Source organism: Zingiber officinale, chromosome 3A (assembly GCF_018446385.1).
Source record: "Zingiber officinale cultivar Zhangliang chromosome 3A, Zo_v1.1, whole genome shotgun sequence".
Taxonomy (NCBI): Eukaryota; Viridiplantae; Streptophyta; class Magnoliopsida; order Zingiberales; family Zingiberaceae; genus Zingiber; species Zingiber officinale.
The window spans coordinates 144,488,055-144,560,143 of record NC_055990.1 but is presented as its reverse complement, the minus strand read 5'-3'; the positions used below and the strand labels follow the sequence as shown (position 1 = coordinate 144,560,143).

The 72,089-nt window shown below is 38.5% G+C and overlaps 4 protein-coding genes and 1 long non-coding RNA gene across 5 annotated transcripts; 3 read left to right on the top strand and 2 right to left on the bottom strand.

Annotated features, from left to right (window-relative positions):
• The first annotated feature begins 30,568 nt into the window (after window positions 1-30,568).
• LOC122052620 lies at window positions 30,569-31,235 on the top strand. Its single transcript, XR_006132067.1, has 2 exons — window positions 30,569-30,610; window positions 30,787-31,235. It is a non-coding gene; the product is annotated as an uncharacterized LOC122052620 (long non-coding RNA).
• Window positions 31,236-39,634: 8,399 nt separating this feature from the next.
• LOC122054098 (protein MANNAN SYNTHESIS-RELATED 1-like) lies at window positions 39,635-41,934 on the top strand. Its single transcript, XM_042615931.1, has 6 exons — window positions 39,635-39,791; window positions 40,232-40,322; window positions 40,420-40,493; window positions 40,639-40,724; window positions 40,898-41,468; window positions 41,546-41,934. The coding sequence occupies exons 1-6, from the start codon at window positions 39,696-39,698 to the stop codon at window positions 41,825-41,827; spliced, it is 1,200 nt and encodes a 399-aa protein (XP_042471865.1). The 5' UTR covers window positions 39,635-39,695; the 3' UTR covers window positions 41,828-41,934.
• Window positions 41,935-42,180: 246 nt separating this feature from the next.
• Window positions 42,181-45,084, top strand: LOC122054097 (lysM domain receptor-like kinase 3). The gene is made up of 10 exons (XM_042615930.1): window positions 42,181-42,963; window positions 43,062-43,271; window positions 43,360-43,499; window positions 43,565-43,654; window positions 43,727-43,832; window positions 43,912-44,063; window positions 44,151-44,251; window positions 44,326-44,464; window positions 44,557-44,655; window positions 44,770-45,084. The coding sequence occupies exons 1-10, from the start codon at window positions 42,279-42,281 to the stop codon at window positions 44,932-44,934; spliced, it is 1,887 nt and encodes a 628-aa protein (XP_042471864.1). The 5' UTR covers window positions 42,181-42,278; the 3' UTR covers window positions 44,935-45,084.
• Window positions 45,085-45,664: 580 nt separating this feature from the next.
• Window positions 45,665-48,065, bottom strand: LOC122050738 (exocyst complex component EXO70I-like). Its single transcript, XM_042611620.1, has 2 exons — window positions 47,295-48,065; window positions 45,665-47,205 (listed from the first exon to the last, which is right to left on the bottom strand). Exons 1-2 carry the CDS (start codon window positions 48,063-48,065, stop codon window positions 45,832-45,834), a joined length of 2,145 nt encoding a protein of 714 aa, XP_042467554.1. The 3' UTR covers window positions 45,665-45,831.
• Window positions 48,066-48,731: 666 nt separating this feature from the next.
• LOC122050737 lies at window positions 48,732-49,517 on the bottom strand. Its single transcript, XM_042611619.1, has 2 exons — window positions 49,350-49,517; window positions 48,732-49,247 (listed from the first exon to the last, which is right to left on the bottom strand). Exons 1-2 carry the CDS (start codon window positions 49,515-49,517, stop codon window positions 48,732-48,734), a joined length of 684 nt encoding a protein of 227 aa, XP_042467553.1.
• Window positions 49,518-72,089: the final 22,572 nt, after the last annotated feature.

Below are 72,089 nucleotides of genomic sequence, written 5' to 3'. Positions count from 1 at the left end.
AATATTTAATTTCCTTATATAACCCTAGGTTTAACCAAAAGGAACAATCGAATCACAAATTTGAAAAAAAAAACACAAACTCGAATCATGAATTCGAAACCTAGAATCATATGCCTCTTGTGTTTGGTATTTCAAAAGGTATACAAAGAAAAACTAGTATGATGCGGAATAGAATTACTAGTTATACCTTTCTTTGTAAGCAATAACCTCTTGATCTTCTACCGTATTCCTCTTCTTATCTCAGATGTTGTGTGGGCAACGATCTACCAAGATGAGAACCACCCAAGCCCTTCCTCTTCCTTCTTCCAAGATTCGGCCAAGCAAGCTTCTTCAAGAAATTATAAGCCTCGGCCACCAACCAAGCTCCAAGGAAAATTAGGAAATAAAACCTCCTTTCTCTTCTTCTTCTCCAAGCTAGATCCGACCACCAAAACAAGCTCCTAGAGGTTGATGAGGTTCAGCCACTAAGGAGGAAGAAAAGGAGGAGATGTAGAGATCATATGGCCGGCCACACCAAGGAAAAAGAGAGAGGAAAAATAGATTAAGAGAGTTATCACCCATGAAGGCACCCCTACCCATTCTTTTATAATCCTTGGCCTTGCAAATAAGAAATTTAATTATAATTAAAATTCCCTTTATTTTCCTTGCCATTGGTTAATAAGGAAAATTTAATAAAAATTCCTTTTAACCCCTTCTATGGTCGACCACCTTAAGAGCTCCAAATTAGGTAAGTTTTAACTACAAAATTAAAACTTCCTTATTTGTTTCCGGAAATTTTTAAAATAAAATTTCTCTAATAATTTTTTCCTTCATGGTTGGTTATAAAAGAAATTTTATAAATTAAAATCTCTCTATTAAAAAATATGGATGATTTCCAAAAAGGAAAGTTATCTTTAAAATTAAAATCTTCCTCTCAATCTACAAATAAGGAAAGATATCAAATCTTTTCTTAATCTTTTGTAGAAACTTATAAAAGGAAAAAATTTATAATTTTAAAACTCTCTTTTAAATCATAAACATGGTTACGAAAAAGGAAAGTCTTCTCAAAATTAAAATCTTCCTCTCAATCTACAAATAAGGAAAGATATCAAATCTTTTCTTAATCTTTTATAGAAAGCTATAAAAGGAAAGATTTAAATTTTAAACTCTCTTTTAAAACCATGACATCCACATAAGGAAAGATTTAAAATTAAAATACTTTTATTTTTCTAGTGGTCGACTGTTGGTTGCTACTCGAAAAACCTAGAGGTTCCACTGTATAAAAATTTTGTACAAAGGTCTGAACCTTTTCCTAGCTATCATGTGTTCTTTTAAATTAAATTTTGGATCGCCTGCGGAACTTAACACGTTTGATCCAAAACTTAATCTATTTGTTCTTTTAGGTTTTGACTTGGATCTCCTACGGAACTTAACACGTTCGACCCAAATCACCTTAAGTTATTAATTCCATTAAATATTAATTTCCATAATTGGTTCCCAGTACTGACGTGGCGAGACACATGACCTTCTTGGATATGGGAGCAACCACCACCGACTAGACAAAATTTTTTATGGAAAGCTAATATTTAATTTCCTAAAATAACTTTAGGTTAACCGAAAAGAACAATCAAATCACAAGGAAAAATAAAACGAAAAAACACATCATCGAAAAACATATTCGAAATACTAGAATCGTAAGCCTCTTGTATTTGGTATTATTTCCAAAAATAACTAGTATGATGCGGAAAGAAAAATGACTAGTTATACCTTTTAGAAAAACCTCTTGATCTTCTATCGTATTCCTCTTCTAACCTCGGACGTTGTGTGGGCAACGATCTTCCGAGATGAGAACCACCAAGCACCTTCTTCTTCCTTACAAGTTTCGGCCATCAAAACTTCTCCTAGGATGAAGAGGTTTGGCCACCACCACCATGCTCCAAGGGATGCTAGAAAAGAGGCTTCTTTTCTCTCCTTCTTCTCCTTCTTAGATCCGACCACCAAAGCTATCTCCACCATGAGAAGGTTTCGGCCACACAAAGGAGAGGAGAGGAAAGAAAGGGCCGGCCACACCCAAGGAGAAAAGAGAGGAAAAATAGAATAGAGTCGTTAGCATTGAAGTCTCCTCTACCCCCTCTTTTATAATCCTTGATCTTGGCAAATAAGGAAAATTTAATAAAAACTTCCTTAATTCTTTTGCCATTGAAAAGGAAAATTTATTTAATTAAAATAATTTTCTCTTTTCAAATTATAATGGCCGGCCACTCTTCTCCCCAAAACAAGGAGAGTTTTAATTAAAACAAAAATTAAAACTTCCTAATTTGTTTCTAGAAATTTATAAAAATTTCTCCAATAATTTTAATCCCTTGGTTAATAAAAAGAAATTTTATAAATTAAAATCTTTCTTTTAAACATGTGGATAATTTCCAAAAAGGAAAGTTATCTCTAAAAATTAAAATCTCCTTTCAATCTACAAATAAGGAAAGATATTAAATCTTTTCTTAATCTTTTGTAGAAACTAATAAAAGAGAATTTTTAATTTTTAAACTTTCTTTTAAATCATGAATATAATTAAAAGGAAAGTTTTTACCAAAATTAAAATCAACCTTTTAATCTACAAATAAGGAAAGAGATTTTAACTCTTCTCTTAATCTTTTGTAGAATCTTATAAAAGGAAGGATTTAAATTTTTAAACTCTCTTTTAAATTATATTATCCACATAAGAAAAATTTTAAAATTAAAATTCCTTTTTATTTTAATAGGGCCGGCCACATGAATTCACCCATGAACATACCCATGGCCGGCCCTAGCTTGGTCTCCAAGCTAGCTTGGCCGGCCCCTATAGGATGGGTAAGAAGGTGGATATAGGTGGGTATAGTACTCTATAATTAAGAGGCTACGATAGGGACCGAGAGGAGGAATTGGTTTTGGTCTCCCGATGAAATTAAACATCCCGTGTTCGCCCCGAACACACAACTTAATTTCATCAATAATAATTCATTCCACTAAATAACTATTATTGAACTACCGCATCAATCCCAAATTACATTTTGGGCTCCTTCTTATTATGAGTGTGTTAGTCTCCCTGTGTTTAAGATAACAAATGTCCACTAATTAAGTAAGTTACTGACAACTCACTTAATTAATATCTAGCTCCAAGAGTAGTACCACTCAACTTCATCGTCATGTCGGACTAAGTCCACCTGCAGGGTTTAACATGACAATCCTTATGAGCTCCTCTTGGGGACATTCTCAACCTAGATCACTAGGACACAGTTTCCTTCTATAATCAACAACACACTATAAGTGATATCATTTCCCAACTTATCGGGCTTATTGATTTATCGAACTAAATCTCACCCATTGATAAATTAAAGAAATAAATATCAAATATATGTGCTTGTTATTATATTAGGATTAAGAGCACACACTTCCATAATAACTGAGGTCTTTGTTCCTTTATAAAGTCAGTATAAAAGGAACGACCTCAAATGGTCCTACTCAATACACTCTAAGTGTACTAGTGTAATTATATAGTTAAGATAAACTAATACCTAATTACACTACGACCTTCCAATGGTTTGTTCCTTTCCATCTTGGTCGTGAGCTACTGTTTATAATTTATAAGGAACCGATAACATGATCTTCTGTGTGTGACACCACACACCATGTTATCTACAATATAAATTAATTGAACAACTACATTTATCATAAATGTAGACATTTGACCAATGTGATTCTTATTTCTAGATAAATGTTTATACCAAAAGCTAGGCTTTTAGTATACATCCTAACAATCTCCCACTTATACTAAAAGACTATGTGCTATCTGCTGCCATACATCTGATTCCTAACCCTTCAACATGCCCATCAAAAGCTCTTGCCTTAAGGACCTCAGTAAAAGGATCTATAGGTCATCATCTGATGCAATCTAGGCGGCAACAACTTCTCCTCGTTTATACGATTTCTCGTATTGGGTGGTACTTGCGCTCTATTGTGTTTACTTGCCTTATAGACTTATGGTTTCTTCGAGTTTGCTACTGCACCAACATTATTACAATAAATTGTAATAATCTTTGGACAAACCAGAAATCATATCTAAGTCTATCTTGAGGTTATTGAGTCTTTCAGCTTTTATGACTATCTCAGAGGCTTGCCATATACTAAGCTTCTATGGTGGAGTCCAGAAAAACACCTATGCTTATCACTCTTCCATAGTTATGACTTTACCTCCTAAAGTAAACACAAAACCCCGAGGTTGACTTATTATTGTCCCTATCCGATTGGAAGTCAAAATCCATGTAACTCACAAGGACCAAATTAACTGCCTTGTAAGCTAGCATATAATCTCTAGTGCCTCTAAGGTACTTCAATATATGCTTTACTGCAGTCCACTGTCCTTGTCCAGGGTTACTTTGATATCTGCTAACTATGCCCTTGGCAAAACAGATTTCTGATCTCGTGCATAGCATACATTAGGCTTCCGATAGCCGAAGCATAAAGAACTGTCTTTATTTCCTTTATCTCCTTTGATGTCTACAGAGACATATCTTTAGATAAAGTTACTCCATGCTGAAAAGGTAAGAAACCTTTCTTGGAGTTTTGCATGCTTTAAAACGAGCAAGGATTTTTCCGATGTATGAAGCTTGGGATAAGTAAAATATTCTTTTCTTGCGATCACTTATTACTTTGATCTCAAGAATATATACATTCTCCCAAGTCATTTATATCGAATTGTTTGGACAACCATACCCTTACTTCTGACAACATTTTGATATTGTTTCCAACTACCAAAAATGTTATCTACGTATAGTACAAGAAATACCACCACGCTTCCATCACACCTTTTGTATACACAAGACTTATCCGGTTACTAAATCCATACATCTGGATTACTTTGATAAACCGAATGTTCCAAGACCTTGAAACTTTGCCTCAGTCCATAGACTGATTGGGCTTGCACACAAGATACTCTTAGCCCTTTGCAATGAACCCTTCTGGTTGCTTTATATGGATGCTTTCTTCAAGACTTCCATTAAGGAATGCTGTCTTGACATCCACTTGCCAAATAGATAAAAGAATCTGGATAGACTTAAGCATGACTACCAGTGAAAAAGTTTCCTTTTTCATCAAGCCTTACTTTGAAAGTTACTACCTTCCTGTCTATCCCTCTTTTCCTATTATAGACCTTTTTACACCCAACGGCTTTTACACCATTTGGTGATTCTACAAGCTTCCAGATTTTATTAGAATACATATATTCTAATTCTGTTATTCATTACTCTTTGCCAAGATGTTGCATCTTTATCTTGGAGTGCTTCATCATATGACCAGAGATCAGGTTCATGTCCTCCAGGGATCGAGTCTAAAAACTCTCCCAAAACATGAACCTATTTAGGTTGCCTAACAACTCTCCCACTACGACAAGGCACTTTCTGCAATTGTGTATTATTTGTGATACATGTTGCAGTTTTCTTGTGGTATCTCATCTTGTACAGTTGGTACTAGGTTAGACATGTCCTTTATTATTTCCTTAAAAACAAATTTACTTATGAGCACGTGGTTCATTATATAGTCTTTTTCTAAAAATCGGTCATTGATGCTAACAATGACCTTCTGATTTTAAGACTATAAACCTACTTTCATTTCTCTAAGATAACCCACAAACAAGTGAATTCCTGTCCAACTTATCATTGTCTCTCTTCAGCATATGTGCTGGACTACCCGAATCCGAATATGTTTCAAAATAGGCTTACGCCTATTCAACAATTCTATATGAGTAGAGAGTTCTGACTTTGGAAGGTACTATGTTCACTTCCGTTTCCAGAGTATATCCTTAAAATGAATTTGGTAAAATAACTCATCATCAATCTACTTATTTCCATAAGAGTCCTATACCTTCTTTCTACTACACCATTCTGTAGAGGTGTACCATGTGCAGTTAGTTTGGATTGAATCCCTACTTCTGATAAGTGACTCCTAAATTCTCCCAAGAGGTACTTGCCACAATGATCTCACCATAGTGTCATTTTACTTTGTCGTTTCTCCACATCAGCCTCGTACTCTTTGAACTAATCAAAGCACTTAGACTTGCGGTTCATTAAGTAAATTTATTTGTATCTTGAATAGTTGTCTATAAAATAGACGAAATATTCAATACTACCTCTTGTCTGGATAGGATCACACAAATCAGAATGAACCAATTTCAACATATCTTTGACTCCATACCCCTTAGACTTAAAAGCTTCTTGGTTATTTTTCCTTCCAAGTAAGACTCGCAGGTTGGAAAGATTTCCACTACTAATAAACCCAAAAGTTCATCAGCTACCAATGAATCCTACTCAAGTTAATATAACCTAGCTTTAGATGCCAAAGATATAATTGGTTCATTTCCGAAGGTTACTTCCTCTAAAAGTTAGAAGATGTGTTACTAATTTCCATTTGTTGCATCGTGAGAGTTATTGGATTTATAAATTGCCAACCAACGTACCAGAACAGATAACTTCCCTCTTTTTCTTAATAGCAACTTTGTTATTAAAAGAGGCAGAATATCAAGTTCTTTGAATAGTTTAGAAACTGAAAACTAGTTCTTTCTAAACTTAGTGCGTAAAGACAATTACTCAAAAATCCATTATTATTCTTATCAAAAGATAAACATCTCCCACTGCAACAGCTACCACTTTTACAGTAGTGCCCATGTGGACGGTGATTTATCTTTCATTTAGTTGTCAGGTTTCCAGGAACCCTGCAATGAATTGCAGACATGACTGTTGGTTGCTACTCGGAAAGCCTAGAGGTTCCACTGTTCAAAAATTTTGTACAAAGGTCTGAACCTTTTCCTAGCTACCATGTGTTCTTTTAAATTAAATTTTGGATCGCCTGCAGAACTTAACACGTTTGATCCAAAACTTAATCTAGTCGTTCTTTTAGGTTTTGACTTGGGTCTCCTGCGGAACTTAACACATTCGACCCAAATCACCTTAAGTTATTAATTCCATTAAATATTAATTTCCATAATTGGTTCCCAGTACTGACGTGGCGAGGCACACGACCTTCTTGGATATGGGAGCAACCACCACCGACTAGACAAAACCTTTTATGGAAAACTAATATTTAATTTCCTAAAATAACTTTAGGTTAACCAAAAAGAACAATCAAATCACAAGGGAAAGAAAAACAAAAGAACACTATATAGAAAACAAATTCGAAACTCTAGAATCGTATGCCTCTTGTATTTAGTATTATTTCCAAAAATAACTAGTATGATGCGGAAAGAAAAAATACTAGTTATACCTTCTAGAAAGACCTCTTGATCTTCTACCGTATTCCTCTTCTAACCTCGAACGTTGTGTGGGCAACGATCTTCCGAGATGAGAACCACCAAACACCTTCTTCTTCCTTCTAGGTTTCGGCCACCAAAATTCTCCAAGAGAAGTAGAGGTCCGGCCACCACCACCAAGCTCCAAGGGATGCAAGAAACAAAACCTCCTTTCTCTCTTTCTTCTCCTAGCTAGAACCGGCCACCATCAAGAGCTCCAAGAGGGATTGCCGCCGGCCACAAGAAGAAGAGAAGAGGAAGCCGGCCACCAAGGAGGAAAAGAGAGGAAGAATAGAATAGAGTTGTTCACCATGAAGCCTTCTCTACCCCTCTTTTATAATCCTTGGTCTTGGCAAATAAGGAAATTTAATTAAAAACTTCCTTAATTATTTTGCCATGAAAAGGAAAATTTTATTTAATTAAAATTTTTACAAATACAATGGCCGGCCACACCATTCCACAAATCAAGGAAATTTTAATTCACACAAGAATTAAAACTTCCTAATTTGCTTTCGAAAATTTATAAAAATTTCTCAAATAATTTTTCCCTTCATGGTGGTTAATAAAAGGAAATTTTATAAATTAAAATATTTCTTTTAAACATGTGGATAAAAGAAAGTTATCTCTAAAATTAAAATCTCTTTTAATCTACAAATAAGGAAAGATATCAAATCTTTTCTTAATCTTTTGTAGAAACTTATAAAAGAGAATATTTAATTTTAAACTCTCTTTAAATCATGAACATGATTAAAATTGAAAGTTTTCTTAAAATTTAAAATCCTCCTTTAATCAACAAATAAGGAAAGATTTCAAATTTTAAACTCTCTTTAAACATGTAGATGATTTACAAATAAGGAAAGTTTTACCAAAAATTAAAACCATCCTTTTAATCTACAAATAAGGAAAGAGATTAATCTCTTCTCTTAATCTTTTGTAGAAAGTTATAAAAGGAAATTTTAATTTTTAAACTCTCTTTAAAATCATGATATCCACATAAGAAATAATTTTAATAAAAATCCTTTTAATATTCTAGTGGCCGGCCACCTAAGCTTGGGACCCAAGCTGTGGCCACTACAGCTCATCCACTTGGACTTGGCGGCCCTAGCTTGGGTTCCAAGCTAGCTTGGCCGGCCCCATTGGATGGGTAAGAAGGTGGGTATGCGGTGGGTATAAATCTCTATATACTAGAGGCTACGATAGAGACCGAGAGGAGGAATTGGTTTTGGTCTCCCGATGAAATTAAGCATCCCGTGTTCGCCCCGAACACACAACTTAATTTCATCAATAATAATTCATTCCACTAAAGGACTATTATTGAACTACTGCACCAATCCCAAATTACATTTTGGGCTCCTTCTTATTATGAGTGTGTTAGTCTCCCTGTGTTTAAGATAACAAATATCCACTAATTAAGTAAGTTACTGACAACTCACTTAATTAATATCTAGCTCCAAGAGTAGTACCACTCAACTTCATCGTCATGTCGGACTAAGTCCACCTGCAGGGTTTAACATGACAATCCTTATGAGCTCCTCTTGGGGACATTCTCAACCTAGATCACTAGGACACAGTTTCCTTCTATAATCAACAACACACACTATAAGTGATATCATTTCCCAACTTATCGGGCTTATTGATTTATCGAACTAAATCTCACCCATTGATAAATTAAAGAAATAAATATCAAATATATGTGCTTGTTATTATATTAGGATTAAGAGTACACACTTCCATAATAACTGAGGTCTTTGTTCCTTTATAAAGTCAGTATAAAAGGAACGACCTCAAATAGTCCTACTCAATACACTCTAAGTGTACTAGTGTAATTATATAGTTAAGATAAACTAATACCTAATTACACTACGACCTTCCAATGGTTTGTTCCTTTCCATTATGGTCGTGAGCTACTGTTTATAATTTATAAGGTACTGATAACATGATCTTCTGTGTGTGACACCACACACTATGTTATCTACAATATAAATTAATTGAATAACTACATTTATCATAAATGTAGACATTTGACCAATGTGATTCTTATTTCTAGATAAAAGTTTATACCAAAAGCTAGGCTTTTAGTATACACTCTAACAATCTCCCACTTATACTAAAAGACTAAGCTGCCATATCTGCTGCCATACATCTGATTCCCAACCCTTCAACATGCCCATCAAAAGCTCTTGCCTTAAGGACCTTAGTGAAAGGATCTATAGGTCATCACCTGATGCAATCTGGGCGGCAACAACTTCTCCTCGTTTATACTATTTCTCGTATTGGGTGGTACTTGCGCTCTATTGTGTTTACTTGCCTTATAGACTTATGGTTTCTTTGAGTTTGCTACTGCACCAACATTATTACAATAAATTGTAATAATCTTTGGACAAACCAGAAATCATATCTAAGTCTATCTTGAGGTTATTGAGTCATTCAGCTTTTATGGCTGCCTCAGAGGCTTGCCATATACTAAACTTCTATGGTGGAGTCCAGAAAAATACCTATGCTTATCACTCTTCCATAGTTATGACTTTACCTCCTAAAGTAAACACAAAACCCCGAGGTTGACTTATTATTGTCCCTATCCGATTGGAAATCAAAATCCATGTAACCTACAAGGACCAAATTAACTGCCTTGTAAACTAGCATATAATCTCTAGTACCTCTAGGGTACTTCAATATATGCTTTACTGCAGTCCACTGTCCTTGTCTAGAGTTACTTTGATATCTGCTAACTATGCATAGCATACATTAGGCTTCTGTCAGCCGAAGCATAAAGAACTGCCTTTATTTCCTTTATCTCCTTTGATGTCTACAGAGACATCTTTAGATAAAGTTACTCTATCCTGAAAAGGTAAGAAACCTTTCTTGGAGTTTTGTATGCTTAAAACGAGCAAAGATTTTTTCGATGTATGAAGCTTGGGATAAGTAAAATATTCTTTTCTTGCGATCCCTTATTACTTTGATCTCAAGAATATTTACATTCCTTCATATCGAATTGTTTGGACGACCATACCCTTACTTCTGACAACACTTTGATATTGTTTCCAACTACCAAAAATGTTATCTACGTATAGTACAAGAAATACCACCACGTTTCTATCACGCCTTTTGTATACACAAGACTTATCCGGTTACTAAATAAATCCATAGACTTTAATAAACCGGATGTTCTAAGACCTTGAAGCTTTCCATAGACCGATTGAGCTTGCACACAAGATGCTCTTAGCCCTTTGCAATGAACCCTTCTGGTTGCTTTATATGGATGCTTTCTTCAAGACTTCCATTAAAGAATGTTGTCTTGACATCCACTTGCCAAATAGATAAAAGAATCCGGATAGACTTAAGCATGACTACCAGTGAAAAAGTTTCCTTTTTCATCAAGCCTTGCCTTGAAAGTTTCTACCTTCCTGTCTATCCTTCTTTTCCTATTATAGACCTTTTACACCCAAAGGCTTTTACACCACTTGGTGGTTTTACAAGCTTCCAGATTTTATTAGAATACATATATTCTAATTCTATTATTCATTACTTTTTGCCAAGATGCTGCATATTTATCTTGGAGTGCTTCGTCACATGTCCGGAGATCAGGTTCATGTCCTTCAGGGATCGAGTCCAAAAACTCTCCCAAAACATGAATCTTTTAAGGTTGCTTAACAACTCTCCCACTACGACAAGGCATTTTTTTAATTGTGTATCATTTGTGATACGTGTTGCAGTTTTCCTTGTGGTATCTCATCTTGTACAGTTGGTACTAGATTAGACATGTCTTTTATTATTTCCTTAAGAACAAATTTACTTATGAGCACGTGGTTCATTATATAGTCCTTTTCTAAAAACAGTCATTGATGCTAACAATGACCTTCTGATTTTTAAGACTATAAACCTACTTTTGTTTATCTAGGATAACTTACAAACAAGTGAACTCCTATCCAACTTATCATTATCTCTCTTTAACATATGTGCTGGATTACCCGAATCCGAATATGCTTCAAAATAGGCTTACGCCTATTCAGCAACTCTATATGAGTAGAAAGTTATGACTTTGGAAGGTACTACGTTCACTTCCGTTTCCAGAGCATATCCTTAAAACAAATTTGGTAATTTTCTGAATAACTCATCACCTATCTAATTATTCCATAAGAGTCCTATACCTTCTTTCTACTACATCATTCTGTTGGGGTGTACCAGATGCAGTTAGTTGGGATTGAAATCCAACTTCTGATAAGTGACTCCTAAATTCTCCCAAGAGGTACTTGCCACTACGATCTTACCATAGTGACTTTTACTTTAACATTTCTCCGCATCAGCCTTGTACTCTTTGAACTAATCAAAGTACTTAGTCTTGCGGCACATTAAGTAAATTTATTTGCATCTTGAATAGTTGTCTATAAAATAGACAAAATATTCAATACTACCTCTTGTCTGGATAGTCATAGGATCACACAAATCAGAATGAACCAATTTCAACATATATTTGACTCTATACCCCTTAAAAGCTTCTTGGTTATTTTCTTTCTAAGTAAGACTCGCAGGTTGGAAAGATTTCCACTACCAATGAACCCAAAAGTTCATCAGCTACCAATGAATCCTACTCAAGTATAACCTAGCTTTTAGACGCCAAAGATATAATTGGTTCTTTTCTGAAGGTTGCTTTCTCTTAAAATTAGAAGATGTGTTACTAATTTCCATTTGTTGCATCGTGGGAGTTATTGGATTATAAATTGTCAACCATCATACCAGAATAGATAATTTCCTTATTTTTCTTGATAACATCTTTGTTATCAAAATAGACACAATATCTATAATAGTTTAGAAACTGAAATCAGGTTCTTTCTAAACTTGGTACGTAAAGACAATTACTTAAAATCCATATTTTATTCTTACCAAAGGATAAACATCTCCCACTGCAACAACTACCACTTTTACAGGAGTGCTCATGTGGACGGTGATTTACCTTTCATTTAGTTGTCGGGTTTCCTGGAACCCTGAATTGCAGACATGATTAATGACATCTTGTATCTACACTCCAGGTTCTGGTAGATAACACCACTAGACATGTTTCAACTAATGAATTAAATACACCTAAATTGTTCTTAGTTCTAAGAAGACAGTCTACCTTAATGTCCAAGTCCTATTTCCAATCATTACAATTGGGACTACTAAGTCTTTTTCTATAGTATGACTACTAGGGATTGACAAACATCCTAAGAATCACAAAAATATTTGGTCAAGATCAACTCCTTAAAATCTCCATGAATTTTGTATATACAAAATCGAAGAGGAGATTTTATTCATTAATTTTATTATCTCGTCAACTTTACTTTATGACGAATAAAATTAATAGTTGATCTCTTTGATCAAATATTTGGTCAAAACTTTAATTTAGAATAACATTGATTCCTCAAACAATATTATTTAAATTCACCAACACCTCAAACACCGTGAATTTTGCATGCCACGTTAGTGTGGACGTATACAAAATTTAAACATTTGTAAGAGGAGGGTTTTACCCATTAATTATCTTGTCAATAAATCTTTATGACAAATAAAATTACCTCAAACACCGTGAATTTTGTATGCCACGTTAGTGTGGACGTATACAAAATCAAACATTTGTAAGAGGGGTTTTTAATTTTATTATCTTATCAACCTTTTTATTTGACAAATTAATAGTTGGTTTTCTTCGGTCACACAAATAATAGCAGTGACTCCGATGGGGAGGATACTATTAGACATGCCTAAGTGTATACCATTACTTGACACTAAGTCCATTAATAAGATTATGCCCCTTCCGTTGGGGAAGATCACACGCTCTTAATTAACTTCCTATAGTCATCCAAAATTGGAAGTCTGTTCTAGTGATCCACAAACAAGCTCATCCGTTATGGAGGAAGACACTCAGAGCTAACGCGCAAGCTTGTTTGCATCACTTACAAACCAGTAATGGAGACCATGAGATTTATTTAAAAATCCCTCTCCCACTTAGTTATTTATAAACGAGGAATTTTTAACTATACTAGTCTATGTATACTAACATGCACACACAGCACAATATAAAAGCAATAAATAAAAAAAATCTAATTTTCAACTATTATGACTTTTATCTATTGTTGTCCTCCGTGTGTCACCAACCCTAGCTGCTGCCATCTTTGGCCACTGCCACCGGGTCTAGTTGTCGCATCCATCTTGCTCCTTGTTCCGCTGCGCCTCTGGTCCTCAAAAAGTTCCACGCCTTGCAAGATTCGATTCGCGACATATATAGAATTTTTACATTTTTCGATCCTATATTCCTCGAAGGAATGTACATGTATCTAGATCAAAAAATAAAATCCTAATAAAACTAAATACAGCTCCTGCTGTATTTTATAATACAATCATGCACACACAATAAAATGCCCTTGACATGTCCAAGGGTCCAATCACACACATAATAACTATAAGCCATAATAGTTGGATCCTGCATCCACAAAGTTAGCACATCCTACTATTAACCTGCCTAAATTATGTATGACATGTGCATAATTAAACTAATACCAAATACACAGAGGCAAAACCCTAGCTCTGATACCAATTGTTGGTTGCTACTCGGAAAACCTAGACGTTCCACTATGCAAAAATTTTGTATAAAGGTCTGAACCTTTTCCTAGCTACCATGTGTTCTTTTAAATTAAATTTTGGATCGCCTGCGGAACTTAACACGTTTGATCCAAAACTTAATCTATTTGTTCTTTTAGGTTTTGACTTGGATCTCCTGCGGAACTTAACACGTTCGACCCAAGTCACCTTAAGTTATTAATTTCATTAAATATTAATTTCCATAATTGGTTCCCAGTACTGACGTGGCGAGGCACATGGCCTTCTTGGATATGGGAGCAACCACCACCGTCTAGACAAAACCTTTTATGGAAAGCTAATATTTAATTTCCTAAAATAACTTTAGGTTAACCGAAAAGAACAATCAAATCACAAGGAAAATAAAAACAAAAAAACACTATATCGAAAACAAATTCGAAACTCTAGAATCGTATGCCTCTTGTATTTAGTATTATTTCCAAAAATAACTAGTATGATGCGGAAAGAAAAAATACTAGTTATACCTTCTAGAAAGACCTCTTGATCTTCTACCGTATTCCTCTTCTAACCTCGAACGTTGTGTGGGCAACGATCTTCCGAGATGAGAACCACCAAACACCTTCTTCTTCCTTCTAGGTTTCGGCCACCAAAATTCTCCAAGAGAAGTAGAGGTCCGGCCACCACCACCAAGCTCCAAGGGATGCAAGAAACAAAACCTCCTTTCTCTCTTTCTTCTCCTAGCTAGAACCGGCCACCATCAAGAGCTCCAAGAGGGATTGCCGCCGGCCACAAGAAGAAGAGAAGAGAAAGAAGCTAGGGCCGGCCACCAAGGAGGAAAAGAGAGGAAGAATAGAATAGAGTTGTTCACCATGAAGCCTTCTCTACCCCCTCTTTTATAATCCTTGGTCTTGGCAAATAAGGAAATTTAATTAAAAACTTCCTTAATTATTTTGCCATGAAAAAGAAAATTTTATTTAATTAAAAATAATTTCCTTTTTACAAATACAATGGCCGGCCACACCATTCCACAAATCAAGGAAATTTTAATTCACACAAGAATTAAAACTTCCTAATTTGCTTTCGGAAATTTATAAAAATTTCTCAAATAATTTTTCCCTTCATGGTGGTTAATAAAAAGGAAATTTTATAAATTAAAATATTTCTTTTAAACATGTGGATAAAAAGAAAGTTATCTCTAAAAATTAAAATCTCTTTTAATCTACAAATAAGGAAAGATATCAAATCTTTTCTTAATCTTTTGTAGAAACTTATAAAAGAGAATATTTAATTTTAAACTCTTTTAAATCATGAACATGATTAAAATTGAAAGTTTTCTTAAAATTTAAAATCCTCCTTTAATCAACAAATAAGGAAAGATTTCAAATTTTAAACTCTCTTTAAACATGTAGATGATTTACAAATAAGGAAAGTTTTACCAAAATTAAAACCATCCTTTTAATCTACAAATAAGGAAAGAGATTAATCTCTTCTCTTAATCTTTTGTAGAAAGTTATAAAAGGAAATTTTTAATTTTTAAACTCTCTTTTAAAATCATGATATCCACATAAGAAATAATTTTAATAAAAATCCTTTTAATATTCTAGTGGCCGGCCACCTAAGCTTGGGACCCAAGCTTTGGCTGGCCACCTACATGGCTTATCCACTTGGACTTGGCCGGCCCTAGCTTGGGTTCCAAGCTAGCTTGGCCGGCCCCATTGGATGGGTAAGAAGGTGGGTATGCGGTGGGTATAAATCTCTATATACTAGAGGCTACGATAGGGACCGAGAGGAGGAATTGGTTTTGGTCTCCCGATGAAATTAAGCATCCCGTGTTCGCCCCGAACACACAACTTAATTTCATCAATAATAATTCATTCCACTAAAGAACTATTATTGAACTACCGCACCAATCCCAAATTACATTTTTGGGCTCCTTCTTATTATGAGTGTGTTAGTCTCCCTGTGTTTAAGATAACAAATGTCCACTAATTAAGTAAGTTACTGACAACTCACTTAATTAATATCTAGCTCCAAGAGTAGTACCACTCAACTTCATCGTCATGTCGGACTAAGTCCACCTGCAGGGTTTAACATGACAATCCTTATGAGCTCCTCTTGGGGACATTCTCAACCTAGATCACTAGGACACAGTTTCCTTCTATAATCAACAACACACACTATAAGTGATATTATTTCCCAACTTATCGGGCTTATTGATTCATCGAACTAAATCTCACCCATTGATAAATTAAAGAAATAAATATCAAATATATGTGCTTGTTATTATATTAGGATTAAGAGCACACACTTCCATAATAACTGAGGTCTTTGTTTCTTTATAAAGTCAGTATAAAAGAAACAACCTCTAATGGTCCTACTCAATACACTCTAAGTGTACTAGTGTAATTATATAGTTAAGATAAACTAATACCTAATTACACTACGACCTTCCAATGGTTTGTTCCTTTCCATTATGGTCGTGAGCTACTGTTTATAATTTATAAGGTACTGATAACATGATCTTCTGTGTGTGACACCACACACTATGTTATCTACAATATAAATTAATTGAATAACTACATTTATCATAAATGTAGACATTTGACCAATGTGATTCTTATTTCTAGATAAAAGTTTATACCAAAAGCTAGGCTTTTAGTATACACTCTAACAATCTCCCACTTATACTAAAAGACTAAGCTGCCGCCATACATCTGATTCCCAACCCTTCAACATGCCCATCAAAAGCTCTTGCCTTAAGGACCTTAGTGAAAGGATCTATAGGTCATCACCGGATGCAGGCGGCAACAACTTCTCCTCGCTTATACTATTTCTCGTATTGGGTGGTACTTGCGCCTATTGTGTTTACTTGCCTTATAGACTTATGGTTTCTTTGAGTTTGCTCGCACCAACATTATTACAATAAATTGTAATAATCTTTGGACAAACCGTAAATCATATCTAAGTCTATCTTGAGGTTATTGAGTCATTCAGCTTTTGCCTCAGAGGCTTGCCATATACTAAACTTCTATGGTGGAGTCCAAAAATACCTATGCTTATCACTCTTCCATAGTTATGACTTTACCTCCTAAAGTAAACACAAAACCCCGAGGTTGACTTATTATTGTCCCTATCCGATTGAAATCAAAATCCATGTAACCTACAAGGACCAAATTAATCTGCCTTGTAAACTAGCATATAATCTCTAGTACCTCTAGGGTACTTCAATATATGCTTTGCAGCAGTCCACTGTCCTAGAGTTACTTGATATCTGCTAACTATGCCCTTGGCAAAACAGATTATAGCATACATTAGGCTTCTGTCAGCCGAAGCATAAAGAACTGCCTTTATTTCCTTTATCTCCTTTGATGTCTACAGAGACATCTTTAGATAAAGTTACTCTATCCTGAAAAGGTAAGAAACCTTTCTTGGAGTTTTGTATGCTTAAAACGAGCAAAGATTTTTTCGATGTATGAAGCTTGGGATAAGTAAAATATTCTTTTCTTGCGATCCCTTATTACTTTGATCTCAAGAATATTTACATTCCTTCATATCGAATTGTTTGGACGACCATACCCTTACTTCTGACAACACTTTGATATTGTTTCCAACTACCAAAAATGTTATCTACGTATAGTACAAGAAATACCACCACGTTTCTATCACGCCTTTTGTATACACAAGACTTATCCGGTTACTAAATAAATCCATAGACTTTAATAAACCGGATGTTCTAAGACCTTGAAGCTTTGCCTCAGTCCATAGACTGATTGAGCTTGCACACAAGATGCTCTTAGCCCTTTGCAATGAACCCTTCTGGTTGCTTTATATGGATGCTTTCTTCAAGACTTCCATTAAAGAATGTTGTCTTGACATCCACTTGCCAAATAGATAAAAGAATCCGGATAGACTTAAGCATGACTACCAGTGAAAAAGTTTCCTTTTTCATCAAGCCTTGCCTTGAAAGTTTCTACCTTCCTGTCTATCCTTCTTTTCCTATTATAGACCTTTTACACCCAAAGGCTTTTACACCACTTGGTGGTTTTACAAGCTTCCAGATTTTATTAGAATACATATATTCTAATTCTATTATTCATTACTTTTTGCCAAGATGCTGCATATTTATCTTGGAGTGCTTCGTCACATGTCCGGAGATCAGGTTCATGTCCTTCAGGGATCGAGTCCAAAAACTCTCCCAAAACATGAATCTTTTAAGGTTGCTTAACAACTCTCCCACTACGACAAGGCATTTTTTTAATTGTGTATCATTTGTGATACGTGTTGCAGTTTTCCTTGTGGTATCTCATCTTGTACAGTTGGTACTAGATTAGACATGTCTTTTATTATTTCCTTAAGAACAAATTTACTTATGAGCACGTGGTTCATTATATAGTCCTTTTCTAAAAAACAGTCATTGATGCTAACAATGACCTTCTGATTTTTAAGACTATAAACCTACTTTTGTTTATCTAGGATAACTTACAAACAAGTGAACTCCTATCCAACTTATCATTATCTCTCTTTAACATATGTGCTGGATTACCCGAATCCGAATATGCTTCAAAATAGGCTTACGCCTATTCAGCAACTCTATATGAGTAGAAAGTTATGACTTTGGAAGGTACTACGTTCACTTCCGTTTCCAGAGCATATCCTTAAAACAAATTTGGTAATTTTCTGAATAACTCATCACCTATCTAATTATTCCATAAGAGTCCTATACCTTCTTTCTACTACATCATTCTGTTGGGGTGTACCAGATGCAGTTAGTTGGGATTGAAATCCAACTTCTGATAAGTGACTCCTAAATTCTCCCAAGAGGTACTTGCCACTACGATCTTACCATAGTGACTTTTACTTTAACATTTCTCCGCATTAGCCTTATACTCTTTGAACTAATCAAAGTACTTAGTCTTGCGGCACATTAAGTAAATTTATTTGCATCTTGAATAGTTGTCTATAAAATAGACAAAATATTCAATACTACCTCTTGTCTGGATAGTCATAGGATCACACAAATCAGAATGAACCAATTTCAACATATATTTGACTCTATACCCCTTAAAAGCTTCTTGGTTATTTTCTTTCTAAGTAAGACTCGCAGGTTGGAAAGATTTCCACTACCAATGAACCCAAAAGTTCATCAGCTACCAATGAATCCTACTCAAGTATAACCTAGCTTTTAGACGCCAAAGATATAATTGGTTCTTTTCTGAAGGTTGCTTTCTCTTAAAATTAGAAGATGTGTTACTAATTTCCATTTGTTGCATCGTGGGAGTTATTGGATTATAAATTGTCAACCATCATACCAGAATAGATAATTTCCTTATTTTTCTTGATAACATCTTTGTTATCAAAATAGACACAATATCTATAATAGTTTAGAAACTGAATTCTTTCTAAACTTGGTACGTAAAGACAATTACTTAAAATCCATATTTTATTCTTACCAAAGGATAAACATCTCCCACTGCAACAACTACCACTTTTACAGTAGTGCTCATGTGGACGGTGATTTACCTTTCATTTAGTTGTCGGGTTTCCTGGAACCCTGAATTGCAGACATGATTAATGGCATCTTGTATCTACACTCCAGGTTCTGGTAGATAACACCACTAGACATGTTTCAACTAATGAATTAAATACACCTAAATTGTTCTTAGTTCTAAGAAGACAGTCTACCTTAATGTCCAAGTCCTATTTCCAATCATTACAATTGGGACTACTAAGTCTTTTTCTATAGTATGACTACTAGGCATTGACAAACATCCTAAGAATCACAAAAATATTTGGTCAAGATCAACTCCTTAAAATCTCCATGAATTTTGTATATACAAAATCGAAGAGGAGATTTTATTAATTAATTTTATTATCTCGTCAACTTTACTTTATGACGAATAAAATTAATAGTTGATCTGTCTTTGATCAAATATTTGGTCAAAACTCTTTGAATTTAAAATAACATTGATTCCTCAAACAATATTATTTAAATTCACCAACACCTCAAACACCGTGAATTTTGCATGCCACGTTAGTGTGGACGTATACAAAATTTAAACATTTGTAAGAGGAGGGTTTTACCCATTAATTATCTTGTCAATAAATCTTTATGACAAATAAAATTACCTCAAACACCATGAATTTTGTATGCCACGTTAGTGTGGACGTATACAAAATCAAACATTTGTAAGAGGGGTTTTTAATTTTATTATCTTATCAACCTTTTTATTTGACAAATTAATAGTTGGTTTTCTTCGGTCACACAAATAATAGCAGTGACTCCGATGGGGAGGATACTATTAGACATGCCTAAGTGTATACCATTACTTGACACTAAGTCCATTAATAAGATTATGCCCTTTCCTGGGGAAGATCACACGCTCTTAATTAACTTCCTATAGTCATCCAAAATTGGAAGTCTGTTCTAGTGATCCACAAACAAGCTCATCCGTTATGGAGGAAGACACTCAGAGCTAACGCGCAAGCTTGTTTGCATCACTTACAAACCAGTAATGGAGACCATGAGATTTATTTAAAAATCCCTCTCCCACTTAGTTATTTATAAACGAGGAATTTTTAACTATACTAGTCTATGTATACTAACATGCACACACAGTACAATATAAAAGCAATAAATAGAAAATCTAATTTTCAACTATTATGACTTTTATCTATTGTTGTCCTCCGTGTGTCACCAACCCTAGCTGCTGCCATCTTTGGCCACTGCCACCGGGTCTAGTTGTCGCATCCATCTTGCTCCTTGTTCCGCTACGCCTCTGGTCCTCAAAAAGTTCCACGCCTTGCAAGATTCGATTCGCGACATATATAGAATTTTTTACATTTTTCGATCCTATATTCCTCGAAGGAATGTACATGTATCTAGATCAAAAAATAAAATCCTAATAAAACTAAATACAGCTCCTGCTGTATTTTATAATACAATCATGCACACACAATAAAATGCCCTTGACATGTCCAAGGGTCCAATCACACACATAATAACTATAAGCCATAATAGTTGGATCCTGCATCCACAAAGTTAGCACATCCTACTATTAACCTGCCGAAATTATGTATGACATGTGCATAATTAAACTAATACCAAATACACAGAGGCAAATCCCTAGCTCTGATACCAATTGTTGGTTGCTACTCGGAAAGCCTAGAGGTTCCACTGTACAAAAATTTTGTACAAAGGTCTGAACCTTTTCCTAGCTACCATGTGTTCTTTTAAATTAAATTTTGGATCGCCTGCAGAACTTAACACGTTTGATCCAAAACTTAATCTAGTCGTTCTTTTAGGTTTTGACTTGGGTCTCCTGCGGAACTTAACACATTCGACCCAAATCACCTTAAGTTATTAATTCCATTAAATATTAATTTCTATAATTGGTTCCCAGTACTGACGTGGCGAGGCACACGGCCTTCTTGGATATGGGAGCAACCACCACCGACTAGACAAAACCTTTTATGGAAAACTAATATTAAATTTCCTAAAATAACTTTAGGTTAACCAAAAAGAACAATCAAATCACAAGGGAAAGAAAAACAAAAGAACACTATATCGAAAACAAATTCGAAACTCTAGAATCGTATGCCTCTTGTATTTAGTATTATTTCCAAAAATAACTAGTATGATGCGGAAAGAAAAAATACTAGTTATACCTTCTAGAAAGACCTCTTGATCTTCTACCGTATTCCTCTTCTAACCTCGAACGTTGTGTGGGCAACGATCTTCCGAGATGAGAACCACCAAACACCTTCTTCTTCCTTCTAGGTTTCGGCCACCAAAATTCTCCAAGAGAAGTAGAGGTCCGGCCACCACCACCAAGCTCCAAGGGATGCAAGAAACAAAACCTCCTTTCTCTCTTTCTTCTCCTAGCTAGAACCGGCCACCATCAAGAGCTCCAAGAGGGATTGCCGCCGGCCACAAGAAGAAGAGAAGAGAAAGAAGCTAGGGCCGGCCACCAAGGAGGAAAAGAGAGGAAGAATAGAATAGAGTTGTTCACCATGAAGCCTTCTCTACCCCCTCTTTTATAATCCTTGGTCTTGGCAAATAAGGAAATTTAATTAAAAACTTCCTTAATTATTTTGCCATGAAAAAGAAAATTTTATTTAATTAAAAATAATTTCCTTTTTACAAATACAATGGCCGGCCACACCATTCCACAAATCAAGGAAATTTTAATTCACACAAGAATTAAAACTTCCTAATTTGCTTTCGGAAATTTATAAAAATTTCTCAAATAATTTTTCCCTTCATGGTGGTTAATAAAAAGGAAATTTTATAAATTAAAATATTTCTTTTAAACATGTGGATAAAAAGAAAGTTATCTCTAAAAATTAAAATCTCTTTTAATCTACAAATAAGGAAAGATATCAAATCTTTTCTTAATCTTTTGTAGAAACTTATAAAAGAGAATATTTAATTTTAAACTCTCTTTTAAATCATGAACATGATTAAAATTGAAAGTTTTCTTAAAATTTAAAATCCTCCTTTAATCAACAAATAAGGAAAGATTTCAAATTTTAAACTCTCTTTTAAACATGTAGATGATTTACAAATAAGGAAAGTTTTTACCAAAAATTAAAACCATCCTTTTAATCTACAAATAAGGAAAGAGATTAATCTCTTCTCTTAATCTTTTGTAGAAAGTTATAAAAGGAAATTTTTAATTTTTAAACTCTCTTTAAAATCATGATATCCACATAAGAAATAATTTTAATAAAATCCTTTTAATATTCTAGTGGTCGACCACCTAAGCTTGGGACCCAAGCTTTGGCCACCTACATGGCTCATCCACTTGGACTTGGCCGGCCCTAGCTTGGGTTCCAAGCTAGCTTGGCCGCCCCATTGGATGGGTAAGAAGGTGGGTATCGGTGGGTATAAATCTCTATATACTAGAGGCTACGATAGGGACCGAGAGGAGGAATTGGTTTTGGTCTCCGATGAAATTAAGCATCCGTTCGCCCCAACACACAACTTAATTTCATCAATAATAATTCATTCCACTAAAGAACTATTATTGAACTACCGCACCAATCCCAAATTACATTTTGGGCTCCTTCTTATTATGAGTGTGTTAGTCTCCTGTGTTTAAGATAACAATGTCCACTAATTAAGTAAGTTAACGACAACTCACTTAATTAATATCTAGCTCCAAGAGTAGTACCACTCAACTTCATCGTCATGTCGGACTAAGTCCACCGCAGGTTTAACATGACAATCCTTATGAGCTCCTCTTGGGGACATTCTCAACCTAGATCACTAGGACACGGTTTCCTTCTATAATCAACAACACACTATAAGTGATATTATTTCCCAACTTATCGGGCTTATTGATTCATCGAACTAAATCTCACCCATTGATAAATTAAAGAAATAAATATCAAATATATGTGCTTGTTATTATATTAGGATTAAGAGCACACACTTCCATAATAACTGAGGTCTTTGTTTCTTTATAAAGTCAGTATAAAAGAAACAACCTCTAATGGTCCTACTCAATACACTCTAAGTGTACTAGTGTAATTATATAATTAAGATAAACTAATACCTAATTACACTACGACCTTCCAATGGTTTGTTCCTTTCCATTATGGTCGTGAGCTACTGTTTATAATTTATAAGGTACTGATAACATGATCTTCTGTGTGTGACACCACACACTATGTTATCTACAATATAAATTAATTGAATAACTATATTTATCATAAATGTAGACATTTGACCAATGTGATTCTTATTTCTAGATAAAAGTTTATACCAAAAGCTAGGCTTTTAGTATACACTCTAACAATGACTAATGACATCTTGTATCTACACTCCAAGTTCTGGTAGATAACACCACTAAACATGTTTCAACTAATGAATTACCTACACCTATGTTGTTCTTAGTTCTAAGAAGACAGTCTACCTTAATGTCCAAGTCCTATTTCCAATCATTACAATTGGGACTACTAAGCCTTTTCTATAGTATGACTACTAGGGGATTGACAAATATTTAAATCCTAAGAATCACAAAAATACTTGGTCAAGATCAACTCCTTAAAAATCCCCATGAATTTTGTATGCCACGTTAGTGTGGACATATACAAAATCAAAGAGGAGATTTTATCCATTAATTTTATTATCTCGTCAACTTTACTTTATGGCGAATAAAATTAATAGTTGATCTATCTTTGATCAAATATTTGGCCAAAAACTTTTGAATTTAAAAAATATTGATTCCTCAAACAATATTATTTAAATTCACCAACACCTCAAACACCGTGAATTTTGCATGCCACGTTAGTGTGGACGTATACAAATTCAACATTTGTAAAAGAAGGGTTTTAACCCATTAATTTTATTATCTTGTCAACCTAACTTTTTGACAAATAAAATTAATAGTTGGTATCATTTGGTCACACAAATAATAGCAGTGACTCCGATGGGGAGGATACTATTAGATGTGTCTAAGTGTATACCATTACTTGACACTAAGTCCATTAATAAGATTATGCCCCTTCCGTTGGGGAAGATCACACGCTCTTAATTAACTTCCTATAGTCATCCAAAAATGGAAGCCTGTTCTAGTGATCCACAAACAAGCTCATCCGTTATGGAGGAAGGCACTCAGAGCCAACGTCAAGCTTATTTGCATCACTTCCAAATCAGTAATGGAGACCATGGGATTTACTTAAAAATCCCTCTCCCACTTAGTTATTTATAAATGAGGAATTTTAACTATGCTAGCCTACTAAATATGTAAACTAACATGCACACACAGCACAATATAAAAGCAATAAATAGAAAATCTAATTTTCAACTATTATGGCTTTTATCTCTTGTTGTCCTCCGTGTGTTGTCATCCCAAGCTGCTGCCATATTTGGCCACTGCCACCGGGTCTAGCTGTCGCATCCATCTTGCTCCTAGTTCCGCTGCGCCTCTGGTCCTTAGAAGGTTCCACGCTTTGCAAGATTCGATCCGCGACATAAATAGAATTTTACATTTTGATTCTATATTCCTCGAAGGAATGTACATGTAAACTAGATCGAACATAAAATAAAATTTACATCCATCGATCCTATATTCCATAAAAGGAATGTACATGTATCTAGATCAAAAATAAAATCCTAATAAAACTAAATACAGCTCCTGCTGTATTTTAATACAATCATGCACACACATATAAATGCCCTTGACATGTCTAAGGGTCCAATCACACACATAAAACTATAAGCCATAATAGTTGGATCCTGCATCCACAAAGTTAGCACATCCTACTATTATCCTGCCTAAATTATGTATGACATGTGCATAATTAAACTAATACCAAATACATAGAGGCAAAACCCTAGCTCTGATACCAATTGTTGGTTGCTACTCGGAAAACCTAGAGGTTCCACTGTACAAAAATTTTGTACAAAGGTCTGAACCTTTTCCTAGCTACCATGTGTTCTTTTAAATTAAATTTTGGATCGTCTGCGGAACTTAACACGTTTGATCCAAAATGGGATCCAAGCTTTGGCCGACCACCTTAAATTGGCTCCACCCTTAGCTTTGGCCAGCCCTAGCTTGGGCTCCAAGCTAGCTTGGTCGACCACCTTAAGTTGGGTAGAAAGGTGGGTATAGGTGGGTATAATACTTTATAAATAAGAGGCTACGATAGGGACCGAGAGGAGGAATTGGTTTTGGTCTCCCGATGAAATTAAGCTTCCTGTGTTCGCCTCGAACACCCAACTTAATTTCATCAATAATAATTCATACCACTAAAGAATTATTATTGAACTACCACACAAATCTCAAATTACATTTTGAGCTCCTTCTTATTATGAGTGTGTTAATCTCCCTGTGTTTAATATGTCGAATGCCCACTAATTAAATGAGTTACTGACAACTCTCTTTAATTAATATCTTAGTTCAAGAGTAGTACCACTCAACATTATTGTCGTGTCGGACTAAGTCCACCTGCAGGGTTTAACATGACAATCTTTATGAGCTCCTCTTGGGGACATTATTGTTGTCCCTTTGGAGGTCGGCAAGAGGAGAGGGTGAATTTCCCTACAAAAATAAATAAAAAAAACCCTTCTCGGATATTCAACTAATTTAAAAGACACTTGTAATAATAAAACTAAGAGACTAAAGGAAAAGAGCAGACACAAGAGATTTACTTAGTTTGCAATCAGGGGATTGCTAATCCAAGGAAAGTAAGCGCACTATCTGTTTATCTCCTTCGGGCGGAGTAGTCTCTTTACAACGTTGTCAGCATAAATAAAAGAAACAGAATTGAAAGCACAGAGAAAACTGATTACAAGTGAGATGAATGATCTGTGCAAACCAATGCTATATTTATAGCACTGGTCGGGGCGCCCCGAAGGGGTTCCGGGCGTCCTGGGGGGATAAAACTTTATCCCTCAATGTTTAGATCGAGTTTGACTCGATCTAGTTAATATCTTTAGTCCGGGCGCCCCGGAGGGGTCCGGGCGCCTTGGACCCCAAAAGTCAACTCTGGTTGACTTTTTCCGTCCGGTCGCTCTGCTTTGGTTCAGCTCGTCTCAGTCCGGGTCTTCAACTCCAGCTCTGCTAGCTTGGGTGATCTCGGCCATCCGGAATAGGGCCCACCCGAACCCAAGTTCCAGCCTTCTCCTCGAGCAGCCTTCCTTCCTAGTTTCTCATCCCTCGAACGTCGTGCACGTTCTTCTCGTCTACCGGTGTACTCTTCCGCGGTCACCTCGTCCCTCGGACGCACTGATCCCGTCGGCTCTCTCCCGTGCCATCCTTCTCGCTAGCCGCGTCTTCCGCTCGACTTCCTGTGTTCCTAAGCTCCTGCACACTTAGACACAAGGGTTAACTTTCATAAACAATTTCTAAAAAGAATTTCTAAGTCAAGTTAAAAAAATTTAAATATTTTCTAACACAAATTGAATAACTCTTTTAAAGCATTAAGTAATTTAAATTAATGCTTTTTCAGTCAGTCAATTAAACTTTTCATTTCGATACTTGGCTTCCAGGTCGTGGTGAGGCACTAGGCCTTCTTGGTTATTGGAGCAACAACCACTTCCTTAGACAAAGCCTCATAATGAAATTAGTTGTTTAATTTCATTGCTGAAAATGCTAAGTCTAATTTTAATTTTAATTTAAACAGGTTTTTGGAACCCAGTAGAGGTTCCTACCTACAGGATTAACCAAGTATTTCTTAGGTACATAGATTTTTGATATATTTCTAATTTGACTTTGATGAAATCTATAATACCAATTTAAACCTCTATAATTTCTAAAAGTAGAAATATTTGGACCATTAAATTTTTTCAATCTTTCTATTTCTTCTTTTAGTTTTTCATTTTCAATTTTCAATTTTCAATTTTCAATTTTTCAAAATCCTCTATAAGACATGACTTTGCCAAAATTCTTTTTGTTTCTAAAATTTTATTTTCTAATTTGGTATTTTTATTTTCTAATTTATACATGGATTTTGTCATTGCCTTAATACCAAAATAAAGTTCATCAGGGGGTAAGAGGCATACCTCACTTACCATATTAGACTTGAAGCCTGAATCTCCCCCTGCTTCGCTACTTCCATCTGAGGTCGCTCCCCCTTCATCGATGCTGGGTTCTGATGTACTCTGTCCTTCGTAGCTTTCCATCAGTGCTATCCCGGCATATTCTTGAATCTCGGACTCAGATGAAGAAGTGTCGTCCCAAGTAGCTTTTAGGTTCTTGTGCTTCTTGGGAATCTTTCCATTGTCCTTCTTTAGTTCTGGGCAGTCTTCTTTTAGGTGTCCTTCCTTTTGACACTGGTAGCAATGCATCCTTCTTCTATTTCTTGGATTCTTTTTATTCTGCATTTCTTTAAATTTATTAGCTCTAAAAAACTTTTTAAAGTTTCTTACCATGTACGCTTCCAGATCATCCTCTGAGTCTGACTCGGGTTCATCCCTTTTAGTTGCGTTTAGCGCAATCATCTGGCTTGATTCCTTTGTACCTGCACACCTGGTTTCATGCAATTCAAGAGTGGAGAACAGTTCTTCTAAAGTACTTACCTCCAGGTCTTTCGAAATGTAGTAGGCGTCGACGATTGATGTCCAATCTAATGTTCTGGGAAACGCGTTGAGTGCGTAGCATATTATTTCCCGATTTGTTATCGTTTCTCCAAGGTTCTCGAGACCAGTAATAAGTTCTTTTACCTTTGCGTGTAGACTGGCTACCTTCTCACCTTTTTCCAGTCGGATGTTCATTAGCTTGTTCCGGAGGATGTCTCTTTTAGCGAGCTTCGCTTCGGACGTGCCTTCGTGGAGTTCCAGGAACTTCTCCCAGAGTTCTTTGGCAGATGAATAGCTTCTGATGCAGTTGACCTCTTGAGGCTGCAACACGCTCAGCAGGTGATATTCCGCACGGTTGTTTGCTACAGACTCATTCTGCTCCTTCTTTGTCCAGTGACTCTCTTCTTTTTCTTCTCCATCTTGATTCATCGGAGCTACAAAACCATATTTCATAATAAACCGAATTTCGAAATCAGTTTTTAGGAATACCTCCATACGTCGCTTCCAGTAGGCGAAGTCCCCCTCGAATTTTGGTGCGACGATGCTTGGTCCGGCCATCTTGTTGCTTCGATCGACGGTTAGTCCTCCTGAAGCGCCTTGCTCTGATACCACTTGTTGGTCCCTTTGGAGGCCGACAAGAGGGGAGGGGTGAATTGCCCTACAAAAATAAACAAAAAAAAACCCTTCTCAGATATTTAACTAATTTAAAAGACACTTTTAATAATAAAACTAAGAGACTAAAGGAAAAGAGCAGACACAAGAGATTTACTTGGTTTGCAATCAGGGGATTGCTAATCCAAGGAAAGTAAGCGCACTATCTATTTATCTCCTTCGGGCGGAGTAGCCTCTTTACAGCGTTGTCAGCACAAATAAAAGAAACAGAATTGAAAGCACAGAGAAAACTGATTACAAGTGAGATGAATGATCTGTGCAAACCAGTGCTATATTTATAGCACTGGTCGGGGCGCCCCGAAGGGGCTCCGGGAGCCCTGGGGGGATAAAACTTTATCCCCCAATGTTCAGATCGAGTTTGACTCGATCTGGTCAATATTTTCGGTCCGGGCGCCCCGGAGGGTTCCGGGCGCCCTGGAGGGTTCCGGGCGCCCTGGAGGGGTCCGGGCGCCCCGGTCAGCTCCGGGCGCCCTGGACCCCAAAAGTCAACTCTGGTTGACTTTTTCCGTCCGATCGCTCTGCTTCGGTTCAGCTCGTCTCGGTCCGGGTCTTCAACTCCGGCTCCGCTAGCTTGGGTGATCTCGGCCATCCGGAATAGGGCTCACCTGAACCCAAGTTTCGCCTTCTTCTCGAGCAGCCTTCCTTCCCGGTTTCTCGTCCCTCGAACGCCGTGCACGTTCTTCTCGTCCACGAGTGTACTCTTCCGCAGTCACCTCGTCCCTCGGACACACCGAGCCCGTCGGCTCTCTCCCGTGCCGTTCTTCTCGCTAGCCACGTCTTCCGCTTGACTTCCTGTGTTCCTAAGCTCCTGCTCACTTAGACACAAGGGTTAGACAACGCAGGATCTAACTTAGCTTGTTTGATCACATCAAAATACCTTGGGGTTCCAACAATTATCAACCTAGATTTCTAGGATACTGATTCCTTCTATAATCAACAACCACTACAACAAAAATAGCTTTTCGCAGCTTGCTAGTAACAACGCACATTAAAAGCGCACCGTTAATAATATTATTAACGACGTGCATATTGATGCGCGCTGTTAATAGTATAAACTTGAAGAAGGAAAAATTACATCTAGATATTAACGGCGTACATTAAAAGTATGCCGTTAATATTATAAATATTTAATAACAATAACAACATGCAAAAATAGGCACACTGCGAATTCTTTTTTAAATTATCAACGGCATGCAACATGCTGCGATTAGTTTAAAAAATATAATAAAACAAATTATTGTTTACGACCATGATTAAAAGGAATGTATTTTGATCAACTTCAAATTTCTTTTAAAATTATAGTTTAAAAAAAAGTTATCTTTAAAAAAATTAAATTAAACAAAAATAAGTAAATAATAAAAAAAATGCATCCAATCTTAAAAGCTGATCTATAAGACTCCATTGTCTGTAATAATTTGAGCTAGAAATTTTAATAAAATTACTATTACTATGAAAATATTAGGGTATATTTTTATTAGGAATTTATTAAAGAAGGTTATGTAAGGTTAATAACTAACTCTATGGATAAAAAATTGTGATGGGTTGACTAATGGTTTGGGGCCCAAATAAGAAGAGGAAAGAAGGCTTTATAGGCGATGGGACGCTGGGAAAGGAGAGGGCAGGCGCGATTTTTACAAACTTTGGAGGTTGCGAGTCGCGATGGTTCTGGGCGATGGCGGCGAGGGAGCTCGGGAGAGGCAAGAGCGTGCGTGTGATTCTGACGAAGGAGCTCGAGAAGGCATGCGCGCGATTCCGGCGAAGGAGCTCGGGATAGGCAAGTACTATTCCACTGTAGATGTAAAGATAAACTTTTCTAGGGTTTTTTGAAGATGATTTCTGTTTGTGTGATCTGTTCCCTTCGGCTCTGAGGTGATCATCTCACTATAAGTTAAGCTTTGAGAGAAATTTTTGGGCAAGTGATTATTCCTTAATAGATTTAGGACTACGCTTTCTTTAGGGTTTCCAACTGTGGTTCTTGTTAACGTTACTTATTCTTTCTGGTTTTAAGGTACTCTTTCTGTGGTAAGTTAAGCTCGAGGAATCTTTAGGTAAGATCTTGTTGCAGGCGCATGATTTTTAGGCTATAAGGTTTTGATCTTTTAACTACTCCAGATCTTGTTTGGTTCTGTTTATGTCTCATTGAATGAATTTGGAGTTGTGGATTCGATTTTGTTTTCTCTTTGAAACCATGATGGTGTTGTTGATGTTCTCGGATTCTATCTAGGTATGCCGATTTTTGGGGGATTTTGGTGCTCCCTGTGGTGTCCAGAAGTTTCATCAGTTGACAACAGAGCTTCCATTTTCTTTTGATAGTCTTGTGCCTGCTGCTCAATTTCTTTCAGATTTGATGAAGAATTTCGTTGTTTGCTATATCGATTCAAAGATGGAGGTAGATTAGGTGATTTGGGAGTTTTCTATTGGTTTTGGTGTTGTCAAGTTCTTCATCACTGTTCGGATTTCTGGACTTCCTGTAGTGTTCACAGAGTTAGAATCTAGTTCTAATCCTTATGCTTGTTGAAACTTCTGAATTGGTCAGTGGTGATTCCGGTTGTGGATTGGCAGTATTGCTGAGGTTCAAGATCAAATTCGTGTATTGTTTTCCTTTGGTTGGATTGAAGTTGAGTGAATGCTGAATTGTTGTGAGCATGATCCGACTATGACCTCTTAGTTGCTAGTGTTCTTGTCTGGGTTTGCATATTGATTGTTGTTGTACATAACTTGGTTTGTTAGATTATTAATCGAGATCTTGAGGGCAAATTAATATGGTTTCATTATACTGGGCATGCATAACAGGACTCAAGTGCTTCTAAATATGTCTTATACTGAGCTCTAAGTGTCTTTAAACAAGTTAGCTTTAAGTTCATATGGGTTTTTGCATAAGCTAAAGATTTTGATCATGTAATTCGTTGTGCTAAACTATTGCCACACATGTTGGTTGCTGACTGAAAAGGAGTCTGTACCATTAATGCTTCAAGTAAGGATATCTTAGTCATATAGAGCTTACTGTGTTTAAGCCAATATAGAAACATGATTACCACACTTAAGTATTTGTCAAAATAAAAGTTATTTCTGCACATACCTTGTAGTGCGGAATGGAATGCCCTTCTTTAATTTGGTAGCGCTGGTATTTTGTTGTGGTTACTAAAGTTAGACAGGAATTTTAATATGACCAGGAATAGGAAGTTTTAATTAAGCTTGGTTTGATGTATGCTACGTCTAATGGAGTATGATTGAGAACAGATGTAGTTGATAAATGTTTAAGGGTAGAGATTTTCCTCCATGTTTGGAAATTTATGTATTTTCGTTTAGATTTGGAGTAACACCATCGAAAGTTGGAGCTTCTGTGCAACAAAATGGAACGGTTCAACAACTTCAAAGTATCGTACAGAATGTTCAACAACAAATGCAAGAAATGAGACAACAAAATCAACTAGAAATGCAAGAAATGAGGTCCATGTTTTTACAAAGTATGAGACAACAAAATCATTCGAAACAGGTTAGTAAGTAAACAACATATATAAAATAAGTTTGATATGTACACTTAAATGCTTTTGAATTTTCATGATGACATTGTTTGACACTATTTGGTTGTAAAATTATATTGCTAGTGGTGACATTTGTAGTGGTATTGGGAATGATTTTGGTAGCAATAGCGATATCAATATTGGTGCAAAAAAAAGTGATGATTTTGGCCATGTTTTCCAGGTAATTATCATAAATTATGTATTTCTAAATCACAAAATTGTTACAAAAATATACATGATTGAATTAATAATTTTGTATTGTTTATTTACAATCAAATTTGAGAAATGTGAATCATGGAGATATTTGTGCTAATACCAAATGTAAGCTGCTTCATTGGTCTGCCGATGAATTAGTTGTTGCAGAAGGTCGAATTGCATCCACAGATCCAAACACAAAAGTGCATCACATTATTCTTGGTGGATCATGTTGGAAAGTTTGGGTTGATAAGGTTTTGGTGGAAAAGGTGGACCTAATTCAACTAAATAACGAAATGCAGTTTCTCGATGATACAATAGGACGCACGATCGCATGATTATCTAAATTTATAGTATTTTGTGATTGATACATATTATACTAATTTGTTTGGATTATAAGTTAAATTATTGTTATGTAATTACTAGTTTGTTAGAGATTTGATATATTATTTTAGATCTTTTGAGTTTGTGTGGTATAATGAAAACTATGATTTTTATTAATTTTGTATGGATTTGATTTGCACTAAATTTGTTGTAAAATTTTAATTTATTATTTTCGTCAAATTATTTTTTTTTAATATAGTTAAGACCATCAACAGCATATGTTTGTGCGCTACGGATAGTATTTTCTGTAGCGCGCAAAGCAGACCGCAGATATTATTATCCGCGGCAGGCTTTGCGCGCTGTAGAAAATACTATCCACAGTGCGCAAAGCACGCCATGGATAATAGTATCCACGACGTGCTTAGTGCGTTGCGGAAAATATTTTTCGCAGCGCGCAAAAGCACGCCACGGATAATTTATGACTTTCAACAGCTTTTAATTGTGCAGCGCGCAATGCGCGTTGCGAAAAGTGAATTTACGCGCTGCGAAAAGTCATTTTTGTTGTAGTGAACACACACTATAAATAATATCATTTTTCAACTTATCAGGCCTATTGATTTATCGAATTAAATTGTACCCTTTGATAAATCAAAGAAATAAATATTAAGTATATGTGTTTGTTATTATATTAGAATTAAGAGCACACACTTCCATAATAACTAAGGTCTTGTTCTTTTATTAAGTCAGTATAAAAAGAACTTACCTTAAATGGTCCTACTCAATACACTTAGAGTGTACTAGTGTAATTTATTAGTCAAGATAAACTAATACCTAATTACACTATGACTATTCTAACGGTTTGTTCATTTCCATCTTAGTCGTAAGCAATTGTTTATAATTTATAAAGAACTGATAACATGATCTTCTGTATGTGACACCACACATCATGTTGTCTACAATATAAATTAATTGAACAACTACACTTAGTAAATAAATGTAGACTTTTGACCAATGTGATTCTTTTATTTCTAAATAAATGTTTATACAAAAGCTAGACTTTTAGTATATATTCCAACACTTCTGTTCATGGAAAAATTCAATTCAATCGATCGTCTAATCAATTGAACTCCTCTAATCGATCGAGTTTCTGATTTCCTGAAATCAAATTTTAGTCGAAATTCAGAAATTCCTAAATAATTCAATGATTTTCCAAAAATCAAAAACTTTTACGTAGATTTATTTAAATCCTATATTATCATAGAAAAATTATTTTCTAAGAAAATACATTTTATTTTTAAAGATTGACATAAAGTTAGAAACTTTTAAAAACTTTAATATTTCTTTCAATTTTGTGTCTAACTATATAATGGTGATTCCTATCATAAGATAGTATTCATCAAGGTTTTCCAAAATATATTTAAAATTATTTTCAAAACTAATTTCAAACCATTTTCCTTGGGCTAAATGCACTTGACTTGTACACTAGCTTTTCCAATGATTAGATAACACATAAACTATTTGTTTTGAGGAAACTAAGACTCAAAAAGATGTACTAAATCAACATCTTGAATTTTGTTCACCATCCTAACATATTCACTTATATTTAATGTGTACTAAAACATATACAAGTCAACCTATAGTTTTTGTGAGATGTAAATATTAGTTTTGTCCTAAACTAAAGAATCATGTATTTCTATTTAGGCATTTTAAAATTGGTTATTCACCTAAGATGTCACTTATTAATTAATGTCATTGTCCTTAATTACAAGTAATTGACATAGTGCATGAAAATGATCTTTACAGATATCACATGCATGTTTTCTAAAATAAACTCTAAATCGATATCATGGATAATTATGATGAATGTATGAATGTATCATGATATCATGGCAATATGCATGTGTGAAATGATGATATGGTATATGATGAGCAAATAATCATGATAATTTAGCATAAGCAATATACATAGATTATCTATCTGAGTATCTCTAATTATTTGTTAAATTTAAAATAATCCTAGATTGCCCTTATCTCCTTAAGAAAATGTCAAAATCTCAACTTGGTATTTTCATTGACTCTTCCTATTTATTCCAATTTTAATTAAGCTTAATTTATCAAATTTTGGCATATTTTATTCTTCAAATGAGTAAACAATTAAACCTACATTCTCAAAGGTTAACAAAATCCAAAAAAAATACCTCCAAGTGTCAACTTTACTAAGGTTGGGTTAACTATCCTTCCAATTAGAGTTGACACTTTCTAAACCCATCTAGGATATAGAGAACACACTCCTAGGAATCTAAAATCAATTGATGCTCCTTGAGTATTCTAGGTATTTACTAGAGATATCTTTCCTTGATACATTCTTAATGACCTTCTTAGGCTTATTTGAAGCATTCGTCACATTGGTCTGTGCAAGATTAGTTTTAGGGATGACCTCCCTTATAACCTTGGCTTGACCCCTAGATCTAAGATTAGTTTCATAACTATATAGAACCCTATAATATAAAGTCACATCTTTCTTAGCTTTAAGTTTGTCTCCCAAATCTCTATGACCATTGGAAGATTTTGCTTCCCTAAACCTATGTTTGACTTCTTTGACCATTTGACACTAATTGTCAATTTTTCTAGGGTTCTCTTAAATTTTATAAGTTTTGACCTCATGATTTGATTTTTCTTCCATAAGTCCTCAAATTTAGATTTTTCCTTAAATTCTAAAGTCCTTAGAGTTATTGCTTAATTTATTATATACTTTCCTAGTCTTAGGTATGGTAGTTTTAGTATGATATGTTGCATGTTTTTCTTTAACTCTATCATGCTTCCTATTTTCATGAAGTCTTTGCCTCGTGTCAAATCCGAGTCAATCTCAAAAATCCATCTTGAAGTTGTGCTTGTTGATGAAGTCTTTGCCTTTTGAAATTAGGCTTCAACTTCTTTTTCCTATAGCTCGTTTCCCTTTTCGGTAATGAGTCTAGTGAAGAGCGGCCTTGCTCTGATACCACTTGTTATGTCACTCAGAAGCTAAGGGGGGGGGGGGGGGGGGGTGAATAGCTTGTCTCACTCGCTTGCTCGCTTCGTAGATGTTGTTGCAGTGGATAAACTCGAAGCGACATACTCCCCAATATAATGCTAACACTAGGATTTACTTGGTATCAATCTCAAGAAGAGGTGACTAATCCAAGGATCCACATTGAGCACACTCTTCATTATCAAAAATACTTCTTCTCGGAAATAATCGGGAGGTGGAGAAACCTCTTACAACTCACACAAGCATACAACTCGAAACAAAAAGTAAATACATAAATATAAATGAAAAATCTTCTTGCTTAATCTCTTGTTGTTTGTGAATGCCTCTTGTAAGCTTGGAAGTGCAAAAACACTTCAGTCCTAAGCTTCCAAGAACTGGTGGAGAAGATGGAGTGAAGAAGTTTCGTTTGGACTTATCGTTGCCATTATATCTGCGTTTTTAGGGCTCCCAATCGATTGAGTCTGCTCCCAATCTATTGTCACGTCATATCCAGTCGATCCCAGCCTTCCAAACCTCACAACCTGCACAACAATCATATCCTAATTGATTGATCAATTGATTAGGGAGGCTTTGATCGATCAACTGATCAATTCAGAGTGCCTTTATGCTCTCGCAAAAGACCTAGAATTAATTGATCAATCGATTTTGGATACCTCGTAAAATTGTGAGAAAATCTTTTCCAATTGATTAGCTAATCGATTAAAGTGTCTCAATCGATCGATTGATCGATTGGGAAGCCTTCTGTGCTCATGTAATTTCCTCTCAATCAATCACCTAATCGATTTAGCTCCTCGCATCAAAAAGCATTGCCTAATTGATCCACTGATCGATTGGACTTTGGTTCAATTGATCACCTGATCGATTGACCACCCTAAACTTGCTTAAACTCAAGTGTAGGGTTCCTACGTCCAACATCCAGTCAACCGTGACCTGTTGAAACTCCTCGTGCATAGCATCCGATCAACCTTGACCTGTTGGGACTTTGTCACCAAGTATTCAGTCAATTCTTTAACCAACTTGGACTTTTCTCCTCGTGCCAAGTGTTCGGTCCTCCATGACCCAACTTGGACTTCCAAACACTAGGTGTCTAGTCAATCTTGATCCATCTGGATTCCCTCATGCATGGCTTCACTCATAGAGCTTTTCACCACCTGCCTTCACTCACTAGGATTTCCCTCTACCTAGTTTCACTCACAAAGACTTTCATCTGCTTAAGTCCACTCACTAGAACTTTCCAACTATCTAACTTCACTCACTAAGTATTCGATCAATCTTTTAATCCACTTGGACTTTTCTCCTCGTGCAAAGTGTCTGATCAATCTTGACCCACTTGGACTTATCATCTTATGCCAAGTCTCTGGTCCTCCATGACCCACTTGAACTTCCAAATACCAAGTGTTTAATCAACCTTGACTCACTTGAATTTTCTCATTCTTGGCTTCACTCACCAGGACTTTTCACAACCTGACTTCATTCACCAGGATTTTCCTCTGTCTAGCTTCACTCACCAAAACTTTCATCTACCTAGCTTCACTTACTAGGACTTTCTAACTGTTTGGCTTCACTCACCAAGACTTTCCATCACCTAGCCTCATTCATTAGGATTTTCTATCTACCTAGCTTTACTCACTAGGACTTTTCACCTGACTTCATTTACCAAGATTTTCCTTCTGCCAGATTTCACTCACCGGGACTCCCCACACGAAGTGTCCGATCCTCCATGACCCACTTGGATTTTCATCTTTTATCAACATTCCCGTTGGATTTGTCCTTGCCTAGCTTCCATTTAGCACTTCCTAGTCAAGTATTCGATCAATCTTGACTTACTTGATTTCTGATCAAACATTGACCATCGATCCTTATATATTGTTAAATATCAAAACTCACATATTAAGACTCAAGTTTGAGTCAATTCAAGCTTAGTCAATTTAGTCAACCTTGACTCAGAAAAATTACATCAACATTTTTTAAGATTTTTTTAGCTGAAAAGCCCTGTGCATAAACCAAATTTTATGATATTAATCAATTGGTGAAGTTCATCAATTGATTAGTGAGTGTGAATTTGGAAAAAAATTGCTCTCAAGTCGAATGGGCAGTTCAACTAGTAGTTACCAATCGATTATCATAAAGATCAATCGATTGAGATACTTAGAATTGCGAACAGAAAGGATTGAAATCAATTAGATAGATCGATTGGTGTTCACCAATTAATTACCATGAGAATCAATCAATTGCTGAACCTAGGTTGTATACAAAACGATCTAAAATTGATTAGGTGGATTGACTCACCAATCGATTGTTATAAGTACCAATCGATTATTATTTGCTGAGTTATCCATATAATGTCTCTGAATTAATTGATGAATTTGATTGGTGTTCGTTGATGTTAGATGTCAATCGATTAGGATAGATGAACTGATGAATAGAAGCCTAATCGATGAATGAACTTACTGTTTTATTTTTTTTTATCATATATATTATATTAAATACAATTTAGGTAGGGTATCTTTAGATGTTTGGGCGTTTGGAATTTTTTGTCTCTATCTTTCAAAATAAAATTTCCTGACAGATGTTTGATTGAATTTGAATATTGAAAGGAAGTAAGAGAAATCCTATGGAAATTGGAAATTTATGTGTTTAGTTCATGTTCATCACCAACACTATTTTTTCAGGTATAAAAAAAATAACTAATATATTTTTCTTTAAAGACAAAATTAAACTTGTCTTCTTTTTTTAAAAAATAATAAAATGCTTAAAATCAAGTTTAGTCATTCATTTATTTTATGATAGTATACTGTAGAAACTTTTTATTTTATTTTAATAATATGCTGTCAAAAATGATATTTATTTTCATTCTAGCACATACTTCCTAAATAGTTTTTCGTTTCCATTTTCTAATTTGTAGAATAAGTAAATAGTTTAAATATTTGTTAGTTTAAACATTATCCATTATTATTTTTCAAAAAAAAGATGAAAATTCATTTGTCTCATATAAGCAATTCATTTATCAATTAATTATATCATAATGCCCTACTATTTTGCATATGGTAATTAAATGATAGTTTTAACCTTTTAGTTATTTTATATGTTCATTATAATCTATTTTAGAATTTATTAATTGCACTTCTAAATTAACTTGGAAATATCCCTGTATTTAATTATAAACCAATATATTAGGCAAAAATAAAAAAAATCCTAATTATCTTTTTTTTTTTCAAAGCATACCACTTTTCAAAAAAAAAAAAAAAAAAAAAAAAAAAAAAAAAGAAAGAAAGGACTCCATCATATTATTATCTTTAAAATATTTTTATTTTATCACTGTTGTAAAAGTTATTTAAATAGTTGCTACAATAATTTTAAGTAAATTTTGACTATGTTAAAATAATTTTAATCAAGTTTAAATATTTTTAAAAATAAAAATATGAAAAACGTTAGTTTATTATTTTTAGAAAAGGATATTTTTTTTTTGCTAATAATAAATATTTTTATTATTCGTTTTACACCTATAAATTTGTTAGAGGTGAATGAAATAATTTAGTAATGAAATGAATAAATTATGAAAAACGTGCGTTTGGTTAGTGCTTTTTTCATTTTCAGTTTTTTGAAAAATTTATGTTTTTGAAAAATGTTGTTTAGTTTGTATTTTTTTGTGTCTGTTTTCTAAAAAAATAGATAGTATTTTTTAGAAAAATAGAGAATGATAAAAAATTATTTTATATTTTTTTAGAAAATAAGTATTTTTCAGAAAATAAAAATAAAAAATTTACAAATAAAATGCACCCTTAAATTTTAAACAAAAATGGAAAAAACTAAAATGTAACTTGTTTCTGCATTTGGAAATAAAACGGAAATACCATTCCAAAAATAATCCAAAAAGGGAAGCAAACAAAAAGAGGCAAGAAGAAAAAAGAGAGAGAGAAAACTTTAACTTCCATGCTGACGTGTCAACCAACCTTAATCACTCATCGACTATTCCTTTTCTTTTTCCTCCTACAGTTCCATTCTCACCATCTTCGCCTCTCCTCCCCCTCCTCGTCGAGTCAGAACAGAGCGCCGGTGGCGATGGATTCAAAACAGTTCTTGGCCGGTGTTTTGACTATCTCCATGTTCCTCATGCTCGGAAATATGATCAAAAGAGATCATTTCGACACAGTTGAGGTAAAAATAATAGTAATAAAAAACGAGCTTACTCTGTTTTCAGTTTGTTTTTTCTTAAACATTGCTGCGTTGATTCCTCTATTTCTGGTTTTTTTGATCTGATGTTGTTCCAAAAAGCTTTAAGTATTCAACTTTTCCATGTTCTGTTTAATTGTTTGTCGGTATTGGAATGGTAGAATATGAATCGTGTATTGTATTTCTTCTCTTTTCAAGGTGTTTTTCTCAGACTAACAACGTTAAAGATGAGAAATAACTCTCAACCATATTAAAATTTAGTAATTCAACACTTTTTGATATTTAAACATATTCTTAAAATCCTGTCTGAACATGAAACGGGTGAACTTTTGTTCTTCACTTCTCATCGAAGTTTTGGATTCGATTGAGCTCTTTATTGAATGATCTCTTGTAAACTGCTCTCTATTTTGCACCATGCACTTCAGGCGAGGCACCGAGGGGAAGAGAGGTCGCTAAACTGGGTCAGTCGTAAACCAGCTAGAACCCAAGCCCTTAAACCATGCTGGGGAAAGCCAGGTTCAGCTCTGTGCTAAAACTTTCAAAACAACCTAGCCCTGATTAAAATAAAAACTCTAGTTTGATTTGTTCTAACGCATGGATCATATTTGTTCAGAAGAGGACGCAGAACAATCAAATGGCCACATCACATTCTCCTTGAAGAGTGGCCCAGAGTACCATTCCTCACAGGTCTACTACTTACATTCTTTTTGTTTTTGTTTTGTTCTTGTTTTTGCTCATGCAAATTCTTTAGTTAATCAGGATCATTAATTTCTGAAAACAAAGATCGTCTTGTGCAAGTAAAAGTGTTTCAGAGTTTTGTTTGATCAAATAGGTGGCTGATGCTGTGGTCATTGCAAGGTATCTTGGAGCCACTTTGGTGCTCCCTGATATAAGAGGAAGCAAGCCAGGTCAAAAGAGGTATTCCATTTCGCATCATCTACATCGAGCAATACTCGATCGATCGTTTGTCTATGAGCAACTAATCTTCAATTTTGATGCTAATGGGGTTCTTCATAAACTGCACTGAGAATGCTTGCCGAAATGCCTCTGAGATTTGCAGTTTTTCCTAACAGAACTGATCGCCACTGCAGGAACTTCCAAGAATTATACGATGTCGATAAATTCATCCAGAGCCTGGAAGGTGTCGTCAAAGTGGTAGGCGAGCTTCCCGCCGGCGTAGCCGCTCGACTGCCTACTGTCATTAGAGTCCCCAACGGCGTGTCGGAGGACTTCATCAACGAGCAAATCCGACCAGCCTTCCTCGCCAACAACTACTTGAAGCTCGCGAGCTCTTTTCCTTCAGCCAGCGTAGGAATGCGGGAAAACCGCAACGACGAACTGGAGTCAGTCGCCTGCTTAGCCATGTTCGGCAGTCTCGTAATCAAACCCGCGGTGTCCAAAGTGGCCGACATGATGATCCAGAGGCTCCAAATGCTCGGCCACAACCTGCACAGCCAGTTCATCGCCATCGACATTAGGACTGATCGGAAAGGCTGCAAGGAAGGCAAAGCCGGCAAGAAGGCCTGCTACGACGTGCAGGAGGTCGTGGATTTCTTGCGAATGCTCGGGTTCAGCAAAGACAACGCTGTCTACGTAACCCAGACTTGGTGGGATGAAACTCTTACTCCATTGAAGGAGTACTTCCCAAGGACTTACACGAAGGTAATTAAGAAATTGAGTTCATTCATCTTCCACGATCGATTTGAACCTTGACCGTGCTGTTTGCTCCGGTGTTGCAGGACGACTTGGTGCCGGCAGAGAAGAGGGCGGAGGTGCTGGGGACTGGGAGTGAGCTGGAGAGAGTTATCGACTTCCAAATCTGCTCGAAGAGCGATGTGTTTGTGCCTGCAGTGGCCGGTGTGTTCTACGAGAGCGTGGCGGGGAAGAGAATCGCTTCGGGGCTCACCAAGATTCTTGTGCCAGGTCAAGTGGATGATGACGCGTCTGCTGCCACGGCGGATGAGTTCGTGTCCAGCTATGTCTCCAAGAAGAAGCATGTTGCTTACTCGTGCCATTGCTAGATTTTGTTGCTATATAGGAGTGACAGTTGGGATTGACGTGTTCTCTACTGCAATCCAATTCGTTTAATTAAATAGATCTTGTTGGATGATCATATGACCTGGTTGTGGCCAATTGCTCGGGTTTACATTTGGTGGAAATGCTTAGATTATCTTCTTAAAAAATGCTAGAATTTGGCGTTCAGTTCAGTGGAAATTTCGACGCAAATAATTACAAACAAACGTCGAAAGCAACGCATCGATATCCGCCGGCCGGCCGGCCGGCGGGCGGCCTTCCCAATGCAGTATCAAAACCCATTAGATTCGTTCCAAGTTGGATCGATTTTTGATTCCGACGTCGCGTTGATATCCAACTGGACCATCGCAATGCGGCAACACCGTCAAAATCAAATCTTGCTGCTCCGACAGCTCGAGACGGAAATGCAGTAGCTCACCTCTTCTCCGACGACCGTAGATGGCGGCCGGCGAGTACCTCCTTCTCCCGGCTGCCGCTGCACTGCTCTTTCTCTCCTTCTTCCTCCGTTGCGATGGCGAGCCAATGGCCTGCGACGCCCCTTCTCCCTCCCCCCTCTGCGAGGCCTTCCTCTACGTCCGCCCTCGCGGGCTCGACGTCTCGGCGGTTGCCGACCAGTTCGCCGCCAACGCCTCGCTCATCCAGGCCTTCCCCCGAGGCTCCGAGGAAGACTATCTGGTCTCGGTCCCCTGCGCGTGCGAGCGGCCGGCGGACGCCAACCTCACCGCCCTGTTCCACGACGCTGTCTACGAGGTGAAGGACAAAGACACCGCCGACTACATTAACGCCACTGTGTTCAGCGGGTTGGCGTGGCGCTTGCCGGCCAATGTCATCTTCCCAGGCAATATCACCGTCCACCTCCCCTGCGGCTGTTGGACGGCGGGAAGAGGAGGAGCAGGGGAGGAGAAGAAGGTGGTGGTGGTGTCGTACGCGGTGCAGGCCGATGACACGCTGACAACCATCGCTGACTTTCTGGACACCGACGTGGATTCGATCATAGCGATAAACGCAGGGTTGAGTAAGCACCCGAACTCCATCCCCCTCAGCCAACTTCTGTTCGTGCCCATGGGTGCACATTCTTCGCCGGAGCTGCTGCCGGCGGCGCCTCATGCTAATTACTTCAAAGGTAAACCATCGGAGAAAGTTCAAGTTTGGAAGAGAACTAACGCATCATTGTGTGAGTTCAAAACATTAGATTGACTCCGTGGCGTTGGAATTTATCAGGGAAGCAGAAGGTTGCAATCATAGCGCTTGGCATTTCCATATCATTTTTGTCGATCATCCTCATCGGCTTCTCGGTACTCTTCCATCGGAGAAGGCGATCGGCTGACACCATTGACGAGAAATCGAAGGCAAACTCGAGCAAAATTACAAGCACAAGATGCACAATTGCAGCCTTGGAGAGCCGGCTTCTTACTTGCAAGAATGGTGAAGGTATTAAGATATTTAATTTCTAACCTTAACTATGTCTCTAATTAAGCTCTAATTATTGTTCTTAATCCTTAAAAGTCTCATTTTGCAGCAACTGCAGCATTCAGAACAGAGAGACCAGTGATATTTAGTCTGGAAGAGGTTGATCAAGCCACTGCAAGTTTTGAAGGATCAAGAAAGATCGGCGAGGGAGGGTACGGCAGTGTGTATTTTGGAATCTTAGCCAATGAGGTAATAGATCTTCAAGTTCATATTCATTTCGATAGAAAACAAGTTGTTTACTTACATCAGTGCAGGAAGTTGCCATTAAAAAGATGAAATCAAGCAAGTCCAAGGAGTTCCTTGCTGAGCTAAATGTTTTATGCAACGTGCATCACAGAAATGTGGTATGTCACAAAATAGAACCTTCATTTCAAGTGTTTCTTTGTTGTCTAACTACATTCGACTCTTCAAACTAGGTCGAACTCATTGGTTATGCAGCAGGAGAGGACTACCTTTACTTGGTCTATGAGTTTGTTCAGAATGGCTCACTGAATGAGAACCTTCATGATCCATTGCTCAAAGGTTAGGGCCAAGCACTTACATTTACAGTGTATTCATCTAAATGTATCGAAACAACCAAGTCTAATGAACTGCAAAGCAGGTCATCTGCCTCTATCATGGACTGCAAGAACTCAGATTGCATTGGATACAGCATGCGGAATCGAGTACATACACGAACACACCAAGACGACTTGTGTTCATCGCGATATAAAGACTAGCAACATCCTTTTGGATAGCACACTAAGAGCAAAGGTGAGCCTTTTTGTTCAGCTTCACTCAATACCATACAAAGTACAGATTCCATAAGTCTTGAGTTATGTTTTATTGTTCTTCGAACAGGTAGCAGATTTTGGGCTAGCAAAGCTGGTGGAGGAACACAGGGAAGAAGAGGGGTATTTAGCTACACGTTTGGTCGGAACACCGGGATACCTTCCACCAGAGTTCGTATATATATGTATAGATAGATAGACCGATCATATTCAGTAACTTGACATTAGTAGCTTGTTTTTGTCAGATCTGTTAGGGAGCTGCAAATGACCACCAAATCTGATGTGTTTGCCTTTGGCGTTGTGCTGTCTGAGCTTGTCACAGGCCAAAGGGCTCTAACTCCAGATCGAAAGGATCCAAGCAAGATGAGATCACTGGCTACAATTGTAAGACTATCTTCAACTTAGCTGTTCATGGCAATGAAAGAAAATAACAGCATAACTATGGAAGATTACTGTTGACTTGTGATTTGCGCCAGATGAAAGGAATTTTCCTCTCAGAAGATCCAGAGAGTGCTATTGAGGAGATTATAGATCCAAATCTGAATCATTTTTACCCTGCTGAAGAAGTTCACAAGGTTAATTAGTTCATCCTTAATATCTGTCTTTCTTCTTTTTTTATTTTATTTTATTTTCTTTCTTCAGATCATGACAAATAGTTATTTCTGAATCACTGCTTTAACCTAATTCAGATGGTGCACATTGCTATGTGGTGCTTGAGTGATGATCCTGTAAGTCGGCCGGAAATGAGAGAGATCACAGCAAACCTATTGCAGATTCTGATGGCTTCCATAGAGTGGGAAGCATCACTTGGTGGCAACAGTCAAGTGTTCAGTGGCATCTTTGGAGGAAGATGAGGACTGTTTTCCAGTTCTATTAGTCGCAACTATTTTAGGTTGGCTATATGAATCGTACTCCTTTGTTGTACTCTTTTGTTGTACTCTTTTGTATACAATACTCTATTTGCTTATGATTGGATCGGAATTGTGATAATGATGTTTCATGTAGGTCACAAAGCAACAATATTATCGTCGCTTCTAGACGTCTATTCCATTTTTTTTTTCTATCAATCCAAGTAAATTATAATTTTGACTTCACCACTATTATAAATCTTCACATTGCTAGTTAACAAAAGTGAAAATAAGACATTATAAGAGATGAGAAAGATCTATGTACCTAGTATACAAGTTTTCAATTCTCGTAAATGAATGGAACAATGAGATGACAATTTGTACACATATTCTTTGATGAATACGGAAATGATTCAACCTTTTAAAACATAATTTGTCATGAAAAGTATATAATATTTAATTGATGTAACTATTAACATATGACATGCTTATTTATGAACGAATCTAATGAAATGTTTGAAATTATATAATATATTCGTTAAAAATGAATATTGTGACGACATTGCTAAAGAAATTCATGATGAGCTTAATAATTAATCCAAAATAAAATAAATTTTATTTGGCCCTAAATTAACTTGATTTTGAATTAGTCCCCAATTAAGTGCTAAAACGACTTAAAAGAAGATGCTTTCAAATTGGTCGCTCAGTATTTACTAATTATAAACGGCCAAGATCACACACTATTGAATCGAACAGACGATAAGAAGCCCTCAATATGAAATCCAACAGATAGATTTCCTCTATAATATTTGCATCTTCGTCATTATCTACAATGAAATGATTATGTATGCTCATATATACTAGCTGTTATTCGTGTAGTATGTCGTGGCCTTTTTCGTTGAGCTAATGTCCGAAGGAACCAGAACCTCCAAGCTCCGGCGGCCGCTCCTGCCCTCGCCGGATCCGTTCCCTACGCTGTGGAACTTTCTCGCCTTCAGGCTTAGGAACGGAGCTCGGTTTCTTGCCTTCCTCTTCTTCCCCTTCTTCGGCGGCGTCGAATGCCTGCCGAATTAGAGCACGGATCGAGTCGGGTGGCAGGAACGCCCTTACGGGGATCGCCGCCGCGTTAGCGTGCAAGAACTCAGCGTAGGCGGGCACCACCGTCTTCTCCACAGCCTCCCGAATCTGATTTCTCAGGTCGGCATCGCGGAAGCCGTAGAGGCTTCGGTGCTTCCTCATGTTGACCTCGAATCCCCTCATGAACTCCTCCAACTTCGCCCTCGCCCTCGCCTTCCCCTTCCCCTGCTCCGCCTTCGCCGCCGCGTCGTCCCTCTCCACCAAACTCAGCAGCATTCCCCATGCCGACTCCTGGTACGCGAACGCCGCCTGCTCCGCCGCGTTTTTGAACGTCGCTCTCATCGTCTCTTCCCCCACCAGCTTCGCCAGCTCCGTCCCTCGCGTCCGCGTGTGCACGTACCAGTACGCATTGGTGGCCATGACGTGAGGAAGCGCGCGGTCCTTCTTCCCGCACCTCGCGCGCTTCGCCTCCACGTTCCTCTGCAGCGCCTCTAGGATGTTGCGGGCCACATCGCGGAGAAGACCATCGTCGCTGGCGTCATCCACCGGAGGACGGGACGGCGGGTCTTCTCTCCAATTGCGCTCTGTTCGGAGCACTCGTTCCATCGGTCCAGCGTACCTGGCGGTCGCGAGGCATTTGAGGTAATGAACGGCGTGCCGGACGACCTTGGGCACCGATCCGTCCCCGGGCGACGGCTCGGCGGCGTCCTGCAGGCCTTCGATCCGGAGACCGAACTCCCACAATGCCTTGGCGGCCGCATGGACAACCAGCTTCTGGAGCTCGCGGAACCGCGCGCGAATATCGCCGCCCGGCTCGCCGTCGAAGGTAGACTCTAACTGTGGCCGGATGCGGGCCAAGGCGTCGAACATGTCGAGGAGCTTGAAGAGCTTGTGCGGCTGCTTGGAGCTCCGGGCGACGCCCTCGCTGAAGCGGAAGAAAACGGCCATGATACGGTCGGCGATCTTGGCGAAGCATTCGGGCCAGACGACGCCGTCCATCAAGGGACCCAGAACGTCGCGGCAGAGCTGCTTCTCGAGGGCGAACAGTGTCTGCACCGCCAATTCGAGGTGCCGGATCCAAAGAGTGATCGCCGCCTCCACCTCCGCCCACCCCATCGCGTCTATCTCTTCCGGCGCGTACGTCCGCAGGTACTCTGGGCTTAGCCTCATCAACGCCTTCGCAGCCCGACGATATCTCACCTACAACCACCACCAACCCCTTATCTAATCCGCCGGCGGTCGGAGAATTCACAAAGATCGAATTTTTAGGGTTCGTTAAGATCAATTACCTTGACGAAGATGTCAATCGCGATGTCGAGGCAATCGTTGGTGGCGAGAGTTTGGGAGATTCGCCGGAGGGCCTGGACCTGGAGAGGCGAGGCGAGAGGGGCGAGATCGGAGCCGTCGGTCGATTGGGCGAATTGGTCGGGGCCGTCAGATTCGCCTAGGGCATTGTGTTTCAGCAGGAGCAGGAGGGATTCGTAGTCGTCCTGGAGCCGGACTAGGGCTTCGTCCAATAGACCCTCGTATCGGAGGGCATCGACCTCGTCGGCGTAGATCGCCTGGAGAGCGGTCAGCGTCTCCTGGAGACGACGGAGGCGGAGGCGGTCCGTGGCCTTGGTTCGGCTCAGGAACTCTACAGCCTCCTGGAGCCGCTGCACGGCGGGATCGCAGTCAGCCGCGACGCCTGCGACAGCGTCGTGGAGGCGGTCGACGCAGTCGACGTAGTCGATGAGAGTGCCGGGGTCGGAAGGGGAGGGGGAGAGGCGGAGGAGGCGGCGTTGGAGGGAGCGGACGAGAGAGAAAGCTTGGAGGAGAGCGAGGGCAGGGGAGATGGCCCGGTCGATGCGGGAGCGGAGAGCGCGGGCGGCGACGGCGTGGGACTGGAGCGGAGACACGGTGTCGGAGACGGTGGAGAGGGCGGAGAGGTGGGAGGAGAGGCGGGCGTCGAAGTCGGAGAGGGCGGTTTCGACGTCGGAGGTGGAACGGAGGATGGAGGCGAGGCCGGAGCGCGAGGCCTGGAGCTCGGTGAACGCGGCGGCGGAGACGTCCACCGCCATCGGAGGCTGGAGAAGGGGAAGTGAAGAGGGGAATGGAATTGGAGGTGGCGAAAGGAAGAAGACAAGATATAAATAGAAGGCGGCAGGGTTGAGATGGACGGAGAGGTCGACGGATGGTGACAATCGGCGACGATAAATTCAAGGAACGAAGCCGGCGGCAGGGCGAGGATTCGAAGGCCATTTGGCGGAAAAAATTGAAGCCAAGGCGCCGCGGAATTATAAAAATATTATTTACCAAAATTTAATAAAAAAAACCTGATATTATGAGAATTTGCATAGAATGGAGTTACCAGTGTTTATTAACACTATTTTCCCTGTAAATTGGATCCCGCCCTTTCTTCAATTCCTTTATTTAACGTATTTTTTCCAGTTTGATCCTATAATTCTTTATTTTTTTACACGAATGTCGTTTTGCAATTCTAAAATAATAACCTCGCTCTTTTAAAAATTATAGAGAAATTTTGATACGAAATTCTAAGGAAGTTTGAAGAAACGTATAAACTTCATTGGTTGAAATGAAAGTTTTCCTTTATTTTCTTTTCGCAATTACTAATTACACTTTACACGGCATTCCAAACATCTCAAAAAGAAAATATAAATAATATTAATTAAAAAATATTCATTAATCTCTGAAAAAATTCAATTAGCTCCTTCATATTACTTAAATTAAACCACCGTGCCCTTTTCATCATCCACCTTCATCTGATCACCGCCGACCTCGCTGCCATCCTTCCTTCTTCTTCTTCCTTCATGCACCACATCCAGGCTCAGCAACAAGCAGACGACGGCGACGGATGCGGAGAACACGAAAACCGACCCGAAAATCCACAGAAGCAGAGTCAACGCCGCGTAGAACACTCTGCTGCCCAGCAACTGGAACATGTACGCCTTCTCCAACACGTCGCAGGTGAACTCCGAGTCCATGGTGGGCGTGTTGATCAGGAAGCAGACTTGGTTGATGAGCTTGACGGAGAGGGAGAAGCAGAGGAAGGCGAACAGGAAGGCGAGGAGGACGGAGACGTACTGGAGCGTCGTTGACGGCGCCAGCGGTGAGCGCTCGACGGTGGTGACGAGGGCGGCGAGGCCGGAGCAGAGGACGGCGCAGGTGCTGGCCATCAGCGTCGCGCCCATGATCGTGTTCCGGAAGGTTTGCACCGCCAGGATGTTCTTCTTCTCGTTCTCCTAAAAACAACAGCAAAATGCAACAACTTAATTACTAGTTCAATTTCCATTGCCGATGAACTCAATTGCTCGATCGCGTGTCTCAAATCGGTCGATGCTTACTTTGACGACGGAAAGGACCCAAAAGCGCCGGGCGGCGGAGTGGATTCCGATGGCGGTTCTGAGTGGGTGATATCGGACTTGGTACCACAGCCAAATGTGGTAGGAGATGTGGAGGAGAAGGCTCAAGGGGATCAGAACAAGATCCAAGTAACACTTTCTGCACTCCATTTTTTGATCAGCAGAAACCTGAATCTTCTTCTCCTACTTCTCCCGATTGCTCTCTTTCTTCTTTGGATCGTTTTGGGGTCATGCATGTTTGGAGCTTGTGGTTGTATATATAGAGCAGTGGCTGAACATGCAATTTAAATCAATCCATTCTCAACAAAAACAGAAAACTCACATTGTTATTTTAAAAAAAAAATAGAAATAAAACAAAGATTAGGTGTATGTCATGCCATCGCTCGGTTACATGAGCTACCTTATATTAGTGTTGGAAAACCAAAAGAAACTCAACTCTTTGTTTACTTGCAACATGGAATATTTCCTTATCCTCAACTAGGTTTATCCCTCCTTCTCTTTAGTTTGGCATGATCCTCTCAACTTAGAAAAACCCAAACACAATCGGAAGTAATCTATTTCAACAGAATCGGCAAGTGGCTTTTTGATATTGATAGTGATGACAATGGGTGAAGTGAAACGTAAATCTATCCTTTTATTATGTTCCCCGCTATATTCGCTTCTTATGATGGGGAAGTTCGAGATGAGGCTATATATGCATGTTTTAAACGTTATAGACTAAATACAATTTGTAACTCATTGTATTTTGTGAGGAACAAAAGCAACTACCTCAATTGGAGAGGTGAATTGTCATCCTGCATTTTAGGGAAAGTACTTGTGTCCACCTAATAACGTTCTCAACTTCGAGTTTATATATCTAACGATCACTATCTCAAAATAAGTGTTATAGAATTTTCACCAAGTGAGACGATTTTTCATCAGATGCACCATGTTTATTTTGGTTTATCGGCTATTTACTCATGGGAATGGATTTCAGAATTTTCTCAAACAAATCTCCAATAATGACTATATGTATTACCATCAAATACTTTTAAACATCTTTGATCTTCAGCCGTTTTAGTTTGTAATTGCCCCTAAATGAATTAGGTGGGTTGGGAAACTCCTGCATGCTCTTTGCTTGGGAATTCAAAGTACTGAAGATGCTTCAAATGACCATCTGCTTTCAGTAAACTCACTGGAAGAACAGAAAGCACCAGGAATTGCAAAGACTCTAAATCTTTTAGTATCGTCTTCAGAGAATCTCGGAAGCCACATGAAGAGGATGATAGATCACCATCAATTACAAGGCTACGTAGGTTTTTTCTCCTCCCTAAAGCTTCTGAAGCACTGATAAAATTATTAGCTAAAAAGTACACATGGCGAACATCATCTGGGATTTCTATTTCTTCACTATCAATGATTTCCTCTTCAAGTTTAAAGCATTCCCCATCAAATATGAATTCAGCAAGCTCATGCAATACAGAGTGACACGAATTTGTAATCTTTATCTACGGGTTCATGAAAAATGATCTTTCTAAGAGATCGTCGTCAACATAGTTTATATGGTGAACTTTTTCTAAATGAAGAAATCCCAAACCTATCCAAATCAAATTCAAATAGTGCCTCTCAAAAGTATAGTTCTTGGGGAATAATCCTGTTTAAAAGCAAGAAAGATGATGCACTGATTAGGTACCTTGTTAACTGAAAGCGAGGAGGTGAAGACCTTGATGACGCAGATGAACTTGTACGGCAAAAATAAGAATTGGGAGAATAAGGTGTTAGTTATCGGGCTAGGCATTTTTGGCGCAGATACTCGATGCTCAAGTTACAATAGGCTGAAAAAATGGAGAAGGAGATAAACAGTACAATAGTAGTGTAGATGCGTGTGTGCACACGTACCTGACTAACGGAGAGAACCTCTTTTTATACCGCCTCTCATAACCTCTGCAATAATGAGGCGTCAGAGAATGTCTGATGTCAGAATATATCGGGTGGTGGAAGGTGTACGACAACCCTCCCCTATTCAGGGGAAGGTTCCGTTGCGTGTATATGTCAGAGTAGCCAAACATTCCCTGGTGAGTAGTCATTATTTTCTAACAAGTCGTTATGATTCTCTAACAATGTTGTCTCCTAGAGGGAATTTGATCATCTTGGAGCCGTTTAGGTTTATACTGGGAGTCTTGTCCATGAGGAGTGGGGAGTTGAGCCCTGTAGGTCTGACCGGCTCTAGGGCCGCTTGGGTTTATACTGGGAGTCATGCCCATGAAAAGTGGGGAGTTGAACCCCGTAGGTCCAACAAGCTCTGGGGTTGATCGGGTTTATGCTGTGAGCATTGCCCATGAAGAGTGGGGAGCTGAGCCCAGTAGGTCCGACTGGCTCTGCGACTGCTTGGGTTTATACTGGGAGCCTTACCCATGAGAAGAGGGAAGCTGAACCCCGTAGGTCCAACCGGCTCTAGGGCTTCTCGGGTTTATGATGGAAGCCTTGCCCATAAGCAGTGGAGATTTTAGCCCCCTGCCCATGAGGAGTGAGGAGTAAGGAGTTGAGCCCTGTAGGTCTGACTGACTTTGCGATCACTCAAGTTTATGTTAGTAGTCGAGAAGAGGGGAGCTAAACCCTGTAGGTATGACCGGCTCTGGGGCTGCTCGGCTTTGTGCTGGGAGCCTTGCCCATAAGGAGTGGGAAGTTGAGCCTCATAGGTCCAATCGACTCTGGGACCGCTCGAGTTTATACTGGGAGCCTTACCCTTGAGAAGTGGGGAACTGAGTCTCATAGGTCCAACCAGTTTTGAGGTCGCTCGGGTCTATGTTGGGAGCCATACTCATGAGAAGTGGAGAACTGAGTCCCGTTCAAAGTGGTGTGTTCGGCTACGTACATCCTAACTTTGACAGCCACCTCTCCTTGACTTTGACAACCACATCATCTTGACTATTGACCGCACATTACCTTTGGGGCCACTCACCACGTGTTGTATCACAAGTCTCTCCTTTAAGTCTAGTCGAAGGAGGTTCATAACCGACTGGCTAGACCCTAGTCCTGCTGCCGTCCGATCATCTGATCGGCTGGTGACTCTAACTATTGCCCCTCAATGTTACCGTTAATGTTATCTTCCTCAAAAACAATGCATGTCATACACTTGAAGTGCAAGATAAGGCATCGGTGATACGCGTGAGAGTATTTTAGTGAAATGATTTAATTGTCTTGTCCATCATAAATATCATTCTATGGGCAACTACCATGTGTTCCACCAACTCCCCTTTCTCCTATGCGATAGTTGACGTACGCCTTTTTGCATGAATCAAGGGTGATTCATCTCCTCTGATCTGACGATTGTGACCAATCAAGCCGTTTTGGTCAAATGGTCAGACTTTAAAGATATCTCAGGGCTCTTGTAAAAAACTCTAAGCATTTCAAGAAGTAATCTATTCGTTGCTTGTCTTCTTCAGTTTTCTTCTCCGAGGATTTCTATTGACTACGCTCCCTTTCTTGTGACCTTCCTAGCAAGTGTTGTTTTTTTTTTTTATCCTTTTGCATCTCTCTTTCGTTCACCCATGGCTTAAGAAACTTTTACCCCATGGTATATGTCCATTCGCTTCAATTTCGATAACTATAACCTAGAGATGATCCGTCTGGCTCTGGAGATTTCTTAAAACCCACGCATTCTCATTCCTGGCCCTCAAGACTGTCCCCACCATCCTCCCCCTTGGCTACGTCGCCTTCTTTAAAGATCAACTTCAAGCTGGTTTGCACTTCCCTATTCCCCACTTGTTATTCGAGATAAGCTAATATTTCTATATTCTGCTCTAGCAACTTGCTCCCAATGCCTTCCGATCAATGTGTGGAATGATGATCCTATTTTGTTTGTATGATATTCCCTTAACCCTGCTGTATTGAGAAGCGTTAGAGGGGGGTGAATAATGCTCGTGGCTTTCACTTGACGTAATCGAAAACATAACGAGTAATGTAGCGGAATAAAACAGAAAACAATCGCGAACACAAGTTATTTACTTGGTTCGGAGCCTAAGGCGACTCTTACTCCAAGGCCCACGCTCGTTGAGTGTTTACGTTGGGCAACAACTATAATAGCGTTAAAGTGTTTACAAACGAAGTACAATCGACAGTAGTAAAATATACCAACGATAAACTAGAAATAGCAGTCTTGAAGCTCCAAGTCGTCGGTGTCAGGTTGAGGCTTTCTCGGAACGTTCTTTGATCAACAACACGAAGAAGATCACTTGGAATTGTTGTCTTTAGCTGCTGGTCGAAGAAGCCTTAAATAGGCTGTTGAGGGCGCCTCTAAGTCCTCATGGAGGTGCCTCAAAGGTGATGATTTATCCCGATTTGAGCGCTGCGATGAGTCTTCGCTGCCTACCTGTTATCCGCCACTGAGGGCGCCTCCAACCAAGCGTCCAGGGTGCCTCAGCTATCTCTGAGGACGCCTCTAGGCCCGCTACGTAGCCAGCCCACCTTTGCACCCGAGGTGCCTCAAGCTCCATGAGGGCACCTCGGATATTGTTCATTCGAGGCTAATCTTACTCCTTTGTTCCTACAAAACATGTTAGTTCACAACATAACCACATATCCTGCAAAACAAAGTTAGCACACATAATAAGCATAATAATATGAAAGTTTTGACAATCACGGACTGTCACGTTCTGACTTCGAATTTCCGACCGAAAACCCTAGGTCGAATCGATGTCCACTGTTCCCTCCGCGGGGAACGTGTCCTCACCTACTCCACTCAGGAGAGCATACCTGATGCCAGTCCGGTCCTCCAGACCGATTGGACTTTCTGCCTAGGGTTACCACCCCCTAGGACCTAGGGTTACCGCCCCCTAGGGTTTTCTGCTACCTAGGATTACCTCCCCCTAGGGTTTTCTACTACCTAGGATTACCTCCCCCTAGGACCTAAGGTTACCCCCCTTAGGATTTTCCTCCACCTAGGGTTATCACCCCCTATGACCTAAGGTTGCCATCCCTTAGGGTTTTCCTCCACCTAGGGTTACCACCCCCTAGGACCTAAGGTTACTGCCCCTTAGGATTTTCCACCACCTAGGGTTACCACCCCTAGGACCTAGGGTTTCCACCTCCTAGGACCTAGGGTCTAGGGTTACTACCCCCTAGGGTTTTTCACCTGCCTAACTGCAGGTAGGACTTTTGCCTAAGAACACTTAGAGCTTTCTTGCAAAGCTCATTCAAGCATATTAAATAACAAAATGACTTAACTTGAACCCTTTGACATAATCAAAACATAGGTTCAATCATCGGATGCTTCCTACACCAACAAACCCCTCATATCTTCTACTATTTTTATTATCCTAAAAGTTCAGAGCCTAGGGTTTTCTTCAAGAAAATGGCTTCATTTAATAAGAGATGAAAATTTCATTTCTTTTTCATCCAAGTGCCTGATTCTATATCTTGGCCGATCGATTGGCAAGTAGACCTTTCCCCATTTTCTGAGTTAGGAGACCACCGCCACGAACCTACATTCATTTTTGTTTCAGGGAAGCTGGTTGTCTGTAATTCAGCATTCCCCAGCTGTTATAGGAGGAGATCCTCTACATATTAAGACTGAGTCCAATCCAAACAGTGCTCCCTTTTCTTTTGGTAAGAATTCATACCTTAGTTTTTATGTTATCGCCAACTGAGGTATTTTCTATTTTGTGTAGCGAGGACCATATTCAAGGTTTTGGCTTCCAAGTCTCTGCGATTGGAAGAAGTTGAACTAGATCAACGAGGCCAAGCCCTTTTGGCGGAATGAGAGAATTAGCTGGCTGGCCTCTATGGAGCTGCCTCTAGTAGTCAAGAAAGGGGGACTAGTGTGGCAGCAAATGCCGAAGAAAGGCTATCTCCCAACCCTCTCATAGCATCAGAGGAAATTTTTCCCATCGAACCTGAAACTCAACTAAGGGTCAAACGCAAAAGACACCGTTCTGGCACTACTAAACAACCATCTTTCGAGCGGACTCCTTTAACTACCATGCCTTCCCCACAACTCACATCGGCTAGGGGAAGCACTCCGATCCCGTCTTTCAAGCAGATGCCTTCGGTTCTACCCTTCCATAGCCTAGTCCAAGGGAAAACAGTTTCCCAGCTGAGCGTATCCTCTGTTACTCCAACTCCTTGGGCGTCGTCCCCTCGTCTGACCGTCCTACTTGTGGGGGCTTCCCGCCAGTTGTAGAGCCGCTTCTAATTCTTTGCTGGCTTCCATGTGTTGTCCGTCCAGGGGTAGCTTCGTCTTTGGATTCCTCTTCGGTATAATTGAAAGACTTGCTACCAGAGTCCTGGGAGGATGCGATGACTCAAACGGAAGACTGCACGATGATGGGGCTGGGAGATGGGTTTGCCAAGACCTAACTACAGTAAGCTTAGACTGACATATCCTTTTAACTGGAATACTACTAATAATGCTTTCCTTTAGTTCTGGGTGGTTGGGATAAATGTATCCCAAGCCTTGGTGGGCCTGGAATGTGAGAATGAGTCATTGAGAGGGTCAATAACAAAATTGGATTCTTCTCCGATCCCCGTCTGGATCCCAAACGTGGTCGCACAACAGGGGGTTCAAACACAAGTTGACCCATTGAGTTGTTGGGATTTTCGGGCCGCAAAAATGGCCTTTTTGCGTTGCGAAAACCCCGAATCTCCCATGCCACCGGATCCGTGCGAAGTTTATAAACAAAATTTCATGTACGAGTTTACTAAAGCCTAGATCTACACTAGAACTACATGGTTGAGAGATTTACCCTTGATGCGAAGCCCTTCGCAATCTCGCTCGTCCAAAGGTTCGCCAGATCTCGAGATCGTCAAGTGTACGATCCTCTATGCGTATCCACACGAACAAACTAGGTGGAGAAGACCAAACAAAGGTGTGCTAGCACCTTAGTGTTGGAGTGTATACTGAAAGCCTAAGCTTTGCAAACATTCATTATGAATAAAGAATCACATTTCGTCAAATTATCTACATTTGTTTGTAGTTGTTCATTTAATTTATATTGTAAATAACATAGTATGTGGTGTCACATACAGAAGATGATGTTATCAGTACCTTATAAATTATAAACAGTAGCTCACGACTAAAATGGAAAGGAACAAACCATTAGAAGGTCGTAGTGTAATTAGGTATTAGTTTATCTTGACTATATAATTACACTAGTACACTCAGAGTGTATTGAGTAGGACCATTAGAGGTCGTTTCTTTTATACTGACTTTATAAAGAAACAAAGACCTTAGTTATTATGGAAGTGTGTGCTCTTAATCCTAATATAATAACAAGCACATATGTTTGATATTTATTTCTTTAATTTATCAATGGATGAGATTTAGTTCGATGAATCAATAAACCCGATAAGTTGGGAAATGGTATCACTTATAGTGTGTGTTGTTGATTATACAAGGAAACTGTGTCCTAGAGATACTAGGTTGATAATGTCCCCAAGAGGAGCTCATAAAGATTGTCATGTTAAACCCTGCAGGTGGACTTAGTCCGACATGACGATAAGGTTGAGTGGTACTACTCTTGGACTTAGATATTAATTAAATGAGTTGTCAGTAACTCACTTAATTAGTGGACATTCGATATCTTAAACACAGGGAGACTAACATGCTCATAATAAGAAGGAGCCCAAAAATGTAATTTGGGATTGGTGCGGTAGTTCAATGATAGTTCTCTAGTGGAATGAATTATCATTGATAAAATTAAGTTGTGTGTTCGGGGCGAACACGGGATGCTTAATTTTTATCGGGAGACCAAAACCAATTCCTCCTCTCGGTCTCTATCGTAGCCTCTTATTTATAGAGTTCTATACCCACCTATACCCACCTTCTATACCCACCCAATAGGGGCCGGCCAAGCTAGCTTGGGAACAAGCTAGGGCCGGCCTAGGTATAATATTGGGTGGCCGGCCCTAGCTTGAACCCAAGCTAGTAGGGCCGGCCAAAATAAATTAAAAAGGAATTTTAATTTTAATTTTTATTATGTGGAAGAATAATTTATTAAAGAGAATTTAAATTAAAATTTCTCTTTTAAAAAAGATCTACAAAAGATTAAAGAAAGAGATTAGATCTCTTTCCTTATTTGTAGATTGGTGAGATATTTTATTTTCTCTTTAAAATTATTCACATGTTAATAAAATTAAAATTATAGAAATTTCCTTTTATTAACCATGAAGAGATTTTTAAAGAGAAATTTTATTTTTTAAAATTTCCGGAAACAAATTAGGAAGTTTTAATTTGTTGATTGAAACTCTTCTAATTTACTCTTTTGATTGTGGCCGGCCATTACAAGTTGATTGGGAAATTTTATTTTATTTTTCTCAATTAATTCATGTCAAGGAAAATTAAGGAGATTTTATTGTAATTAAATTTCCTAATTTGCCTAGGCCAAGGAATATAAAAGAAGGGGTGAGGGTGCCTTAAGAGATACAAGATCTATTATTTCTCTCCCTCTTTTGTTCCTTGGTGTGGCCGGCCATCCTCTCCCTCTCTTCCTCTTGTGGTGGCCGAACCCTTCTCTTCCATTGGAGCTCTTGTGGTGGCCGAATACTACTCGGAGAAGAAGAAGAAGAAGGAGAGAAAGCTAGCATCTCTTGGAGCTTGGTTAGTGTTTTGATTTTCTTCCTTGGTGAAGCTTCTTCTTTGTTGGCCGAACCTAGCTAGGAGGAGAAAAAGGTGATTGGTGTTGGCCGAGGTTAGAAGAGGAATACGGTAGAAAATCAAGAGGTTTTTCTACAAGGTATAACTAGTAATTTTTCTTTCCGCATCATGCTAGTTATTTATGGAAATAATACCAAATACAAGAGGCTTACGTTCTAGAATTTCGAATATATTTTTCGAAGTTGTGTTCTTTTGTTTTTTTCTTTTCCTTGTGATTTGATTGTTCTCTTTGGTTAACCTAAAGTTATTTTAGGAAATTAAATATTATCTTTCTATAAATGGTTTTGTCTAGTCGGTGGTGGTTGCTCCCATATCCAAGAAGGCCATGTGCCTCGCCACGTCAGTACTGGGAACCAATTATGGAAAATAATATTTAATGGAATTAATAACTTAAGGAGACTTGGGTCGAACGTGTTAAGTTCCGCAGGAGATCCAAGTCAAAACCTAAAAGAACAAATAGATTAAGTTTTGGATCAAACGTGTTAAGTTCCGCAGGCGATCCAAAATTTAATTTAAAAGAACACATGGTAGCTAGGAAAAGGTTCAGACCTTTGTACAAAATTTTTGTACAGTGGAACCTATAGGTTTTCCGAGTAGCAACCAACAATTGGTATCAGAGCTAGGGTTTTGCCTCTGTGTATTTGGTATTTAGTTTAATTATGCACATGTCATATATAATTTAGGCAGGTTAATAGTAGGATGTGCTAACTTTGTGGATGCAGGATCCAACTATTATGGCTTTTAGTTATTATGTGTGTGATTGGACCCTTGGACATGTCAAGGGCATTTATATGTGTGTGCATGATTGTATTAAAATACAGCATGAGCTGTATTTAGTTTTATTAGGATTTTATTTTTGATCTAGATACATGTACATTCCTTTTATGGAATATAGGATCAAAATGTAAAATTCTATTTATGTCGCGGATCGAATCTTGCAAAGCGTGGAACCTTCTAAGGACCAGAGGCGCAGCGGAACTAGGAGCAAGATGGATGCGACAGCTAGACCCGGTAGCGGTGGCCAAATATGGCAGCAGCTTGGGATGACAACACACGGAGGACTAATAGAGATAAAAGCCATAATAGTTGAAAATTAGATTTTCTATTTATTGCTTTTATATTGTGCTATGTGTGAATGTTAGTTTACAAGTTAAGTAGGCTAGCATAGTTAAAATTCCTCATTTATAAATAACTAAGTGGGAGAGGGATTTTTAAGTAAATCCCATGGTCTCCATTACTGGTTTGTAAGTGATGCAAACAAGCTTGCGCGTTGGCTCTGAGTGCCTTCCTCCATAACGGATGAGCTTGTTTGCGGATCACTAGAACAGACTTCCATTTTTGGATGACTATAGGAAGTTAATTAAGAGCGTGTGATCTTCCCCAATGGAAGGGGCATAATCTTATTAATGGACTCAGTGTCAAGTAATGGTATACACTTAGACACATCTAATAGTATCCTCCCCAACGGAGTCATTGCTATTATTTGTGAGACCAAATAATACCAACTATTAATTTTATTTGTCAAAAGTTAGGTTGACAAGATAATAAAATTAATGGGTTAAAACCCTCCTTTTACAAATGTTGAATTTGTATACGTCCACACTAACGTGGCATACAAAATTCACGGTGTTATGAGGTGTTGGTTAATTTAAAATAGTATTGTTTGAGGAATCAATATTATTCTAAATTTAGAGTACTGACCAAAAGTTATTTGTGATTCTTAGGATGACTTTCAACCCATTGTCCATCATACTTCAACAGAATAGACTTACTGGACCTAATTACATAGATTGGAAAAGGAACCTGGACATTGTCCTTACTGTTGAAAGCTATAAATTTGTACTGACTGAACCTTGTCCTGATGCACCCACTGGTGAATCTACCCAAGAGGAGATTGAATATCATAAAAGATGGGTAAAGGCAGATGAGATGGCGCGATGTTACATTTTGGCTTCAATGTCAAATGTATTGCAACATCAGCATCAAGATTTACCAACAGCTTATGATATTATGAACAATCTCAAGGAGCTCTTTGGTCATCAGGATAGGGCTTCTAGACAAGAAGCTATGAGAAAGATAATGACAGCCACCATGCAAGAGGGTACTCCTGTAAGGGATCATATCCTAAAGATGATGGCTTATCTGAACGAGATACAGATCCTTGGAGGAGAAATTGATGGGGAAACCCAGATCGATATGATCCTCCAAACGCTACCTAGAAGTTTTGAGCAGTTCCGCCTGAACTATAATATGAATAAAAGGATTTATTCATTAGGGGAACTACTGACAGAACTTCAAGCAGCAGAAGGATTATTTCGTCATAATTCTCAAATTCACTTTGCTGAAAATGGTTCTACTTCTAAACCGAGAGGAAAGAAGAAGAAGAAACAAGTCGGCTCAGCAAAGAAAGTGAATAAATCTCAGAGTACGGGATTTAAAGCTGGAGTGAAGAAGCCGAAGGGCAAGTGCTTCATCTGCAAGCAGGCAGGACATTGGAAGGCGGACTGTCCTCGTAAGAACCAAAACAAAGGTATATCTCATGCTCTAGTTGTTGAAACATGTTTAGCGGTGTTATCTACCAGCACCTGGTGTGTAGATACGGGAGCCACTGATCATGTCTGCAATTCCTTGCAGGGGTTCCAGGAAACCCGACGACTATCTGAAGGGGAGATTACCGTCTACATGGGCAATGCTACTAAGGTGGCAGCTGTTGCAGTGGGAGACGTCTACTTATCTTTTAGTAGAAATAAAAATTTGGTTTTAAGAAATTGTCTTTATATACCCAGTTTTAGAAAGAATTTAATTTCAGTTTCTAAACTGTTTTTAGATGGATATTCAGTTTCTTTCAGTAACGATGTAGTTATTAAAAGAAATAAAGTGATTATCTGTTCTGGTGCATTAGTTGGCAATTTGTATACTTTAAATCCAATTTCTTCCACAAAGCAAAACATGGAAATTTATAACTCATATTCTAATTCTAATAAGAGAAAAGAACCTTCGCAAATGAACCAAGCATATCTTTGGCATCTAAGGCTTGGCCATATTAACTTAAGTAGGATTCAGAGGCTTATAGCCGATGGACTTTTGAGTTCATTAGAGTTGGAAAATTTTCCAACTTGTGAATCCTGCTTAGAAGGTAAAATGACCAAAAGGCCATTCAAGGCCAAGGGGTATAGAGCCAAAGAAGTGTTAGAATTGGTTCACTCTGATTTGTGTGGTCCTATGTCTGTCCAGGCAAGAGGAGGTTTTGAATATTTTGTCTCTTTCATAGACGATTATTCAAGATACGGATACATTTACCTAATGCGCCGCAAGTCCGAGTGCTTTGATAAGTTCAAAGAATACAAGGCTGATGTGGAGAAACGATTAGGTAAAAGTATCAAGACACTACGATCTGATCGTGGTGGCGAATACCTCTTAGGAGAGTTTAGGAATTACTTATCAGAGGCTGGGATTCAATCCCAATTGTCTGCACCGGGAACACCCCAACAGAATGATGTAGCAGAACGAAGGAATATGACTCTTATGGAGATAGTTAGATCGATGATAAGTTATTCAGAATTACCAAATTCGTTTTGGGGATATGCAAACAGCAGATATGTTCCGAACTTAGTACCTTCTAAATCAGTTTCTTCTACTCCCATAGAATTGTGGAATGGGCGAAAACCCGGTCTAAGACATATTCGGATTTGGGATAGTCCTAAAACCAGATGTTGATAAGTTAGAATCTCGACATAAGTTCGCGTGTTTGTAGGATATCCCAAAGGAACGAAGGAGGTTTATTTTATAGTCCTAAAGACCGTAAGGTCATTGTTAGCACCAATGCCCAGCTTTTTAGAAGAAGACTATATAATGGATCACAAGCCCAATAGTAAAGTTATTTTAGAAGAACTTAGAGAGGACATGTCTACTTCAGTACCAACAAGACAAGATGAAGTACCACAAGAGACCGCAACACGTGTCACACATGATACACAACCACGAATGCCTCGTCGTAGTGGGAGGGTTGTAAGGCACTGATAGATTCATGTTTTGGGAGAGTCTTGGACTTGATCCCGGTAAACATGAACCTGATCCACGAACATATGATAAGCACTCCAAGATATAGATGCATCTTGGCAAAAGGCAATGAATTTCAAATAGAGTCTATGTACTCTAATAAGGTCTGGGAGCTTGTAGTACCACCGATGGTGTAAAAGCCGTTGGATGCAAGTGGATCTACAAAAGGAAAAGAGGGATGACGGGAAGGTAGAAACTTTCAAAGCTAGGCTTGTTGCGAAAGGGTACACTCAGAAAGAGGGAATCGATTATGAGGAAACCTTTTCACCAGAGCCATGCTTAAGTCTATCCGGATACTCTTATCCATTGCTTCATATGGATTATGAGATTTGGCAAATGGATGTCAAGACAACTTTCCTTAATGGAAGTCTTGAAGAGAACATCCATATGAAGCAACCAGAAGGGTTCATTGAAAAAGGCAAAGAGCATCTAGTGTGCAAGCTCAATCGGTCCATTTATGGACTAAAGCAAGCTTCAAGATCTTGGAACATCCGGTTTAATGAAGTAATCCAGTCATATGGATTTATTCAAAGTCCGGATGAATCTTGTGTATATAAGAAGTGTAATGGAAACGTGGTGGTATTTCTTGTACTATACGTAGATGATATTTTATTAATTGGCAACAATGTCAAGGTATTATCAGACGTAAGGGTATGGTTGTCCAAATAATTTGATATGAAGGACTTAGGAGATTGTGCACACATTCTTGGGATCAAAGTTATAAGGGATCGTAAGAAAAGAATGTTGTGTCTGTCCCAAGCTTCATATATAGATACAATCCTTGCTCGTTTTAGCATGCAGGATTCCAAGAAAGGTTTCTTACCTTTTAGACATGGAGTAGCTCTATCTAAAGAGATGTCTCCAAAGACATCAAAAGAGATAGAGGACATGAAAGCAGTTCCTTATGCTTGTAGGAAGCCTAATGTATGCAATGCTATATACGAGACCCGATATCTGCTTTTACCGTGGGCATGGTCACAGATATCAAAGTAACCTGGACAAGGACATTGGATCATGTAAAGCATATATTAAAGTACCGAGAAGGACTAGAGATTATATGCTAGTTTATCAAGCAAACGATTTGCTCCATGGGTTACATGATTCGATTTTCAATCGATAGGGATAACAAGAAGTCTACATCAGGCTATGTGTTTACTTTAGGAGGTGGAGCCATTTCATGGAGGAGTGTTAAGCAGAAATGCGTTTCGGACTCAACCATGGAAGCTGAGTATGTAGTAGCCTCTGAGGCAGCTAAAGAAGCAGTATGGCTCAGGAACTTTCTAATGGACTTAGATGTGATTCCTGGTTTGCCCAAAATCATCACAATTTATTGTGATAATAGCGGTGCAGTTGCAAACTCGAAGGAACCACGAGCCCATAAGGCAAGTAAACATATAGAGCGCAAGTACCACCTGATACGAGATATTGTGAAGCGAGGAGAAGTTGTCATCGCCAAGATTGCATCAGCGGATAACCTGACAGATCCTTTCACTAAGGCCCTTCCGGCGAAAGCTTTCGATCGGCACGTGGAGGGAATGAGAATCAGATGTATGGTAGAAGATATAGCAACTTAGTCATTAGTATAAGTGGGAGATTGTTGGAGTGTATACTGAAAGCCTAAGCCTTGCAAACATTCATTATGAATAAAGAATCACATTTGGTCAAATTATCTACATTTGTTTGTAGTTGTTCATTTAATTTATATTGTAGATAACATAGTATGTGGTGTCACATACAGAAGATGATGTTATCAGTACCTTATAAATTATAAACAGTAGCTCACGACTAAAATGGAAAGGAACAAACCATTAGAAGGTCGTAGTGTAATTAGGTATTAGTTTATCTTGACTATATAATTACACTAGTACACTCAGAGTGTATTGAGTAGGACCATTAGAGGTCGTTTCTTTTATACTGACTTTATAAAGAAACAAAGACCTCAGTTATTATGGAAGTGTGTGCTCTTAATCCTAATATAATAACAAGCACATATGTTTGATATTTATTTCTTTAATTTATCAATGGGTGAGATTTAGTTCGATGAATCAATAAACCCGATAAGTTGGGAAATGGTATCACTTATAGTGTGTGTTGTTGATTATAGAAGGAAACTGTGTCCTAGATATACTAGGTTGATAATGTCCCCAAGAGGAGCTCATAAAGATTGTCATGTTAAACCCTGCAGGTGGACTTAGTCCGACATGACGATAAGGTTGAGTGGTACTACTCTTGGACTTAGATATTAATTAAATGAGTTGTCAGTAACTCACTTAATTAGTGGACATTCGATATCTTAAACACAGGAAGACTAACATGCTCATAATAAGAAGGAGCCCAAAAATGTAATTTGGGATTGGTGCGGTAGTTCAATGATAGTTCTCTAGTGGAATGAATTATCATTGATAAAATTAAGTTGTGTGTTCGGGGCGAACACGGGATGCTTAATTTTTATCGGGAGACCAAAACCAATTCTTCCTCTCGGTCCCTATCGTAGCCTCTTATTTATAGAGTTCTATACCCACCTATACCCACCTTCTATACCCACCCAATAGGGGCCGGCCAAGCTAGCTTGGGAACAAGCTAGGGCCGGCCTAGGTATAATATTGGGTGGTCGGCCCTAGCTTGAACCCAAGCTAGTAGGGCCGGCCAAAATAAATTAAAAATGAATTTTAATTTTAATTTTTATTATGTGGAAGAAATAATTTATTAAAGAGAATTTAAATTAAAATATCTCTTTTATAAAAGATCTACAAAATATTAAAGAAAGAGATTAGATCTCTTTCCTTATTTGTAGATTGGTGAGATATTTTATTTTCTCTTTAAAATTATTCACATGTTAATAAAATTAAAATTATAGAAATTTCCTTTTATTAACCATGAAGAGATTTTTAAAGAGAAATTTTATTTTTTAAAATTTCCGGAAACAAATTAGGAAGTTTTAATTTGTTGATTGAAACTCTTCTAATTTACTCTTTTGATTGTGGCCGGCCATTACAAGTTGATTGGGAAATTTTATTTTATTTTTCTCAATTAATTCATGTCAAGGAAAATTAAGGAAATTTTATTGTAATTAAATTTCCTAATTTGCCTAGGCCAAGGAATATAAAAGAAGGGGTGAGGGTGCCTTCAAGAGATACAAGATCTATTATTTCTCTCCCTCTTTTGTTCCTTGGTGTGGCCGGCCATCCTCTCCCTCTCTTCCTCTTGTGGTGGCCGAATCTCCCTCTTCCATTGGAGCTCTTGTGGTGGCCGGATACTACTCGGAGAAGAAGAAGAAGAAGGAGAGAAAGCTAGCATCTCTTGGAGCTTGGTTAGTGTTTTGATTTTCTTCCTTGGTGAAGCTTCTTCTTTGTTGGCCGAACCTAGCTAGGAGGAGAAAAAGGTGATTGGTGGTTTCTCGTCTCGGAAGATCGTTGCCCACACAACGTCCGAGGTTAGAAGAGGAATACGGTAGAAGATCAAGAGGTTTTTCTACAAGGTATAACTAGTAATTTTTCTTTCCGCATCATGCTAGTTATTTATGGAAATAATACCAAATACAAGAGGCTTACGTTCTAGAATTTCGAATATGTTTTTCGAAGTTGTGTTCTTTTGTTTTTTTCTTTTCCTTGTGATTTGATTGTTCTCTTTGGTTAACCTAAAGTTATTTTAGGAAATTAAATATTATCTTTCTATAAAAGGTTTTGTCTAGTCGGTGGTGGTTGCTCCCATATCCAAGAAGGCCATGTGCCTCGCCACGTCAGTACTGGGAACCAATTATGGAAAATAATATTTAATGGAATTAATAACTTAAGGAGACTTGGGTCGAACGTGTTAAGTTCCGCAGGAGATCCAAGTCAAAACCTAAAAGAACAAATAGATTAAGTTTTGGATCAAACGTGTTAAGTTCCGCAGGCGATCCAAAATTTAATTTAAAAGAACACATGGTAGCTAGGAAAAGGTTCAGACCTTTGTACAAAATTTTTGTATAGTGGAACCTATAGGTTTTCCGAGTAGCAACCAACACTTAGGTGGTTCGGCCAAGGAGGAGGAGAGGGAGAGGAGAATGAGAGCAAGGAAGAAGATGAGAGTTACTTTGCTTGAATGAAAATTAATCCATCCATTCAACCATAAGTGGCCGGCCACTATTGGAATTGTAACCTCCATTCTCATTTAATGTGGCCATTAAAGAGGAGATTTGTAACCTCCATGAGGTGGTACACACATGTGCTAAACATGATGATGTGTAACACCATTATTGACCACTTAATGCCAACTCACAAATGAGGTGGCATATAGTCAAGTCAAACTTGACTTTTCATCTTCCTCTCAAGTCAAGTCAAACTTGACATTATAACTCCCATGGTTGATCAAATCCAACCATTTGATTCAAGCCAATTTAATATAATGAATCTAATTCATTTAATTAAATTGATTCAATGAGTCATAATCTAAATTAGACTCGTTGAACACATGAATCAAATTAAGTCCAACTCAATTAGTACAATTAGGATTACTCTTAATCCAATTTGGTTCATCACATGAACCTAATTCTCTTAGTTCATCATATGAACCTAATTTCCATCTAATTGTCCTTTGTGTGTGACCCTATAGGTTCTTGTAACGTTGGCAATGCTTCTAAACTCATTTAGAAGCATAAGTAATGAGCGGTATCTAGCAACACATCATTACTACCCAAGTTACAAGAATGTTGAAATCCAACATCACCTTGTGACTACTAATTGTGACTTCTCACAATATATGACATTGTCCTTCTATCCTAGACATCTAGATTGATCAATGTGAGGCATAGACCGTGTCATCCTCTAATCAATCTAAATCTTGAACTCCAAGTAGACTCACTCAATCAAATGAGCTCAATATCTTATATTGACTCATTTGGGCATGGCTATGCAATTCGTGGTCTCACTCTATCAAGAATATCGATGTCGCTCCTGTCATATAGGAGGGATAAATCTCATCTACATCACTCACATCCCTCTGCATAATTCATTACATACCCAGTAATCGCCTTTATAGTCCACCCAATTACGGGTGACGTTTGACAAAGCCAAAGTACGTAACTCCTTATGTAGGGATCCATGGTGACTTCAGGTCCAAGGACTAGTAGTCATACTAATAGCCACATGAGAAAGTATATGACACTCATATAACGATCCATGATACTTTCTCATGACGGGTCATTCAGTATACATTCTTCAATGCATACCCATGTGTTAACTTGATATCTCCATATCCATGACTTGTGAGATCAAGTCATCGAGTTGACCTACATGCTAGTCTCGTTGTATTAACATTGTCCCTGAATGTTAATACTCGACTAGGAATGATTAAGAGTAGTGTTCCTATATCATCTCACTATCGATTCAACCAATCGATTGATATAGGTAAGAACCTTCTACTCAAGGACGTTACTATACTTAGTTATTTGGCACCAATACAAGTAAGTATAATAACCAAAATAAATTTCTTTATTAATATACAAGAATATGATACAATGAGTCCATACAACAATCATCAAATGATTGGCTCTAGGGCTCTAACTAACAATCTCCCACTAGCACTAGTGCCAATCAATGTGGGCTTTAAGCCCCAATGACCTAGTGTGACCATCATGCTTTCTCTGTGCCAAAGCCTTGGTCAAGGGATCTGCGATGTTAGCCTCTGTGGGTATTCTGCAAATCTTCATATCTCCTCTGTCGATAATATCTCGAATGAGATGAAAGCGCTGTAGTATGTGTTTGGTCCGCTGGTGTGAGCGAGGTTCCTTCGCCTGTACTATAGCTCCATTGTTGTCACAATAGAGCTCAATAGGGTCAGCAATGCTAGGAACCACCCCAAGTTCAGTGATGAACTTGCGGATCCAAACTGCCTCCTTTGTTGCTTCTGATGCAGTAATATACTCGGCCTCTATCGTAGAATCAGCTACTGTGTCCTGCTTCAAACTCTTCCAGCTCACAACACCACCATTAATGCAAAACATGAACCCTGACTACGATCGATAATCATCCTGGTCGGTCTGGAAGCTGACATCACTGTAACCCTTTACAGCTAGCTCGTCATCGCCTCCATATATCAAGAAATATTCTTTAGTCCTTCTCAAGTACTTAAGAATATTCTTGACCGCTATCTAGTGACTCTCACCTGGATCTGACTGGTATCTGCTCGTCATGCTCAAAGCATACGAGACATCAGGACTAGTACATAGCATGGCGTACATGATAGATCCTATGGCTGAGGCATAAGGGATCTAATCCATGCGGTCTCTCTCCTCTCTAGAAGAAGGACCTTGAGTCTTCGAAAGACTCACGCTATGTGACATCGGCAGAAATCCCTTCTTGGAGTTCTACATGGCAAACCGAAGGAGTACCTTGTCAATGTATGTACTCTGACTTAGGCCAAGCAATCTCTTATATCTATCTCTATAGATCTGTATGCCTAGAATGCGAGATGTTTTACCTAAGTCCTTTATTCGGAAACAACTCCCTAGCCAGGTCTTGACAGACTGAAGCAAAGGGATGTCACCCCCAATGAGTAGTATGTCATCCACATACAATATAAGGAAGACAACTGTGTTCCCTACAACCTTCTTGTAGACACAAGGCTCATCTTCATTCTTGATGAAACCAAACTGTTTGATCGCATCATCGAATCGAAGATTCCAGGTCCGAGAAGCTTACTTTAGTCCATAAATGGACCTATGCAGCTTGCATACTCTGCTAGTATACTGTGGATCTACAAAACCCTCAGGTTGTGTCATGTACACATCCTCGAGCAGGTTTCCATTCAGAAACGTGGTTTTGACATCCATCTACCATATCTCATAGTCATGATATGCTGCAATAGTAAGCATGATCTGAATGGACTTAAACATCGCTACTAGAGAAAAGATTTCATCATAGTCAATACCATGAATTTGCTTGAAACCTTTAGCTACCAAGCGACCCTTATAGATAAGTTCGTCCATGTCAGTCTTTCTCTTAAAGACCCACTTACACCCAATGGGTTTTACCCCTTCAGGTGGATCAACCAAAGTCCATACTTGGTTGGTGTACATGGATTCCATCTCGGATCTCATGGCCTCTAACCATTTCTCGGAATCTGGTCTCATCACAGCTTCCTGATAGGTGATAGGCTCATCCTCTATGAGCACAACGTCATCATGGTCAGACAAGAGAAATGAGTATCTCTCAGGCTGACGACGTACCCTATCAGACCTGCGAAGAGGTATGTCTACTTGAACTGGTTGTTGTTCCTCAACTCTTTGTGAAACAACATCATCCACAACACTTTATGGTTTCAGTTCAACTTCCATCGAGGCTTCAGTGCTATTGTTCGTATCTTGAATTTCTTCAAGATCGAACATACTCCCACTAGTCTTTCTAGAAATAAAGTCTCTTTCTAGAAAGACCCCAGTCTTTGCCACAACTACCTTGTGCTGACTGGGAATGTAGAAGTAATATCCCTTAGTTTCCTTGGGATATCCAATAAAGTAGCACTTGTCAGATTTGTGTCCTAATTTGTCTGAGACTTGACATCGAACGTAAGCCTCGCAACCCCAAATCCTCATAAAAGACACTTGGACATCTCTCCCAGTCCATATCCTATATGGTGTCTTTATTACAGCATTGGATGGAACTCGGTTGAGTATAAAGGCTGCCGTGTCCAGAGCATAGCCCCAAAGGAATATAGGAAGATCTGTGTAACTCATCATAGACCGTACCATATCTAATAAGGTACGATTCCTCCTTTCGGATACATCATTCCACTGTGGTGTTCCAGGAGGAATGAGTTGAGATAGAATCCCACACTCAGCTAGATAGTCACGAAACTCATGGCTAAGGTATTCTCCACCTCGATCTGATCGAAGTATCTTAATACTCTTGCCAAGCTAGTTTTGTACTTCATTCTTGAATTCTTTAAACTTTTCAAAGGATTCAGACTTATGTGTCATCAAGTACACATAACCATATCTACTGAAGTCATCAGTAAATGTAATGAAGTACCTATAACCACCTCTAGCAGCGACATTGAAAGGACCATATACATCACTATGTATAAGACCTAACAAGTCAGTCGCTCTCTCACTGTGTCCACTAAAGGGAGTCTTGGTCATCTTGCCTAGTAGGCATGACTCGCATGTCTCATATGATTCAAAATCAAATGAGTCCAGCAAACCATCTTTATGGAGCTGGGATAAGCGCTTGTCATTTATATGACCTAAGCGATAGTGCCAGAGATAGGTTAGGTTCATGTCATTTGACTTGAACCTCTTGGTACTTATGTTATAGATAGGACTTTCAAGGTCTAGAATGTAGAGTCCGTTCATCAGAGGTGCACTACAATAGAACATATCTTTTAAATAAACAGAACAACATTTATCCTTTATTATAAAAGAGAAACCTTTCTTGTCCAAACAAAAACTGAAATTATGTTCTTAGTTAAAGTAGGCACATAACAACATTCATCTAATTCTAATACAAGCCCAGAGGGCAGAGATAGATGATAAGTTCCTACAGCAACAGCAGCAACCCGTGCTCCATTGCCTACTCGTAGGTCCACCTTGCCCTTCGTCAATGTCCTGCTATTTCTCAGCGCCTGCACATTAGTACAAATGTGAGAAGCACATCCGGTATCTAATACCCATGATGAAGAAATAGATAGATTGACTTCTATAACATATATACCTGAAGTGGAAGTCTCACTTCGCTTCTTCTTAAGATCTTCCAAGTACACCTTGCAGTTCCTCTTCCAGTGCCCGGTCTGACCGCAGTGGAAGCAGGTAGCATCCTTGGCGACCCCTCCTTTAGGCTTCAGTACCTTGCCTTTGCCCTTGGCTTGGGACTTTCCCTTGCCTTTGGGCTTGCCCTTGCCCTTATGTTTCTGAACCATCAGAACATAGTTGGGCTTAACCTTCTTAAGGTTGAGCTCAGCAGTTCTTAACATGCTGAGTAGCTTGGGCAGTGACTTGTCAATTTCGTTCATGTTGTAGTTCATGACGAATTGACTGTAGCTATCTGGTAAGGACTGCAAGATCAGGTCAGTGGCCAGCTCTTGGCCAAGTGGGAACCCCAACCTCTGTAGGTTTTCTATTTACCTAATCATCTTGAGTACATATGGGCCCACAGGAGTCCCGTCTTGCATCTTGCACTGAAATAGTGCCCTTGAGATCTCAAATCTCTCGTGCCGCGCTTGTCCTTGATATAGTTGACGAAGATGTTCAACCATATCATAAGCGCCCATTAACTCGTGTTGCTTCTGAAGCTCAGAGTTCATGGTCGCGAGCATTAGACATGATACATCTAATGCATCATCTTGATGCTTCTTGTAAGTATCTTTGTCTGCTCGCGTGGCATTGGCAGGAGGAGCCTCCGGAATGGGCTGCTCCAGAACATACAGTTTATGTTCCTGGGTGAGAACTATTCTCAGATTCCTGTACCAGTCCAGGAAATTTGCTCCGTTGAGCTTGTCCTTATCAAGGACAGAACGCAGAGAGAAGGTGTTCGTGTTCGACGTCATGGTTATCTATAACAAAAAAATACAGAAAATAAATAAACATCATATTCTAGTAATCATTTAATTAGGCCTTTTAATTAAATGATGCTCCCACTGAATTCTATAATTCATGTGGGACAAGATCCACATCATACTAACCCTTGAGTTAGCTTTGGCTAATATGCCCAAGAATTAGTATGATCGGTAGGTAACGATTTACCAATTATATCTCTATGCAACTCTTGTTTATAGGATCATTATCCGCAGTTATATTAAAACTTGAGTTAGCTTTGGCTAATACACCCAAGAATTAATATAAATGTGATTTATGTCCTATCTTTCCAACTGTTGGAAGAATGCCTATAGTTGTACTTGATCTAACCGAGTTAACTAGGAATACTCAATCTAATTGAGTTTGTACTCACCCATGCGTTGATAGGTGGGACTAAGATCGTCCCTCCGTACCCTACCAAGATAATATGTGTTGCTCTACTTTGGCAGATTCAACAACACATGTGATCGAGGTAGTGATAAGT

Bases quoted from the DNA above. Each gene is read 5' to 3' on its own strand.
- LOC122050737 (XM_042611619.1), bottom strand. From the start codon at position 49,517: ATGGAGTGCAGAAAGTGTTACTTGGATCTTGTTCTGATCCCCTTGAGC. The intron at 49,248-49,349 runs GTAAGCATCGAC...TGTTGTTTTTAG, and splicing joins GGGTCCTTTCCGTCGTCAAA to GAGAACGAGAAGAAGAACAT.
- LOC122054098 (XM_042615931.1), top strand. From the start codon at position 39,696: ATGGATTCAAAACAGTTCTTGGCCGGTGTTTTGACTATCTCCATGTTC. The intron at 40,323-40,419 runs GTTCAGCTCTGT...ATATTTGTTCAG, and splicing joins ACCATGCTGGGGAAAGCCAG to AAGAGGACGCAGAACAATCA. The intron at 40,725-40,897 runs GTATTCCATTTC...TCGCCACTGCAG, and splicing joins AGCAAGCCAGGTCAAAAGAG to GAACTTCCAAGAATTATACG.
- LOC122054097 (XM_042615930.1), top strand. From the start codon at position 42,279: ATGGCGGCCGGCGAGTACCTCCTTCTCCCGGCTGCCGCTGCACTGCTC. The intron at 43,500-43,564 runs GTAATAGATCTT...ACATCAGTGCAG, and splicing joins TTGGAATCTTAGCCAATGAG to GAAGTTGCCATTAAAAAGAT. The intron at 44,064-44,150 runs GTGAGCCTTTTT...TTCTTCGAACAG, and splicing joins ATAGCACACTAAGAGCAAAG to GTAGCAGATTTTGGGCTAGC.
- LOC122050738 (XM_042611620.1), bottom strand. From the start codon at position 48,065: ATGGCGGTGGACGTCTCCGCCGCCGCGTTCACCGAGCTCCAGGCCTCG. The intron at 47,206-47,294 runs GTAATTGATCTT...TGGTGGTTGTAG, and splicing joins CGATTGACATCTTCGTCAAG to GTGAGATATCGTCGGGCTGC.